Source organism: Lathamus discolor, chromosome 5, assembly GCF_037157495.1.
Source record: "Lathamus discolor isolate bLatDis1 chromosome 5, bLatDis1.hap1, whole genome shotgun sequence".
Lineage (NCBI taxonomy): Eukaryota > Metazoa > Chordata > Aves > Psittaciformes > Psittacidae > Lathamus > Lathamus discolor.
Window position 1 is genome coordinate 34,984,545 of NC_088888.1, and position 72,089 is coordinate 35,056,633.

General features: G+C 43.8%; 2 long non-coding RNA genes across 6 annotated transcripts; both read right to left on the minus strand.

Annotated features, from left to right (window-relative positions):
• Positions 1-27,602: 27,602 nt before the first annotated feature.
• LOC136015041 (uncharacterized) lies at positions 27,603-30,012 on the minus strand. The gene is made up of 3 exons (XR_010613052.1): positions 29,616-30,012; positions 28,980-29,070; positions 27,603-28,273 (listed from the first exon to the last, which is right to left on the minus strand). It is a non-coding gene; the product is annotated as an uncharacterized LOC136015041 (long non-coding RNA).
• A 6-nt stretch (positions 30,013-30,018) lies between these two features.
• LOC136015040 (uncharacterized) lies at positions 30,019-43,116 on the minus strand. Of its 5 annotated transcripts, XR_010613049.1 has the most exons (5): positions 42,718-43,116; positions 42,520-42,544; positions 41,864-42,068; positions 34,310-34,373; positions 30,019-33,684 (listed from the first exon to the last, which is right to left on the minus strand). It is a non-coding gene; the product is annotated as an uncharacterized LOC136015040 (long non-coding RNA). The 5 variants fall into 5 exon arrangements; XR_010613051.1 differs by lacking the exon at positions 34,310-34,373; XR_010613050.1 differs by lacking the exons at positions 30,019-33,684; positions 34,310-34,373 and having other exon boundaries at positions 39,716-42,068; positions 42,718-42,760; positions 42,941-43,116.
• Positions 43,117-72,089: the final 28,973 nt, after the last annotated feature.

Below are 72,089 nucleotides of genomic sequence, written 5' to 3' on the forward strand. Positions count from 1 at the left end.
AAGAGTGGCTGGAAATCTGCCCAGAGGAAGCAAACCTGGGGATACTAGTCAACCAGCAGCTGAATATGAGCCAGTAGTGTGCCCGGGTGGCCAAAAGCATCCTGCCTTGTATCATAAATAATGTGGCCAGCAAGACCAATAAGTGATTGTCCCCTTGTACTTGGCACTGGTGAGGCTGTATCTCAAATGCTGTGTTCAGTTCTGGCCACCTCACTGCAATGTAGATATTGACCAGGTCCAAAGAAGGGCAACAAAGCTGGTGAAAAGCACAAGACTTATGAGGAGCAGCTGCAGAACTGGGGTTGTTTAGCCTGGAGAAAAGGAGGCACAGGGGAGACCTTATCACTCTCAACAGTTACCTGAAACGAGGTTGTAGCGAGTTGTGTGGCAGTCTCTTCTGCCATGTAACAAGCAATAGAACAAGAGGAAATGGCCTCAAGTTGCACTAGTGGTTCTAGATTGGATATTGGGAAGCATTTTTTCACTAAAAGAGTTGTCAAGCATTGGCACAAGCTGCCTAGAGAAGTGGAGTCACCATCCCTAAAGGTATTAGAAAGAAATGTAGATGGTTAAGGGCATGATTCAGTGCTGGACTTAATGTTATGTTAATGGTTGGACTTGATGATCTCAAAGGTCTTTTCTAAACTAAATGATATGTGATTCTATGATTCAGGAGGAGCCTCAGACTTTCAAGCAGAATGATACTGCATGTCTGGAGCAGAGTTTTCGCAAAATAAGACTTTAGCTGGGAGACAGAGCAAGTGATATGGAAGTGATTTCTGTCCACACATTACAGTGAAGGTAGATGAGCTTCCTAGCCCAAAGTTACCCAAAGTTTCTTGTTAAATGAGGTACTTTCTCCTCTGAATCCATACATCAGTGACAGGCCTAATAAGGAAGCACGAACATCATCCTGAGAGCTGACAAGTGGTTAAGCAGCAATACAGCTAGATAATGAGATTTTTTTTTACTCAGGTGTTTAACCCCCCTGAGGGAGTCTCGGGGGAATTTTTGAATGAATTAATGTGAAGGGAAAAAAAAAAGCGGAGCTACATTTTGAAGTTTCAGTTTTCCAGGAATATTTTTGCATTGCAGTGTCAGTTTCCTGTTCCTCCTCAAAAACCGCCAGATCAATGGCTTTTAGCAGAAATAAGCAATAGAAAACAAAAAAATTCCCTAGGAAACTTCACCTCTCCTCCCCTCCCCACTCCTGGCACTGTATTTGCAAAATAAGGCAAGGTTCACACTGAAGCCATTGAGTCTGCACAATCACTTCCCTTTTAAAGATGTCATTTTATGGTATTGACCCCTTCCATGGCAGCTGGAAATTCCCCTGGTGCAGCTACCTGCACAGCCTCTGCACTGCAACCCTCCCAACTGGAGACAAGATCAATTTGTTATGCAAATCATATTTATCATTGCTAACAAGAACAATATAAAGACTCCGGAAGAGTAAAAGTTAAGAAAGTCCCTCTGCATTTACTTCCTTGAGTGTCCCTTACAACATACTCTATGAGAAAAGATGGTATATAGAGAGACTGTAATTTCTTGCTGCAGTTCCCTGTCTGAGTGACACAATTTACAGATGGGTCCTTCATAGACTGCTCTAGGGCATTACTTGAAACAGTGCCTGAAATCTGTCCAAATGCCTAAACAAGCATTTGGTTTTGAAAATCTGATAGACTTAAATGTACTGATTGGACACTGTTGTAAAGCTGAGGGATATTAGCTGAAGTCAGTGGTCTAGCATCAATGTGATGTAATCAATTTTAAAGCCTCAGACTATCAGAAAATTTCTAATACTGGAGAGAATTTTCTGCTCCAAGATCGACTTTGCTCTTCATTCACCTTCCTCACACCTCAATGGGTTCAGGATTCCCCACTCCCTTTATGCACCTCTAACTGAGAATAACTCAAGTTTGATGTTTGGGGATGGATTTTTTTCCCTCCATATAGACACAGCTATATGGAAGCTTCAAGTTACTTTCAGCTTTGGATGAAAGGGGTGTGTTGGCCTTTCTGCTGCTCAGTAGCAGCATCTGCTGGCTACTGGGGACCAGCTGTACTGGGAAGGAGTCCAGTTAGAGACATCTGGCTGGAGAACAGTTAGAACAGCCTTTTCTACATAGAGATCTTGAGCAACATGTTGTTGAGAGAAAATGAGGTGCTATAAGTAATTATGGACCATGTGTTGGTTGACCTGGGGTAAACCCCTTTGGAGCACAAAGGAGCCAAAGAATGCTGCAATTGGTGGGATCCCTTGTATGACTGAGACCACAAGAATAATGCAACATTCACTGTCATTTGCTTGTCTATTACATCCTTTGGTGGAGCCAGGGCTTGCAACTGTGACAAACTGCTAAAAGAAAAGAAGCAGTTTCATTTCTTTTACAGGAAACAGTTTGTGAGGCAGAGGCAAAGCACAACTCAGGACTGACTCCCTGACATTCCAGCTAGAGCACATGAAGTTATTCCAGGAGAAATGGCATGTTTTGGTGCCATCCTCTTACCTGAATGTCTTTTCTTGTACTCACAACTCAGCACTGGCCCAACAGATGCAGCACAACTCTCCAGCCTGCCACCGCCATGTCTGTGTCCTCCTGTCTTGAGGCTCCATGGTTTTGGGAATCCCCTTCATTTTCAACTGGTTACTACCTGTGAAATGGCAAAAGAGAGAAGCATACTGTGCATACTCATCTTGCAGAAAACCCAACCAAAAATCACACATTGTTATTTGAGACACTGTAAAATTAACCTGAGGATTCCTGCTGATAAATTATAGAACATCTAGATGTGTTCAAGCAAAATTGAATATTAAATGCCTCATGACAATTTTGTCCTGCCCTATGATATGTGGTCAGTGTTACGTTGTGCTAAGTCAAAAGTTGTTAGCCGTGTTACTGTTGATAGGACAGGGTACCTACTTCCATATTACATGGACCAGTGGAAGAAGCAAGGGCTGCTTTTCTTAAGAAGCTGAAATAGTTGTGAGTACCATATTTCATACATGACAATAAGAGAAATCCTCATGAAAAACAAATACAATATTTTCAGGGACTTTTAAAGAAATGCCACTCCTCTCAGCATGGCATGCATTTTTTTCTACAGCTGTTGAATCTAAAAGATTATTTATGTAAGCACAGATTTATTATTTAAAGTGGTGGCTATCATAAATTTGAATATCTTAATGATATCCTTTGGTTTTAAATCAGTTCATGCAATGCTTACTGTCCCCAGTTGAAGTTAACCTCAATATGAAACAAAACCCTGGCAATCTCAATATTTTACAATTTATCTTGATGTATTTAAGCCTTGTTTACACAAGGGATATATTCTTTCATTAGTATATTTGAGATAAGAATAAGCACAGTAAATACCACAGACTTTAATGAATATGAGGTTATGACAATTTGAAGATAAAATATTGGATCATTTTCTAGTATTTGTCCTCTGAAGTGTGCACAAACACTTTGCTAAATATCCTGGTATCTGATATTTTTCCTGATCCAGATAAACCCCACTACATTCTGCAATTCTCAGCTTACTAATATTTAAGATGGTCCAGAAAACTGGCATTCTTTCAACAAAAAAACCCTGAAGCAAGGTAAGACAATTTTGTCTTTGAAATTGAAAGGTCAAAGAAGATGGGATGCTATTGAGCAAAATTCCTTTCCTGCTTTTCTGCTTTGGTATTACATGCTTTTAGAAGGGTGTTACTTTAATGACCACAGACATTGCCAGCAATGCTTTCTTGTAGCTTATCTTTGGACGAAACTGACATGTTATAAACAGACCTTTGTTCTAAATTTAAGCATTTATTTAGAAATAACTTTTATCATAATGTAAAAGACCCCTACAGACAATTTAGTCATTCTTTTGGTCTTCATTATACATTATCCTTACAGAACTTAAAATTTCCAACTAGAGAGTCCACTGTAGAAAAAATAACTCAATAGTTTGACAATATTTCAAGATTCTTTCACTACATGGATGAACATCTGAGACTTGAAGGACTCAGAATTTACATAAAGTCAAGACTGCTGAAATTAAATATCCCATATAGTCCCATACGCTCGTGGGTTTTTTTCTGGTGAAGGAAGAAAACTAGAATGTTGGCAAATGACCATGGAGATCAAGTGATAACTTATCTGTCTTTTGCATATTTTATTGTATTCCTTCAGGCGCAAGCTGGGTGGTTAACTGTAAGGAAATACTCACACTTCTCTTTGGAAACAAATTTCCACCAATTTGTTTCTATTGACTTGGTGTATGCCTTGAAGTTGGCATCAACTTCTCAGCTGAGGCTACTGAGGCAAAAACAATGCACTTCCAAGAGTACGATCTGTTTGTCCCATGCTTCCAAATATTTCTAAGGCAGCTTATTCTGCTTAGAAAATAACCAAGGAGTCTGAATTATGTGCCTTTCAGCTGTGTAAAGCAAACATCAAATAACCTTAATATAAGACAACAGTAATAAAAAAGGAAAAAAGTACACTCTTAATCATGTCTGTAATTGTTTTCTCAGTGAAAGAGGAACTAACGCATTGTTGGTGAGACACAAAGTTTTGTTTCGTTTAAGATGTGTGATTTAGCTGTAGGCAAACAATATTTAATTTCCTGTCATGGTCAAGGATCTGTTTGAAAAACGTGCGTTGACCAGAAGTGATGATACTTCTGCTGCTTTTGCATATTTTGCCCAGGTTTTTAATTATTTCTATCTTTCTTAGGACCTAAATACTTTTTAAAGCTTTTCTTCTTATAAATAATATTTATTATTTTTCAGGCCGTATACTTACTAGTCCACCTCAAGTAAACAGAAATTCCACATAAACTTCAGCAAATTGTGTAGCAAATGTTGCCAATTGGCCTGATCCATGCAAAATAAATTTGTTGCTCATCCTAGACCCTTTCAGAGGCTAGATCTTGTTTTCCTGATTCAATGTTAAAATTATAATCCTTACAATTATATAACTCCCCACTGAACATTTAGAAATAACACTTAAACTCAGGCTTTAATCATGATCATCATCTGTCCTGCCCCCATCTCTAGTTGTCCACAGATATAATTTCAAATATTGCTAGCGTTTAGCTTATGAAGAACTTAAATAAAAGCACCTTTACACAGCAAAATGTCAAGTTTTAGAATAACCCTAGCCACAGCTGTTTAATACATACAACTCTTTTCAGACTACAGTTACAGCTGAAATAATTTCTGCATAGAATTTTGCAGAAATTTGGGATTCTTTAGTTTTAAAGAAGCACCTTCCTGTGTCTGTTTGGAGCGAGATGCATAAGACTCCATCTCAAGAAAAAATCCAGTGGATTGGGGAAAAAATTATTTAGAAAGATTAGCTCAGCTTCAGGGTGTGTAAGCGCTCACAAAACTATGCTTTATTTCCTAGTTTGTTGCCTTCCTTAGCCCAGGCTGTGCAGCTCACCAGTGAGTCTAGTGGGGTTTCCGTCTATTTCGAGGGCCCTCTTCTCATTGTCATTATCTTTGTGGGCAAGGACATGTTAGAACAGGTCAGCCCCTGCTGCCAGAGAGCCCATGTCTCTTCCAAACTCTGTCCAACAGATGTGAAGCTGTCCTTCTCTTGAAATGCTCCAGACTTCTCAGCACCTCAGCTACAGGAATACACTTTGATAAAGTTGCCTATGAACTGGACACCTCCGTGTTCCCCTAACCACTTCAAGGTAGCTTGGTTAAAGCATGTGCTTGGTAAATGAACTGTTGTACATGAGGGCTGTTTGCTTCAGGACCCTGATCTGAAGTCAGCACCCACTGAATTTTTGCAAGAAAACATAGTGTTGCTCCTGCAATGGTTGTTACATATTTGTCAATGTCTCTTTCCAGAAGTTCCTTTCTTACATTTTCTTACACGATGCAGAAGTACAAAAGCAGAGGACCGGGTTAAACCCATGCTTTAACAGGCAAAGTCTCACATGCAAACCCACATTCATGATTTCAATTTCAGAAACACAATTTAGTGCAGTCTTAGAACATTACAAAAGAAAAACCATTTTTGGTCCCTGCTTTGTGGTAAGTTTTTGTTACAAGACTGTGACTTTAGGCTAAAATCTAGAATGAAAAATGAGGTTTAATCAATAGTTATATTGTTTAATGTCACCCTGCTAAGGCTGGATTAATTGATTTGTCTTTCTTGTTACTGGTGTGACAAATCCAAGAAACAAACGATGACCTCTTCTAATTGCAGGCAGGTGGGATGCTATATGCCAGCACTCTCAGCTGCCCGCAAGGCTGGAGCTCAGCTTCTTTCACCCAGCTCCAGCGCAGAGGAATCGAGGAAGGGAAACACCTTGACTTCCCTCTGTTACTCACCTAGCTGAAATGGGCAGAACTCATCACTGAAACAGCCATATTTCAACAATCCAAAGCAAAACAAAACACCCACAAGAATCAAAACTCCATAAAATGGATGTCTAACCACATTTTTTTTTTTTTGCAGTGTTGACTGGGACCAGTTCCCAAAGTAAATTTAACAGCAAAATCCTTTGTTGTCAAATTAAGCCCTTGTGCAAATATGTTTTTACTTTAGGAAAGTTCAGACAAGGCTGAAAGGGAGGGTAGAAGGAGTTTCAAAGAATCCCAGACAGGTTCCATACAAAAGGAAGGAGGAGCTGAGTATTTTTAACATAAGTTTGAGGGTGAGGGGGAAGCCAAACACCGCGTTAGTTGAAGAATCGGCAAATTAGAGTTGGAGCAAGTTTGAGAGCTGGTTAATGACTTGAGTATGAATCCTCTGGAGCAGAGATTCTTGTACGGACCAAGTGAGAACTGTCATCTGGTAAGGCTGTACAAAATGCCAGTGTGAAATTTAGCATGCCATTCAAATCCGGAATCCTGTCTTCTGCCACCTTTCTGGTCTCTCTTGTGCATGTTTTCTCCTGTTGCAGTCATGCTCAGAGCTGGTCTAATACTAAACCCTTAAGGCTGGGTTTCTGGAGAGGGTCAATGAAGAAAGCAAGGTGTTTACATGTAACTAATAGAAGTTCATAGCAAGGTAGAGCCTGCAGAGCCTCCAGCAGTGTTTTGGAATAAAGCTTCTCCTTCCTTCTCAGGCACATTACTGCTAGGTTAACCACCCACCTCCGCAAGTCTGCAAGTTCACCTAGCTGCTCTTAAAATGCCTTCACCTGCATCCTGGGCTTTGGATTGCAGGAAGGAAGTGTAGATAAAGCCACATTTCTGCTACTGTGAAGTATGTGGAATTTACTCACCGGTCTTTCTGTTAATAAGAAACTTTTAGGATGAAAATATTTCTGGCAGTCACCTTGTGTTAATGAGCTTTGGTGTTTGGTCACTTGTCTGATGAAAGGCACCAGGCTGCAATTGTGCCTATCTCTGAATCAAATACTGTTTCTGTTGTTCTTTGTTGGGAAGGAAGGTTTGGGAAAAGGAAACCTAAGATGTCATTCTTCCAGATAAACACCAGCAACACAATTAACACTCTGAGCACTCTTCATTTCAGAAGGGCAATGAGAAGAAGAAATCTGTTTGGGAAGGTGGGTGGGGAAAATGAGATAGGCTTCAGGTTCACAACTGTTGTAATGGTGGTTTACGGCTGCTTTTTGTGTGTGCATTCAATATTAGTTTGTCGGCCATCTGTCAGGCTTGACAACCAGTTCCTTCTGCTGGTCTACATTTCAGCTCCAGTGCCTGCTATGGTCCCAGTGACCGAGGCAAGGTTTTCATGTGAAGCTGCTTCCCCCCCCCTCTTTGCCATGTCTTTCCTAGCTATCACCAGGATCTCATGATGCTGCTTGTTGCTAACTGGATGTTCTTGCAGCTCACCCAGCCACACCAGCCCTTTCTGAGTGAAGGTAACACACGAAGGATGAGCTCTGCCATCCCTGTGAGCTCAAGTGGAGGGCACTTGCAAAAAGAGCACCTACCTCTGACCCATGGAGCTGCTCCCTTGCCTTCCTCACTGGGGGGATGATGGCTTCCACAGGGGTGATCAAAATTCACAGCTGTCATGGCAGCCTGTTCCTCTTGAAAGTACATGAAAGATGCCCTTCATTTTCCATCGATAACTTGTCTTGCTGGCTACTGTCTAGATGGTTATAAAATCCTATGCTTTCTGGAGCATCCATCTTCTACTCAGTTGCGAGGAGCGAGTTTCTCTCCCAATCCAGCCTATGGGAGAGAAATGCATAATGCATCTTTAACCATATAAAGAAACCTCCCTGAGTGTCCTTCCTGTAGAAGCATGCTTTTTCTGACTGAATGTTTCCAGAAAGCCTATGACAATCTTTTTAGCAGTGCCATAGGATCCAGTGTTAGAATATTTTGCCTGATTTTCAGCACAAATACTTGATTTCACTCAGTTTCATAACATACTGCTTTAATCCTTCCTGTGCCAGTATGGATTATTCCTCTTTTGAATTTATACTTGAAGATAGATGTTAGCTGTGTTTTTATGCACACTGCACAGGAATGGATCCTCATCTTCTCCTTTGCCTAACTCTATGACTCTATGGGTCTTCTGCTTACAAAACATATAATTTAAGTTTTGTTTGTCACTCTTTTGTGCTGCCAAAATATAGTGGTTTTCCTGTCTGATATTGCTGGTTAATGACTTGAGTATGTATCCTCTGGAGCAGAGATTTTTGTATGGACCAAGCGAGATCTGTCACTTACTGCTGTGAAGTGATTACTAGGTCCTGCTGATGTTTCTGCTCTTTGTGTCTCTTCTATTCAATACCTGCTCCTCTAAATGTTCAGTGTGTATTTAATGCAATTTGGATTCCGTTTCATTATGCACTTCACACATTTCAAATTCTTCCAGTTCACCTTTGGTTTTTCTCCTCTGCTTTCACTGATGTTTGCCTCACCACAGACAGAATATAACCTGCAGATGTAACACGCTGTTTATCTCATCCAGTCCTGGTGGCATCCGGCTGGACCCATCCCCAGCTCAGGACATTGTTGTTTCTGGTTACCTGCTGTTTGCATGCAGGCAATGATCAGATTTTTGGGAGGTTCATCTAGGCTGGAATAAATTTGGATTTCACTTCTGTGGCTAGTTTTACAAGGCAAGGTGTCAAATGGCTTAAGAAAATGCATCCACTGTACCACATTCCTTCTATTGTAATTAGATTTTAAAAACTATCATCTCTGCCAGGTATAATTGGGTTTCTGGAAACCTACACAGAGAGGTGTGTGATCTGAGATGAGCCTTGAATGAGGCCCCAGTAACTCTCACATGCTAATACCTGTTCTTGCAAGTCATCCAGCTTCCCTACCTCTCTTTCCTTAAACGTGAAGAGATAGGAATTAAACTGTAAAATGAGAATTACTGTGTTTGTTTGTTTCTCAAAGGTGCTAAAGATTGATTAACATTCAGGAGATAAGCAACACTGCTATTTTGCTTCCCCAGCTTCTGTTAGAGTCAAGGGCCTTAATCTAGTGAATGCACTCATGCTTATATTCCAGTCTTTAATAGTGTTGAAGGTTTCAGATACTGGTCCTTTCAACATTCTTATCACAAAATCCATAGTGCATTAATGAGAACTAAAATAAACTTTGAAGATCGTCACCAGCCTCACTATTTTACTTTTTCCTTAAAAACAATTCTAATTCCTATTTCAGCTTCTGTTTGTATTTCAAGATCTCTTGACTCTACGTAGGTACAGTGTAAGTTCATCAGGTTCCCTTGACCTTTGGAAACATTTAATCTTAGCTCACTGATCTGTATATCTATAACTTTTCTTGATGTTCTTACAACTGCGTTTTCTCTGCAGTTGCATAGATTTGTCTGCCTCAAAGCTGGGTGACAACACAGCAGTACACAAGAATCGTGATGTTTCTGGTGCGCACTGATGACAACTTTCCGACACAGGTGATTTAGGAGATGACAAGAGGAGATGGAGCTTATACCTGCAAATAAGGAAGAAACGGGTGGAGATATGAAGGTTTGCGGCAGCCTTGACTGCAGTGACAAGGGGATGGTGGAGTTTGTGATTCTGGAGGGGAAAGAAGAAGACAAAAAGCAGGATCATCACCCTGGGCTTTAGGAGAAAGAGTTCAGCCTCTTCAGGGATCTTCTTGGGAGAATCTCATGGAAGACAGCCCTAGAGAGAAGAGGGGTCCAGGAAATCATCTCCTCCAGGCTCAGGAATGGTTGATGGTAATGTGCAGAAAACCAAGCAAATGTGGCAGGAGGCCTGCATGGATGGCCAAGAAGCTCCTGACAGTCTCCAGGAGTCCCTTCCTACTTTCAGTTGTTCTGTATGATTCTGTGAATGAATCTGTAGGGCTCATCCACATGAGCTACTGCAAAGCAGCAAGGGAAGTCTCTTCAATTAGCATTCACCTTTGTATCTTTTACAGCCAGTTGTCTCCTAGTCTGAATTTGTCTTGGTATCACATTCTTCCCTGGGCTAAACGTGGATGTCCACAGAGCTTTGATCACCCGCACAGCCTTTGCTCCAGTAAGTTGTTCATCTTTGATACCCTTAAAGGTAAAAAAAAATCCAAAGGACTTCTACTGCTGACCTAAATCTAGTTTGCTCTTGTCATTCACAGGTTTGCCAAAAACCCCAACCCAATTTATGCAAATACTTTTATCAATTTGAACTATTCTTCGTGTTATTTTGTGCCTCTACTCCCCCAAGAGACCCCCTGTGAAGTGTGCTGCTGCTGGTGCTCTCTGTCTCCTCTAGTGTTTGACATGATTTTGGAAGGTTAGCAAGGAAACACAGGATCCTTCACTATATCGTATGCTATACACAGTTGAACAAACTGATGTAGTGGAATAAATAGCCCAGTTAGTGCCAGCAATGAGGCTGATGCTTCACCTGCACTGTACCATGACAGACAAGCTGAAGAGCTGATGAAACTCCTGGCTTGGAGGCAATGCAGCTGGCATTTGTCACAGGTTTGCAGTTAAATAGGACACTGACATCTGGGTACAGCAGCTTCCCAGTGGAAGCCTCACTATGGTAAAGCAGGTTAAATGCCTCAAGTCTGCAGCTTCTGCGTAGCAAGCTGAGACCTGCCTCGTCTTCACACAGATTCTGGTTCCTTCTGGAGCCAGGAAACTCAACCAATCCTTTGTGACCTCCCCTTTGTACTCTGCTTAAGAAGTGAGGTTAGAGACCGTAACTGTGAAGCAACATGAGAGCCAGACCGTGCCATGTGCAGCTAGAAAGTTGATGGCCAACAGGGCATGTGTATGCCAGGTGGGGGGAAGGTAGGTTTTACTTTTTCAGTACTCTCAAACCCACTCGGAGTTACCTCATGATCTGAGAGACCTTGAAGGGAGCTTAAGCTCTGCCATAAATTGTTTGAGTCAGGCTGATACTGAAGCTCCACAGGAAGGTCAGAGTGAACCTGAATGCTGCGAAAATGACATGCACGTGTATACCACCCCCTTCCATTGCACACTCCCCTCTCTGTTTCCTGCTGGAGCTCAGGGTTTCACAAGCTTTGGAATCCCTGCTGGATGGCCGCACACAAAGAGTTGTGGTCAATGGCTCGATGTCCGGCTGGAGACCGGTAACGAGTGGTGTCCCTCAGGGATCAGTGTTGGGACCGGTCTTGTTTAACATCTTCGTCGCTGACATGGACAGTGGGATTGAGTGCGCCCTCAGCAAGTTTGCCCATGACACCAAGCTGTGTGGTCCGGTTGATACGCTGGAGGGAAGGGATGCCATCCAGAGGGACCTTGACACGCTTGTGAGGTGGGCTGATGCCAACCTTATGAAGTTCAACCACGACAAGTGCAAGGTCCTACACCTGGGTCGGAGCAATCTCAGGCACAGCTACAGGTTGGGCAGAGAAGAGATTCAGGGCGGCCCTGCAGAGAAGGACTTGGGGGTGCTGGTCGATGAGAAAATGAGCATGAGCTGGCTTCAGTGTGCGCTCGCAGCCCAGAAAGCCAACCGTATCCTGGGCTGCATCAAAAGGAGCGTGACCAGCAGGTCGAAGGAGGTGATCCTGCCCCTCTACTCTGCTCTTGTGAGACCTCACCTGCAGTATTGTGTGCAGTTCTGGTGTCCTCAACATAAAAAGGACATGGAACTGCTGGAACAAGTCCAGAGGAGGGCCACGAGGATGATCAGGGGACTGGAGCACCTCCCGTATGAAGACAGGCTGAGGAAGTTGGGGCTGTTCAGCCTGGAGAAGAGAAAGCTGCGTGGAGACCTCATAGCAGCCTTCCAGTATCTGAAGGGGGCCTATAGGGATGCTGGGGAGGGACTCTTTGTCAGGGATTGTAGTGACAGGACAAGGGGTAACGGGTTAAAACTTAAACAGGGGAAGTTTAGACTGTATATAAGGAGGAAATTCTTTCCTGTTAGGGTGGTGAGACACTGGAATGGGTTGCTCAGGGAGGTTGTGAGTGCTCCATCCCTGGCGGTGTTCAAGGCCAGGTTGGATGAAGCCTTGTGTGGGATGGTTTAGTGTGAGGTGTCCCTGTCCATGGCAGGGGGGTTGGAACTAGATGATCTTGAGGTCCTTTCCAACCCTAACTATTCTATGATTCTATGACAGGGGAAAACCAGCTCCTTTGTGTCACTGTCTTCTGCCCACTTCCTTCAATGGCTTTCAGCTTTGTGCTGGCTCTTGTCTGGCGTGTGGGACACTTTCCATTCACTGGTTTGACTCATGGACTTAAATTTTATACCTAACTTTTGAAATGTGCTGATATGTTTTATGAAGCGTATCAGTATTACACATCTAAAATACGCCTGCGAGGGATCTTATGCTGCTTTCCTTTGACAGGGTGGTGAGACAGAGAGCAGACGCAGACTCATTGCAGCAGTCAGATGTGCTGTAGGGAGCCAAGAGTGGGGCAAGATGCCCTCCAAGCAGTAAAGAGGAAGTTGCATACCTGCATTACTGAGGGGTGATGCATTGCTGCTGTTGTCTGAATGAGTAATTGTGACTTTGACAGTGAAAAGCAAATAAACCCCCTGAAGAAATATACATGTTTTTCAGGAGCCATCACTTCCTCTTGAGTAAGACGCAGCCCCCAGATTCTGTTGTGACTTGTTAGGATTAGGTAAACCACATAGGTGGGCTTGGCATTGGTTTCATTTCATTCACTCTTCTTCCCACAATATCTCTGAAGAGCAACATAAGGCCATCTTTCAGGAAGGCAGCCACAGGAATGAGGGATGTGCCCATCCCAGCTGCAGGCAGAGAGGGAAGCAGAGGTGCAAAGACAAATTGTCACGGCTGAAACAACAGTGTGAGGGGTAGCTGGAAGCGTGTCTCTACTGCTGCCCTTTTCTCTCAACTCTGCATGGCCAGTGGCATTACCTTTCTTATGGTCTTGACTGCTGCTTCTCGGAGGCTATTCCTACCATCAGTACCTTTTGAGGAAGAAGGATGATGCTAAAAGAAACTAGTGCTGATGAGCAGCAGCAAGATAGTCTGGCAGAGTCTGTGGGTTCTTTGCAGCAGCTAGAAGCTAGCTGAGTATTTTAACTTTTCAGGTGTTTTTCAGATGTGTGTATATCTTTGGACATGTCTCAAAGCAGAAGTTGAAATTAGCTTTGATTAAAACAGTGCCATCCATAGTGACAGAGGTGCAACTGCCTCTCAGAGGCTTTGGTAGCTTCAGCATGAGGGGAGCTGCAAAGAGGGCATCCAGATGTAACTGGGTATTCCTCTGTCTCTGGGCTGCCTGGGGACACATGGACATCAGATTGTACTGCTCCAAAGGTGAAGAGTCTGTTCGGTATCCCAGACAGCTCTGTTGCTGGCTGATGATTCTGAACATATACTTATTAGAGAAGGTAAGGAAATGCACCCGTCACCCCCCCTGCACAGAATTCATGCTGATTCCCTACCATACACCAGTGACTGCAGCCCTGAAGATGTGACAGCTAATGGAGGCTAGCCAGTATTCCTTCTTATGGCTACTGTTCATCTTAGAGCCATGGGTCTTATATGGCTGATGACATCCAAGCTCTGGTCTGGATATAGAGAAATTAATCTCCTTCTAGGCACTGCTGTTTGCGAACTGTACTACCCAAGCACTTTGCTAATACTGATGACCTTTGCACAACAGCACAGCTGGAGAAAGTTAGAACAACCTTTCTGAAGTATTCACTGTTTTTTGGTGCCTGATTCAGGACAGCTAGCAAAGTGTGCAGAGCTCTATTGTCTGTAACACAACCAGGTACCTGCTTTCTGTGCCAAGAGCCACAGTGCAACCCACCTTTTCCTAAAGGAGATGTCTAAAGTAGGTTAGATGAGTCACCTTGTAGAAATGCATGATTCCCTCCTTTGACTGTAAAAGGATTGAGTACTCTTGGAGGAAGATGGGATGTCTGGAGTGAGATGACATGAGTGCAGTTGGAGCACAGCACAGCACTTTGCAAGCACAGGCGGCAGCTCTCATTTAACCCTCCCAGAACTCCTGCCAAGGAGATGCTCAGGTCTCTGTCAGAGAGCAAGGAGGAGGCAATCAGTTATCCCTGTGGATATTTGAGTGTCAAGGCTTCCAGCAGGGTAGTAATCATCCTGTTGTGGTAGTTCATTCTTACCTTACTTGGGGGTCCTAACTTACGAACTCATCAATCCTCACCTTTACAACACAAGATGCTGTGGATCCACAGATAAAATCAAGTGTTCCTGGACTGGCTGTGGACCTAAACCTTACATATATACGGAGGAAAAATAGAGGTGTAACAAAATTCTAAGTGATATAACTTGCAGAGGACAGAATCAGATCCTGTTGCAGTCCTGGATTAGGTTAGCTCAGGCATCCACCTAGCACGTGTTCCCTGATTACTCTCCCCAGCCTGTCCCAGGTGCTTTTTGAGCCCTGCTTGTGGCTGTGTCAGTTATCTAGTTTTGAGAAACCGTGGCCTTACAGGGAGGAAGATGCCTGGGGTGAGGTGACACGAATCTCACCGTGGCTGCTTAGACCTCTCAACTGGGGCTAGTGTGAGCCCTGTCTAACACACATTATTCTGGTTACTACTGAAGACTTGGAAACCAGCATTTTGTATGCACTGGGTGTAGAAGTGATCCCACAAAACAGCCTAGCTGAGAAGTGGGCTGTAGCCTCTGACAAGAAGGGGGCATCAAGTGTCCAGGGAGGAGTTTGCAGCTGATCAGCTGGGTTGGGAAGAGGCCATGAGACTGTGGGCTCTAGAGATGCAGCAAAGTGGTGTGGGGAAGGCCATGACCACCTCTTTTCTTGTCTCTCTCTTCTCAGAAACATCTGAAATGGAGCTTCCTGTTGTCTAGTGGGGGAGACTGGCTGTGCTAACTGTGGTCCCCGGGTGGGCGTTTGGTGCCAGCAGGGATGTGGGGCCCCACAGAGGAGGTATGAGCTCCTCCATTTGCCCCCTGCCTTGTGGGGCACTTGGAACAGGATAAGGACACGCCTGCTGCTGGCTTACTGTAAAGGAAGTCCAGAGTGCTCCCTTTTTGCAGCAGCATGTTCCATCTGTGCAATACTCTAGCTAGAGCGCGTGCACCTACAGGTAATCCCTGTGCAGCCTTTCCCTTGTAGTCGATGCTTCTGCACAAGCCCCTGAGAAGTGTGTGGGATTCACCTTCATTTGTGCCCTGCACATACCTCGCTGAGGAGCTTTGGAGAATGTCTGCATCCAGCAGTGGCCTCAGGGACTCACTGGGGAGGTTGGCTTGCAGCAGAGAGAGGGAGTGGGAAGGATCTGCCATCTGCTAACACTCTGAGGATAAACAGACTGTTTTTCCATTACTGCACTGTTTGTGTTGCGGAAGTACCAGAGAACACATTTCCAGTCTAAGGCCCTGTCTGTTTACTTGCTGTGAAGGGGGTTGAAGGGGGAGCAAAGGCAGCATGACCTGGTGATCTAACATGTTAACTGCTGTCATTAACTTCTACCTTGTCAGCTTCCAGAAGGAGGTGCAAACCCTAGGAGGGCACTAAAAGGGCTCCAGAGCTGCATGGAGAAACACCCCGGCTCCTGCATTATTTTCCGACAGTCCAGCTTCTCCAGTAGACCCTTTGCTTAGCACTAAACTCACAGACGAAATGCAAATGCCAACTTTTATGGTGTGTCTTGCCTTGTTGTATGACCGTTTTCCTTGTAAAAGTAGACTACGAAGCCTCTCTGACTCATTATTCTCCTCCCATGTTTTATTCCTCCTTCTTTTGGTATTGTTGCCCTGCATCTGTTGTTTCTGCCTTCCGTTCCTTGCTGCTTCTCCACTAGAAGTGGAAGATGTGAGTGTCCCCGCTCCCTCTGCCATGCTGCATGGGGCTCCATCACATCAGGCACAGCCGCGGACCGTATGTGCTGAGCAGCACCCACATCCACGCTCCTCTCCCTGTCACTGTGGAAACAGCCATTGGAACCCAGGGAAAGGCTGGACCAGGCAGGATACGCTCTCCATAGGTCCAGATTTTCCCAAGTGACAGCTAACTTTGGTTAGAAAAAAAAAATAAAAGAATGAAAATTATGCTCTTCAAAATAAATACCAACTTCTAGACCATAACAGAGCTTTGCAGGCCAGTGAGGAAGCTTTTATTACTGCTATTTAATTTGCTATGTTAAAGTGTTATTTTATTACGTACCTCTGAAAGAAAGTGTTTGCAATGTAAGTAACTAGTGGGGATGAGTAAATAAATGTCACAAAGGCCCAATAGTAAGTGGTCTCTCCCAGATCACAACCTTCCCTTTTATCACAGATGCTTATAAATCACTGCAGGAATTGCTCAGCTTTTACTTATAATTGAGTTTGTATCCCTTAGGTGGTTGACATGGATTCCAGGGATTTAAAGGACACCAGAGAATCAAAATGTGCAGTGATAAATCATATTTACTTTCCCAGTGTGGAAAATTAATTGCCAAAGTGTGCATTAATATCAAGTAGTTAAATTGCTAAAGGTTTGAGGTTGGTTTGCTTTGGTTTCTTTTAGCTTTTAAATGAGGCATTAGTATTATTCTGTACAGCTCCTTCATCTTCCAAAAAACTCTACCCTGAGCTGGAAGTCTTGAAGAAGGAAGAGTCTCTGAAAACACTCATTATAGTGCTTCCTTCTAGTCTGGAGGACATGGTATAAGGACAGCCTTTCCCTGTGCATCCTTGGGCAGTTCTTAAGCACTGAAAAGGGGAGCCAGGAGGAGTGTAATGTGAAATTTGGGAAAATGCAGATAATCAGGGAGAAGGTGGGGTTGGGGGGGGAGAAAGCATGACCTTCTGGCTGTTGACATCCACTTGAACTGTTTCTGTCAACACCCAGTAGGTTCTTTTCTGCCTCTCCACCAAACAAAGTCTGGAAAAAGAAACTCCCACTACTTTTTCTTACCAAAAGAGTCTCCACTGAAGTCACGCACATCTGCAACTAGAGGTACAAAGCAAACTGCGCTGTGTCTGGCCCCAGCTAGAGAGGTTGCATGGGACTTTTTAGGATCAAGTGATACCACAACTACTCTTCTGCTTAGGAGTCACAAAGCTCTGGCCACTGACTGTGAGCTATGGTTGCATCTCATGCATAACTCAATCCACAGGGGAGGGAACAGCATCTCTTTTTGCACCATTTGGAAGTGTCCACACTGAGGCTTTTTGTCAAGGGAACAGATGGAGGCAGCTTGGTCTAAGGTGACCTTGTAGAAGACTGAGACCTCTGTTCCCTCCCAAACACTCAGTATTCTATGGTTTAATGCCGGCCAGCAGGCTCAGTATAAAACAGCCACAATGGAGTGATCTCTTCCTGTTCACAACACTAGAGGCAGAGTACAAATTTGTTGCTGCCAGAATATGCTTTAGGGGAGTTCACTGACTCTTAGCATGTCTACAATATAAAGGTGCTGCAGCAGAGCATGAGAAGAACCCTGATCTAGGAGGGTGGGAGGTAACATTTTTACATGGCAGAGTGCAATACTCTGTATGCGTATCTTGGGTTGGAATAGCAGGATGAGCTGGGTTGTCACCCTGCTGGTTAAGCATCCCTCTGCCTCACCCGCATGGCTTTCTTGCTTTTGGTTCTGGAGCACACTCACTCAGAACTAGCTCAGATCACAATGCTCAATTCAGTGGTGAAAATGCACCAGCTTTCCATTCAGTTATCAGAAAAAACCCATATGTTGTAATGGACCTAACAAAACCTCACACTTGTTTTTTGTCTGTCAGAATTCTGCTTTTAATCCATAATCGTTGTTTCTCTGTCACTTGATTATTAATTAAAAGCTGGATTTATTTACTTGGCAGGCTAAACCAGCCTTATTAAAGCAAGGTTTGGATGTAAACAACCATTATAGTCCATCTAAATACCAATTTATCATTAAGAACATATTCATTTTAGATTAATGCTTGTGTGGGACCCAACTATGCAACTTCTTAGTCATAGATAAATGAACTCATATATGTAGTCTCAATTAATTCAATGGGACTACTCACATGAGTAAGGATTACTCAAATGAGGAAGAGCTGAAGGATCTGGCCCTTAGGGAAATATATTTATGACTTTGTTGTTAATTCTCATGACTTATGTTTTCAATAAGCAAATGGTATTAATTCAGCTCACAATAGCTTCTTAATTAACCTCCGTACATCAGAGGCATATTCAGGAATCTTAATTTAAAGCATTACTATCTAAGCATGTCATCATCCATCCCATTCCTCAGGGTAACAATTGACACTGCACACATGGCAAATTCTAGTAGTGGGTTGACACAGTTCAAAGAGCTTCACATAATGAGAGTGGGAAAAACTTGGGGATGGTCTGCATGGAGATATTGTATCAAACTAGTTACTTACTGTAAAAATATTCTGCGTCCACACAGAACACTTATTAAAGCAAGTGACTTGGCATCACAAATTGCAGTAAGTAATTCTTCCTGTAACAGGAATGTCTCCCGTTTTAGAGAGTTTGTCAGCTTCAGTATTTGGGTAGTTCCTTTTCTGTTACTCTCCCACCCTCGCTTTCTGTGCCCAGAGACCCTTGGCTTCAGCTGTCTTTGCTCTTTGCCGTCCCACCCTTTTGACACAGGGAGGGTGTCCCCAGGGTACCCCCAGATCACGACCTCCCCAGCTTGTCTTAACCTGATTGATGCCCAAGATCACATACAGTCCAGCAAGCCCAACCAGGGAAGATTAATGAGAGCAACAAAAACCTATATGATCCATACATGTACCCCAAAAAATCTATCAGTCTCCTCTGTCAGTTTCTCCTAAAACTGGCCTTAAGAAATTGGCTAAATAATCTGAAAAATATAAATGCAGTTTAGTAAACACAAAGACAAGTAACTGTCATTTGAAAGGAATCATCTGCACAAGCTGAGAGAAAACATTTCTATAGGCAAAGACACTGTATACAGTGCATCACAAACAAAAATTATTTAGTAGTGTCATACGTGTGCAAATATCAAATTTCTTAACAGGAACAGATAAAGCTGACAATTACATACGAGATACATTAAGATACAGTTCCAATCTATCCAGGTCCTAACTGATACAGGCGAATCTTGTGGACTAGGCTTGAAGGAAGATGTGAACCACCTAAAAACAGTCTAGAAAAAAACAAGGACAATCTTGGAGAGAAATGTCATCTAGCAGGAAAGATCAGACAAAATAGGGGGAGACCCAGTAACAGCTGAGAAGCCTTAAAAGGGTGTAATTTTTTGTTTTCTAGTGCAAGGGTATAGGAAGTAATGAGGGTAAACTGTGGAGAAGAGATTTGTATTCAAAATCAGGAAAAATTGTGACGACAGAGAATCACCTTAAGCTATTGTAAAGGTGGGGAAATGTGGCCATTTGAAAATACTGATTTGTGATGCTCAGAATGGCTACATATATTTATGACCGTGCAAGCCACACACAATGCAATTTAGTAGCCATGTTTTTAGAAGATCAAGAGGCAGCATTTTGTTTCCACCAGGACATGAAATGAAGGGACTTTCTAGCATAATTCCCTGTGAGTAATGGGGTCAGTTCCAGCAAACAAAATTTATACCAGGGAGAAACGAAATGAAAGGCAGCCATACTGCTTGAAATTACCTCATCACCTAGAAATATTCAGAGATTGTCTCTTCTTTTATGAAAGCACTTGAAAAAATTCACTTCAAATATGGAGAAAAAAGAAATAGGAGCCAGAAGTAAATGCTGGATTTGACATTTTTACTGTAAAATGCAATTTTCAGACTGTATTGTGTTGATAATTGTATTTATTAATCATCCCGCAGAGAACAGAGTCACCCCCATATGGCTGGCATAAGGAACCAGAGCGCCCCGAGTTCTCAGTCATCCACACCCAGGCAAAGCATGCAGTCACTATGGCATAGTTTTCCTTTTGTCCCTTTCTGGCTGGCTGTCCCACAGCGTGCTAGGTGCCATATAGAGAAAGCATACAGAATACTTGTCCTGCTCATGTGTGAGCTGTAACTGAGACAGAACTCAGCAAAAGGTGGCCGCACACAATGCCATGAGATCAGAGCTTTCCAGGGAGTCAGGCAGGGCAGAATACTATTACGAGATCCCAGAGGTACTCTTGGGTATTATGTTTGCTTGCTCCATTAAATGTGTGATTTGAGAGGCAGATGGGGAGACAAATGCTTGCCTACCTTGGTGTTACTTACACAGGGATGTACTACAGCTCAGGAGCAGAAACTATGCTATGTGACTTACGTTATTTATCAGCTTTATGAATTGCAAATATATTCAAATTGCAATTGACAGCTTGTAAACAATCTGCAAACCAAGAATTAGCCTCTCCAGGGCATCACATCTCTTTCTGAGTAACATATAAATATGAACATTTTACAATCTGGATGAAACAATTCAGGAGCAGTTGAAACAGTAACATGCATGAAAACCATCAAACAATGATGTATTTACTTTTGCTAATTATATGTTTATCTTTCTTTGCAAGCGCTTTTCTCCCCTGTCTTTTCTGGTTGTCTTGTCTGAAAAGAAAAAGAAAACCAAAAGAGAAAACATAAAAAACCTCAGTTGGCCTTAAATGCCTCGTCAGGCCAGAGAGCTCTGGCTGCATGCAAACGACAATATCAAACCAGACCAACCTCCTACAAAGATAGATTAGAAAGTGAGCCTTAATGACAAATAGAAACAATGCTTGTGAAAAAAAGAAAGAATCCCAGGCTCCCATCATACCAAACAATAACTGAGCTTTATTGTACTTGTTTGCATACAAGCTGTGCCCACTGAGCTAATAGAAATGAGCAGAAAATGCCAGTAAAATCTGGTAGGGGGCAGGCCCAGAGCCCTGAGAGTATTCTCTCTCCCATCATCACCTAATTAATCCATCCCTTCCTTGAGCTAACCCACACACACGTACACACTCGCCACCCTTGTGTGCAGAGGAGAGGAGATTCAGGCTGCTCTCTTTTGTAGTTGTGTTTGCTCAGGGAAGAGGAGGGCTGGAGCTTCTGCCTGGGTGCCCATGGTGCCCAGGTGAGAATACTGCCTGGTTAGAGGGGGGATGTAGCTGTGACACTGCTGCTGCTGCTGAGCCTGACAGATCACAGGCTGCGCCCCTTCAGCCCTGAAGTGACTGCTGTACTTCACCTCTGCATCGCAGCTGATGCTGGCAATTCTGGACCTGCAGAGCAAGGCAAAAAGGCAGAAGTGTTGGGAAAGCACATTTCTGACTGCATAAGGCTACAGGATAAAGAGGATACTGGAAGATGGACCCTTAAAGGAGGTAGTTGGTGGAAGGGGCATTTTTCGTGCAATAGAAATGAAGAACCATGAAGCAGAGTGACTGCATCAGCTTCTGAGATGCTGTTTCTGGTGTGTCTTCATCTGACGCTCCCATCAGAAATAACCTTCTGCAGTGATCCATGGTGGTAACACAAGCCATCTGGCAACAGCTGCCTGTGACAAATGTCCTGAGTCACAACACAAAGCAAATGTGGTGTGTGGATGCACCCACTGCACATATCACTGTACCTCCTGGGTCAGACCTCAGCCCAGGCTCAGAACAGCCCCTGTCCACAGCTGAACTTGGTGCCCTTGAGGCAAGAAATGGTTCACCTGAGTCTTCTGTAAAGCATAGGCTCTGCACGGAGATGGAAACCCCCACTGAAGTTTCCACCAGTACAGGGACCGATGCCTTTTAGCGACTTTTGGACAGGTTACTGGCCATTAGCACTACCCATAGCCACTATTTTACTGTCACTCTTGCACACCTGTAATTTGCCTCCAAGACAGGACATGTCTTGGTTAACATGACTGCTTCCCAGGTGCACCCTTTGCTCTTCACCCAGATCGAACATGAACAGCAGCAGCAGTAGATGGCCTGCCTGACCCACAGAGATGGATGGTCTCTGCAGGGATAGCCCCCTTCACTCCCAGCCTGGAGCCAGCAGTGGACAGTACAGATGCTGGGCTTTGCTCCCTGCACGCTGGATGAACGCTTGCACCTCCAGGTACAGTCCCTGGTTGCAGTTAGTGTCCATGTGGCCGGAGATCAGGAAGAGGCCAGCTTTCCCTTCACGTATCCGATGAGAGCACAGAGTTTGGCAGCAGCGACCTTGGGCGGGGAGCTTAGGAAAGGCAAGGCGTGGTGTGCCCTACTGCATCCTCAGTGCTGGGTAATGCACCTGGAAATGGAAATCCAGTCCCTTGCAGGAAGCCTTTCCCCTGCTGTTTCACATGGCTCAGCAACATGTGAAGGACACTGCCTGTCACTGCAAGAACCCACGGTGGGGGTGGGAATCACAGGTCAGGCAGAGGAAGGGAGGTGATAGTTATCTGACCTGATCCCAATCTGGAAATAGAATCATCCCAGTTATTCCTCTTTGCAAGCTGCCCAAGTGGAATTGCCTAACGCGAAACACTTGCAGAGTTGTGTGGCTCCCTTAATTTCAGGCACACAATAAGAAAATAAGCTAAAATATGAAAACCCTGCAGTACCTTCAGGTACGTGCCAAAATTGATATAGCTATATATCAGTGACCTATATCAGACGCTGTTGTGCCATATGACAGAAAGTTGCTGCAGCTGTTCTACAGAAGGAAATTGAATTCAGGGATCTGAATCTCAGTCCATCAGGGTGACAGGCGGGAGCCCCTGCATCTGGAACAGCCTGGATGTCTTTTATTATTGTTTTTGTACAATACAAGCACTTTCTATTTGGAGAGCTGGTACCCAAAACACTAAGACCTGACCCCAGGCCATTCTACTGGTCCACAGCCAGAGAGTGAACACCATCAGCCAGAACAATTCCAGTCCCTGCTGCCTGCCCTAGAGTGCCTTTCACTGTGGAGACCTCCCTGTTCACAAAGCTTATTCTTATACGTTAGGTTTTGGACTTGGCAACAAAGAGCCTGCGTGCATCTTATTATGTTTTCTTATTTGTTTTCTGAGATGGGTGATTGAAGCTCAGGCCAATGTTAAAGGTCTGGGCTGACCTCTTCTCCCCATCAGGGACTGTCTTCTTGTGTGATCCCTGCCTGCCAAGGCACAAGGCAGGGCTCCCCACCAGCTGAGAAACAACTCCATGGGACCATTGTTAGGCTCCAGGACCCCTCCACAGAACTGGGGAAGGGACAATATTCACAGCGAAGGAGTATACGAGGCAATAAATTTTTTGTGTGTGAAAGATGCCAAATTAAATCTGAGGCATTTGGAGTACCACAAGAATACTCCAAGGCCACGAACATTATTCCTGCTATACAAGAAGAAAAACAGAAGATTCAGCAGACCATAAAATGAAGGGAAAATAATGTTTTCTTGCCTTAGGAGGGTTTGGAAATTCAGCACTGCTGCTGCTGCTGCTACCACCTCCATTAGGGATTTTTCATTGATGTCAGTCTGGGGGCAAAGCTTAGGTGAACGACGGCTCAAGGGCATTTAACCCTCCAAGTGCTTCACAAACATTAATTAATAGAGCTAGGCAAACAATTTGCAGCAGATTATCCAATGAATTCAGTGCCTGTCCCTGCTTGCAGAGAGCTAGTTTGTGCCCTGGTTTTGCTCTGCTGAGCAGAAAAATGTCTCTTTTCCTCAGCAGTGCTCAGCCTACCTGCTACCTGTGGTTTGGTGACAAGGGCAGACCATTCCACCCAGGTGTTTTCCCTGCACAGGTGAGCAAGGTGAGTGAAAAGATGTCATTCTGCTCCCCTCTCTTCCAGGGTCAAGCTGGGAGCTGCACTAAACAGACAGCTCTTCACGGCATGCAGTGCTGCTGGCGTCAGCAGGGACCAGGCTGGGCTCCAAGGGGTGTCCCCTGCCCCACTCTTCCTGGGGTTTTGCTTGTCAGTGGCCTACAGGCATCAAACCATCCCTATGCTGCTCTGAGTGAAATTATTTCACCTGTCGACAGGACTGTGCTGCTGCAAGTGAGGATGCCGAGATGTCTTGCCAGCAATCTTTTGCTGTGTGTGTGCATACAGATGTGTGTGTGCCTTTGGTAGACTGTGGAGCCACTGTTCCACCGGAACAAAATTTAGCAGAGAGGTAAGGTAACAAAGGTGACCGTGACAATAAGTTTCATCCACAACAGTGTATACCCTGATGGAGACCCAGCATGTGACTCCCATAAGTGATTTGATGGAAACCTGAGCTCAGCCCTCAGCAGGCTTCAGAGAAGGCAAGAGAGAGAGTAGCAGTGGGAGGAAGGCCTTATCCTGGCCCCAAGCACTTGGAAAGCTTTGTTTGCAACCGATACATTCTCAGTCACCAGTTTCAAACAATCACGACAAACAGATCTGCAGGAAAAACAGTTCATAGACGGAGCTGCAAGCATGGATGCTGTGCGCTGTCCATCCACAGAGGGTTTCAAAACTCGGCTAGATGCCCTGTGGGCTTGGTCTGGCCTTCAAGTAAGCCCTGCTTGGCCCAGGTAGTTGGAGTAGTGACCTTCAAACATGTCTTCCCACCTAAAACACTCTGATCCTATGGAGCCAGGCTTCATTCATAACTGTGTCCATGGAGCCGCATACTCAGCTCAGTGAGGAAAGTATCGAAATGGTGGCTGATGGTGGAAAGTACCAGGCACAGCCACAGCGGAAGGCTAATATTGCTGTTAGCAAGGAAAATCACGTAGATGAATTTGTTAGCAACTGCCAAAGTTAAGCACAGCTCCAGAACTAGTTGTAGTGGGGAACTTTAATTAATTAGAAGTTGCTTGGGAAAGGATGCTGGAAGTATCCTGTTGGGAGAAATCCAAGTCCCTAAATAAAGCTCTTTACAATCTCAAAAATTCTACTTGTTTGTCAGTCTCATTATTACTTCTCCAAAAAAGATCCTATGTTAATTAAAGGGTCTAATATATATAGATATATTAAAAAATATATCTTGTCCACTTTTTCTAGTATCATCTCAAACATGGGATCATATACTCTGCATGTTCAAACCAGGGAAACCATAGGGTGCAGCAAACTGAGAAACTTCGAAAGGATATTTATAGTCACTTCGATAATGACAATCTGCAGACCAAGTGAGCGCTTTGTGCTATGGGTCAGCCAGCACCTCCCATTCCCACTGAGCTCAGTCACTGATAGGACGTAAATGCCAAGAAAAGGAAAACTTAGCCATGGAAAGTCAAACCGCTGAAAGGAAAAGCTGAGCTGAATGGTGCATGGATTTAATCATCAAGGGTAACAACAGCATTTGTAACGTTTACTACACAAAACAGCCTTCACACTGAAAAAGCAATATCAATGTGGGTTAACTAGATGTGCATTACTGCTGGAAATAACGACTTGATGGTATTTAGAGAGGACTATAGCAATGTCTGCAGCCAGTGTATAGCATCTACCTTGTTTAAAAGGAAGAAAAAAATGATACTGGCTTGTAAACTTCCAATATAATGTGCAAAGGCCCCTAGGGAATTGACTGTGGCTGCCAAGGGGTCAGAGAAGATTGTAATGCAGAACTGAGAGAGAACAATAAACCCAGCTTTATTACAGACCACAGGACAAAGCCTCTGTCCTCAAGGACTGTAAATAAGGCAGAAGTAGAGTGGTTCTGGGGGACAGAGTAAGGGGCTTGGGCAGGCATGAGTGATGGTGCCCAGGAATGGGGGACAGGCTGCTGTCTGTGGTGGCCTGTGGCCCAAGATGGACACTTCCACCCTGGTTCCTGATGGTTTCCCTGCTTCTTCTTTCTGCTTTCAATTCAAGAGCTAGTAGTGGCAGAGAAGCAGGTGGGCAGTACTGTGCTTCATTCCTGCTCAGGAAATAGAAAGATCGTATGCCTTTCAAAGTCACTCTGTAAACCCATGGCCAAAAGAGCAAGTCACAGCAGGCAAATGTGTGCAGACAGCCTCCTCTCTTAGAAAGGAGTTAACAGCAAGCTCAACACATCTCAAGTTATAGTGTGTATCTGCTTCCCAACACAAAAAGACCTTCTTTGCTTGCTAGCACCTTCTCTGTCTTCCTTCCTTCCCACAGTCACACAGAGACGGGCACACGCCCCACAGCACCAACATGTGCAGCACACCCCACACTGCGAAGATGCTAAAGGCTTTGCTCCCAAATGGAACACTGAGGGAAATCAACTCTTTTGAGAGGACATGCTAGCCAAGAGGGCAGGGAGAAGGGAGGGAAGTTAATTCTAGGGCAACAGTCAGTATAGCAACAAATCTCTGGCTTGGGCTTTATGCCAGCAGAGGTGGGATTTTCTCTCAGCAGAGCCAGTGATTGGCATGCAACATTCTGACCAGCTGTGAGGCACCTCTGTGCGTGCATGGATACACAGCATTGAATCCATGCAGCTGCACGAGTGATCAGGGATGCTCCAGCATCCTTTCCCCAGCAATGGCCTGCAGAGCCTGTTGACCCAGAAAGACCCCATCTGTCTACATTCAGGTTCAGATTGTATCTACAGGTCTTAAGCAGAAATTTCCATACTCGATTTCATAAACATATGCCTGTTCATATTCCTGTATTTTACTTGGGAGTGAAATATTTAATGCGCTTCTAGAAAACGGTCCTCTTTCTTATCTTTTTCCTTCTCACAGGCAGATAATTTTCATTGGCATTTCCCTTTGCCTGAGGAAATGAGGTTGCTTTATACTTTACCATCTGTGTTGAGCTTCTCCAATGAATCCTGAGGCCATGTGAAGAGTCTCTGCTTTCACTGGTGGCACTGTGCTGATGCTACCCATTTAGCATCCAGTCCCAGAAGCCTTCTGGATCTGTTGTCACTTTAGAGGTATTCTACCATTTGTAGTGGCTCAAAGCGAGTCTGCCTCTGCAAGCGTCTCATAAACCAACAAGCAATATATGGAACTACTTTGCTTCTAACATGGAACAAGTACCTTATAAAAATAGGATAATCATACAGCTTTCCCTATTTTATCTCTGAATTCTTAAGTTGGACTTTCCTGAAATGCATTTGCCTAGCTCCATGCTATAAATCTGGGGAAAAAAGGATAAGAATTTTGGAAGGCATGGAAATAAAATAGAACAGTGGAAAGGTTAAGTACAAATCCAGAAAGAATGATCATTGTATTTTTACTGTATCAGGCAGTCTTCCCAAGTGATGCTCTATTAAACATCAGGTGGTTAGACCTAGACTGGTCATGGAAACAAAACTGCACATCATTCAAAGGAACAGACTGGAGGATAAGCTTTTATTTTTCTAACATCCAAGATATCAGGGTGGTGGCAAGAAATCTCCTAAAATCTTAACTGTTACATTAAAGTCTTTGGTTTCACATGTAACCATAAGGATCCAGGAGTATAGTTTATTGCAAGCATTTATATACCCAAAGCATCTGAAATAAAGATATAACGTAGAAAAAAGATATAATAAAGAAAATGACATTTGAGAGGGCCTGCTGGAGGGTCACTTTGAATATCAGTGAGGACAAGCTGATTCTTTCACTATTTAGAAGGGCAGAAACAAGAACATCTTTCTGCAGCAAACTGAATGAGGATGGGTAGAACTTTCTCTTTTTGTTGCCTTCAGGAACTAGTGAGGACACTTGCGTACGTAGAGTCAAGCGTGTGGATTTCCTCACTGATAACACGGGCATCCTGCTGCGTAAGTGCTGCCGGATCAGGGCTCCGGGCGGCTCCTCCTGTGGGCAGCTCTCATGATTGATGAGTTATTTCCAGAGAGGCATCTACTGTCAGCAGCTCATAGTTATTGCAATAACAACAGTATCAGTAGTAATAATAATATAACCCTATCCCATGGCTTCTGCCCGAAGTCGGTGACTACATGCTTTGTAACAGGGTTGTCACAAGTCACTGAGTGCTGATGTCAGCTCTGTCAACTGTGGTGGTGAACTGTGGGGCAGACCATACCCTCCCTGCACCTTCAGGGTGCAGACCGTACCCTTCAAATGCGCTGACAGGCTGAGGACATTCTGCTTGCCCAGGGCTGCTGCAGAGAAGGAGGAAAAGCATTGCTGAGGCAGCTTGCAGAGCTGGACGTGTAACCAGGTCACTTCCCTTCTGGCAGCTTATAAAAGTGACAGAGGAAGTGTGCAGTGTACACTGATGTGAGGTAGAGAGAGGAACAGGGGTGGGAGAGGACAACTGAAATGTGCACACACACGCACACACAAAGGAAAAGAAGGAAGAACACTAATAATGAAATGCATAAGACGTCTTTATATTAAAGAGTGATGAAGTAATTTCAGATTTAGGTGACAAAGCAAGCACCTGTCAGCAGTGCTGAATCATGTACTATTTTCTGCAGCTGCTACATCCTCTTGCCTGACCTTGCATCTTGAAGTCTCTGAATACTGAAGATCATAAATGCATGGGATATAATGGCAACAAATACACACTGATGACTGCAGGAAGCAGGATAGAGCCCCCGGGTTGGGAAGAAACTGTCTAAAGATGGGACTTTTCAAGGGCTGGGGAAGGTGATGTGTGTTGGTAAGTGTGGCATGTGTGCAAGTGAAAGGGGTAAACCTTGCTAGAGGTGGTGACATCTGGCTGCATCTACTGATTTAACTCAGAGGAAGGTGTGTAACGCCTGCCATACTGGAGCACATCCATGTCCACTGCAGCCAGCATCCTGCCGCTGACCGGAGCTGGTGCCGGATGCTTCAGAGGAAGGTGACGCCCTCCCCTCTCACCTCAGATGATGAACACGGATGACGATTGCACAATCCTCCACAGCGCTCAGGGAGGCCAGACAGTGACTTCAGCACATGATGAGCTTCCAGCCTGGAACATGGAGATTAATGGTTATTGCAGCATCTGTCCTGGTCAGCATAACTGCAAAATGCCTTCTGTCTGTATTTAACCTTTTCCTGAATCTCATTACACTTTTTAACTCAAGAGGACAAACAGAAGCCAGGCTTCCTTTGCCCCCTGCCTTCACCCATTCAGGAGCTCAGTGAGAGTGTAGGATGTCAGAGTTAGCACAGTGCACCATAACATAGCACTTTTGATGGACCAGCGCATCAAGTCCGAACACGCGTGGAATCTTCCCAGTGCAGTGTGGTGTGGGAGCCCAGTAGCACCCAGCATGCTTAGCTGCTCTGTGGGCAGGAGAGATAGGTGGTGGGTTTGGGAGCCTGGCACTTTGGGTTGGCCAGCCCCAGCTACAGACAGCTCTATGCTCTGTGCTCAAGATTTTAACGCTTCACACTGGGGGCTGGGGGGCAAGCAGGGAGGAGGATGAGAAGGGGAATGATTGGTATGATTTAAGGAATGAGAGGCAGTGCCTTACAGGCTCTGTCCTACAACAGCATATAGCTTTATCTCACCTTGTACTGTTGTCTTAAAAACATAGAAAATCTTGAACTGGCCAATATAATTTCCAGTGCAATGATTGATTGTCTTCTTGCCTTTTCAGGAGAGCAAGAAACCAGTATGCAGCATCTTTTCTGTTTACCTGTTTTCAAATGACAGTTATTTGCTTTTCCTCTGAACAGTAACATGAAATATAAGTATTTGGCAATCAAGGCTGCACCCAGAACAGTTTATCATTTACTTGCAGCAGGTTACACATTATAAAATGATGGAACCAAGCCCTGGGTTAATGTTTAACTAGATACTAACTCCACCCTGGCAACACTTGGATACCACCCCTTGAAAAGAGCTGCAGGTACCTTGCATTTCTGAGCAGCTCTGGTGTTTCCACTGTAGAGCACAGATATTCAGAAGGAGAAAGAGATACATTCCCCTATGCAATGTATGGGATCAGGTGCTTAAAAAAATATAATAATAACAACACTTCCAAAGAACACTTTCAACACTAAATATTAATGGTAATAATATAGTAGACAGGAAGAATCCTGCTAATTTTCAAAGAAGATTCATATTAATATATTACAAAATAGAAACTTATGTTCCAGAAATCAACAGCACCAACCCAGCTGATCAACACAAACTGAAACTGCCAAGGACTTCTGCTTTGGTCCAGTTTACTTTTAGTTCAGACATAAAGTGGCTGCTACCCTTTTGGATTACAGCCAGAAGTGGAAAGCAAAAAGCTTGTGTGAGGGGCTGTTTTCCAGGTATTTTTTTTAGGCCCAGCCCAAAACAGGATGTGCTTCAGATCTTGTAAAAGTTCTTGGGCTCGTGTGATTTCTGGTATAATATCACAGATTTAGGAGATGTTTGAATAATTCAGTCAAGTCCTGTTAGGCACCTACTTAGGTGCTCACCCTCTGAGAATAGGAATCTCTATTCACTCACTGCTAGCTACACTGAAATACTTTCTCTTAACATATCTATTGCAGCAAGGGCAGGATCCACTGAAGAAAACTCTGGTCTTTCATGGGGACTCTTCCAGGCTGCATCCCACCCTGATCACATTCACTCCATGAGTAAGCATTTGCCAGGTCAGTTTCTTACTGCCTTTTACTTTTTGGTATGCTGAAAATGTATTCTTTAACCTTGTTGCTTTCTTCTTTCTCTCTGTTTAGATATCCATGATTCCTCTAACCCTGAATACCCCCTATTAGTATACAAGACAGCAGACAAAAGTTATGTCTCTGTTCTTTTTTTGCTAGTATCAGGAGGATACCAGATGTGAGGGTGGCTTTTGGCTAAAATTAATGTGCTTTTCATTTGGGGAGAAGTAGGATTTTCTTTACATATAACTAAGTTAAATGGGGGATGGGAAAGTTATTATGATAACTATAGTGCTGGTTCAAGGATATAGCGGACCAGACGGCATCCATTTTTCCATTTGTGAAATGCATGTAACACACTTTGCTGCTGCTGCTTCTCAGGAATTTTGTGGGGAAAAAAATATACTAAGAATTAATGTGCATAGAGTTGAAAGAAAATACTATTTTTAGACTGCAGCAGCACAAAAAGCCACAAGATCCATATTTGATGTGGAGAACAAAATCCACAAAGGTGTCATTTTGGAAGCTTTGGCTCAGTTTGAGATGAATATTTTTAGAGTGTGAAAGTCCTCAACCCTTTTCCCTCAATCTGGATTTGAAGGAAAAGTCCACAATGCTTTGCCTCGGCTAAACTGTGCACAGAAAGCTACACTTGGATCTGCTTAGGCACAGTGTAAAGTTGCTGTGAACAGCCATACAAGCAGAGGCAGCTTGGTTTATGAACCATGAAGAGTGCAGAGGGAAGCCCTCAGGGACCAGCATAGCACAGTGGACACCTCTACTTTCCCCTTCCTCAGGCTTTCCTAGGAGCAGAGACTGCCAAGCATGTAAGAAGCAGAAGCAACCCAACCAAGTGTCACTTGTCACAAGAGGATGGGTGAGCGGGTGAGCAGCAATCCTACTTCCATGCGGCTGTGAGATGTATGTACAGGTAGATATTTCCTACCATTTGGACTACCTGGCTTGTGCTGACTGGAAGGCAGGTCCAGGGAGAGCTGGGAATGGGCTCAAAGGGCACTGCAGAAGTGAGTGAGGAGGAGGAGTAGAGGGGCAACCACGTGGGAGAGGAAGCAGCAGTGGCAGCAGTGGTGCTGTAGCTTCCTGAAGGTAGATTTTAACAGGTGCTTTAGAAACCAGTTGTGCTTTTAACAGCTGCCCTGCTTGCTGTACCAAACACAGCCCTAAAACTAGCCGACTTTTACTCCTGAGGCATGGAAAAAGCTCTGCGGCTTCACTTCAATGGGATGCGGTGAGTGGGTTTCTACTGGATACACCCAAGATGTAAGTGATCCACAGAGATGCAGTTCTCCACCCTCACCCCCAAGCTGGGGGCTGGGGGCAGACGGGAGCCCAGCAGAGCGACAGCTCTCTCTCCCAGTGTGATACCTCTTTATTGGTGCCAGCTGAGTCCTGCAATCTCTGCTTTGCAGAGATGAAACACAGACTCCTATATTGAGATGGGACAGCTCTAGGGCACAGCCACACTTGGCTCTGTTTATTTCATTATCTTTCATTTATGCTTTGGTGCTCACCCTACCAGAAATATAATAATAAGCAGACAGATAGATTAAACAAACCAGAATCTGTGCCTAAAGATTCAATAAGAATTGAGCTTAAACGCCTAGTAAGATCAAACAAACAAAACAACTCTTAATTTTATTTTCCATCTTCCCTTATATTTAATTATAAATATTCTAGATGTAAAGCTACCAAAATCCTCTGGAAAAAACATCCATTTCCAGCTCAGCTAGAAAGAAGTTTGCACAGAGTCTTGTGGGGGGCTCATAATTTTGTGGCTTGTAACTTGTTTTTCCAGTAACAAAATGATGTCAGTACATCTGTACATCTAAGTACAACATTTGCCTATATCAGCAGATTTTCTCACAAAGTTTGTCGATTACTGTGGGTTTGGTTTTGTTTAAAAATTATAGCAGAAACCTCCAAAACCCAACAAAATGAAACAATGAAAATGGAAGCGGTCAAACAACTCCTCCAAGAGCAAGCCAGCAGCACCTCCTGGCCCTGGCATGTCCTGGCATGCCAAGCTGCTCTTGGACCTTGCACCCATTGCTATCAAATGAGTTCATTTAGCAAGTATCCATCCCTGCAGCTACATATCTTAAAGCCAATTAATTTTGATCACAGTCACTGCAAAAGCAGACCAGCTTGCCAACAAATAGCAGCATTGTTCAGTAAAATTCACTCACTCCTGTGGCTTCCCCCAACACAAAGTCTGAAATGAGTAGTCAGAGGAGACCTGGAGCAATGGCATGTTTTTTTAGCATCATATACTTATGCCATCCATGTCATCTGAGCCACTTAAACATCCCAGCTTTTCCTTTCTGGCAGCACCAATGTCCTTCAGGAGGGTGGCAATAGGTGGATGATGTGACAAAACAGGACCAGGGCAACCCAAGGCCTTCTTTTCCCCATCCTCCATTGCTTAAATCTTATTATAGCTATTATAATTAATTCAAATAAAGACCTTAACTGCTCAAAGCTGTGTTCACATTTTCCATCACTGAAGCTCTACAGGCCAGTGAAAGGCATTTCTAGGAAAGTGATACCCCAGGATATCTCTAGGCAGTAAATTATCCTTTCCCCACTCACCCTCCACAGTCATTTCATTTAAGAGTGAAGGGTGCTGAGTTTTATTAGGCCCCCTCTTGTCATCACAGCCTGTGATTTGCAGTCCCAGGGCCAGCCTTCTCTTCCCTTTTTTCTCCCAAGCGCCATGAGATCGTGTTACATAGATATCGAGGTCTGACAGGTCACAGCCTGGTCGCTGGCACCCACTTCCCATTTCCTGAAAAACCCATACGTGGGAACGTTTTCCCTTCATCTTTGTGAAAGAAAAAAGTACTTAAAAAAGAATGACCTGAGGGTTTGTCTGTGCAAAGGCTGGCGAACAAGGATACTCGCTGCATTTGAGTTTGTGTGTATTGATGTACACAGCTTACCTATGAGGAAAGAAAACCTGAAAAAAAAAGAAGGGAAAGGGGTTAAATCTAGGTATCTGGAAAACACATTTCCCACTCTTGTACCACTTGTCATCGCCTTTCAAACAAGCCATCACCCTGACAGCAGCATACTGCTGTTCAGCAGCATCCCCCTTGCTGCCTGGGTGCATGGCAAATTGGTCCAGCTGCTACTCCAGGATTTGTCAGTTATTAAGCTCAAAACAAAGTAAACCAAACACTGACACAAGCATCAGTGACAGCAAGGGGGCAGAATGCATGCTTTCCTAAGACAGGTATGATGTGAGACCCTTGGGGACCCAGGAGGACGCTCAGAGTAACATTTATGCTCACGATCTTGCAGGTATAGGCATGAGTTAATATCATAGTTCTTTGTCAAACCCAGACCTTCAACCTGTACACACCAGCACAGGCAGATAGACAAAGCATCAAGAGCCACCCTGGTCCTCAAGCCCAGCCAATGCGGAGCACCGTGCTGTGCCAGTAGAGAGACAAACCATGGTCTCCACCACCTTTTGTGATAAAAATCTATAGCTGTGGGAACACCGGTCAGTGATAAAAAAGACCTTGGGGCTGGCCAGGAAAGCCTGAAATCTTTGATGCTTTTGCTCCCAAGTGACTTACCCAGCAAGTTATGAATTACAGTTTTTGCAGGGGGAACATGAAGAGTATCACTGCAGTCTCGGTACTGGAGAAAAAAAAAAAGACAGCTGCCCTCAGGGGAGTGGAAAAACCAAATCATTTTCTTTCTTCTGTGTCTCTTGCATTAAACCCTTGCTAGCTGCCTGTCTTCTGTGCTAACACAGCCCACAGCCAGAGCTGAAATAGGGAGCTGACTTTATCAGCCTCTGCAGGTTAGCTCATTCTCCTTTATGGAATCAGTAACAGGAAGGAATTTTCTTTCTTATCTAGGAAGTGAACCTAAAACTGCTTTTCCTCAGGCTTCTGGTTTAGCTGAATAGTATTTGCCATTAAGAAACAGCAACTGTTAGCTGTAACAGAGTGTGGCCCCTTTCCCTGAGAGGGTGATGGACATGGCTATGCTAGCATCTGGAGTGAAGCTATGGGAAGCACAGCAATGTTTCTCTTAAGAATAATTAGCAGCACAAAGTGGGTACAAAGTGGAGGTTTAACCATGTTCTTACCCAGTGTCTGAGGGAAAGCAAATATGGAATGGACCTCCAATATGGGAAAGTTGTGGTTTTGAATGTTTGACATTTACAATATAAGTTGTGCTATGTTCTATGTTTTCTTATAGGTACATGTTCCCTAAAGGTCCCTCTCCTGAAGCAGTATTAAGAAGCAGGGATACCAGGCTTCTCTTTGAAGGTAAGCTTCCAATCCTTAAGACCAAAAATGAAATTTGAATACATTAATTCTGAAGGCTCTTTAATTATATTAGGTATTGAAGAATGTAATGCACATCAGGACAGCCATGAGGAACCAGCCCTGAGGTATTCAAATGGGACAAGGCATGAGACAAAGCAAAAGCAAGGAAGTCAGCTGAAGGGGAGCTGTGTGGAGCTTCAAAGAGAGAGGCAAAAGAGACTTGACCTTATCCCTTGGGTGACAGTGAAAATAAGGGAGATTCACATGGGGAGTGATATGTCTGAGAAGAAGGGAGAGATGGTGCTGTTAGAGGCAGTCTGTGTGAAGTCCTTCCAGAGCAGCTAACAGAAATCAGTAAAGAGCAAAGCAAGAGTTAATAAATGCCTGGGCAAAGGACATTGCAAGTAAGCACAGGAAGAAAAACAAATAAAGTGTTGGAAAGGAAGAAAATGCTCATCAGTTTCCAGCAATAAGCAAGGGTGAGGAAAAGTCAGGAGAGAGATAAATAAAATCTGACAGTGGAGATGCAAAAGGAGGTGACAGGGAAGTTAACATCAGCGAGAGAGGCAAGTGGAGTATTGTGAAGGAGAGCATTCAATGCCTGCAGTTCTGGCTCTGCATGGCCAGATGGGAGGGTGAAGGAACAGGCAGAAATGTTGAGTACAATACAAATGAACAAACGAGGACAGAGAGGCAAATTTCTCAACACAGGATTGCTTATGCAGTCCAAGGTGTAACTGAAGTCTCCTTACAGAAGGCAGAGGAATAAAAGGAGGATTAAAAGCCAAGTCGACAACGAACTCAAAAAGCAGAAGCAAAGCTGGTACCTGCCAAAAAGCAGCAAGAGGAAGAGGAGATCCCAGAGAATGTAAAGACCTCAGGAAGTGAAACTTGTGTCCTAAAATGAAATACTGAATGCCCCCAAAGGGGTTTTCTCCCAGCCAAATCTGCTGCACGCACAGTAGCAGAGCAGTCTTCCCTCTCTACATGCACACTCCAAAATGCAGGGTATTTTTGTTTTAATAGCAGACCATTGGTATCATGCAGTTGCTTGGCAGAAGACTGTACCCTCTTTGATTAAGAGCTACGAGGTACAGCCCATTCCTAATTAGGGCAGATGCAGGAGAAGGAAACAATGCTTTGTTGCAACCAGCACTCCCCTTACCAGCTCTGCACTGCAAACGAGGGTTTCCAGCCTACTTGATCATTTGGGCTTCTTTCACTCTTCCTTCATTGGTGACTCAGCTCCTTCCTCTCTTGAACCTGACCCCAGTGGGATTGCTGATGAACAGCAGCAGAGGCTGGCCAAGGGTGCAGAGAGGCTTGGTCTAGCAGGTCGAGGCAGAGCAGCAGTCTCCAAGACCATATTGCAAGTGGGTTACTCTCCATCGGACTGCCTTCTTGTTTGTTATGGCCAAAATGGCTAATGTGGTGGGTGGGAGCAAGTGTAAATGTGCAGGGAGGTGAGCTGCCTCCTGGTGTGGCTGTGCTGCAGTGCTCAGGGTACATAAATTTTGCTAGGATGTGTCTCTGAGAGCTACAGCCACTACAGGGTAGGTGATGGGCAGACGCCTCAGGGAGAAGTGGAGGCTGCTGTAGGAGGTTTTGCAAGCTGGGGCACACAGTTGTGACACTGGCATAGGTGGTGGCTTTGCCTTGCTTTTTTCCATGACACTGAGAAGCCACCTTGCAGTGAAACTGATGGCTGTCAGTGAGTTTTACCTGGCTGAGAGGAGGATTTATTCCAGGCGTTTGCTCCCTTCCCTTTCCTGTAGGAGTTTTTCTGCTTCAAGTGTATGAAGCATTTGAAGGGAGTCTGATTTCCCTGGCAGTCCCAAGGGGAATGAGAGGAAGCCTCAAGGAAAGGCAGAAAATTGAAGATTTAATGACTTATAGATGCTTTGCTCAGCCCTCTGCTCTCTGGCAAGATTAAAAGCTTGACCTGCTTCCTATGTATTCCATGACTGGACTTTTGTTTTATTTGAACAGAGCAATGCCAGGCCCAGAAAACCTGCTGCTCCTTTGCTTCTGCTGAGAAATGCACCATAGGGAGCAAGGGTTTGTGAGTCAGACCTCTCCATGGGTCAGAGGGCAAACAAACGGGGACAAAACCCTTCTTTTAAAAGTAGACTTCAGAGTGGCACATGAAACATTAAAATCTGATTGAAAACTATGTACAGCTGTAAATGTGTCTTTTCCTCTGCATGCGTGAACCTTCTCAAGTCTCCAAAAAGTAGGGCATGGGGAAAAAGTTCAGGCCGTTAAATTAGCAGCAGACATATTTCTAAACAAATTGCCCAAGAATGCCTGGCAGGCTGGGGTGTCACGGACACTTTAGGACTCCTATTTACTTTCTTTTAATGAATTTCTTGACTATTAACTCCCCTTTCATTCTTTCCATTGCCCTGTGAATGACATGGATAATGCATGAAAGAACCAAATTAAAATTTCTGGGTGAGCATTTGGATTTAGGTTCCTTAGTCTGGAATTCAAATAAAACAGCAGCACAACTGAAGCCAATGAAATATGTGGCCTGAAAACACACAACTCTCTGACAGAGGACTCCCAAACCTACTGTGTGTCATTCAGACTGGTTGTGGACATCCTCCTGTCTTATGCCAAGGCCCCTTTATTGTGGCTTTAACTTTCAAGCTTGTTCTACTGCTTTCTCAAATTTCTGTCAAGGTTCTAGTTATAATTACCAGCTCTTCCAAACCTTTCTTTGACCAGCTCTCATACTGCTGTGGAGATACGCAATACTGGGAGGGTTTGCTCTAAATAAGGAGTGGAAGAAGCTGGCAGAGTCCACATCTTGGCTTTCTCAGCTCAAGCATGTACAGATCTAGCCATCAGCATGTCAGTGGCCCCAGGGCCTGCTTGCCTACTGGTGAGGATATGGGCATAAGGAAAGGAAGATGGAAGTGTGGGTAGGTCCAGTGCAGAGCAATGCATCCAGAAGGTAAGACGGTGCTCAGGCATCATCATCACTCTGCCATGTCAAGGGTGTAGGGAAGACTATGGGAAGCCAAAGCACTTATCTCTAACCACTCCCTTGAATGTTCAGGATCAATTCATAGCCATCTATTTCCGAGTAGCACTTCGAGTCCCACTACATGCTGCAACATTTCTGGTGGGTGAAATATTCTTCTATACAAGAGTAACACAGACAAGCTCAGCATAGATTTTGGAGTCTCTTGGAAGTCAGCAGAAATGGGGCAAGGAACCTCAGCTGAATATTTGGTCTTCGGTCCTTATTAAACTATAACCAATGAGTTCAATATGTTGTCTTTCTGCATGATTAACTTCTGTAACAAGTCAACATTCAAGTCAAGACAACAAAAAGCTGTAAACAATGGCCAGGTATGAAGAAGACATGTTTCCTTAGGAGGCATGAAATATGCCTCCTAAGAAGAGAAATGGGGACTAACAGGGAGAGAAAGAAGTTTTGCAGAAAAAGCTTTGGATAGATGGAAGTCTGTGCCATGAGTAGGTGTTTCAGATCTCAAGACGTAGTAGCCAAAGCAAATAAGAAGTCAGACCTTTGCAAAATTATACAGTTATAACTAATAAGGTCTGACATGTAATTCTTAATCCAGTTTTAACCACTTGCCATTGCTTGAAATCTTCTGTTTACATGCACCTGATTTTCGCTGCATTCTCTGAAATTTGAGTAGAAGCCACTTGAAAGACAACCTAAAAACTCTGCAATAAATTCAGGATTTTTTTACATTTTTGCCTGTGTAACTGGAGAAGCCAGGACTGATAGACTAAGACCAGTGCTCACAGAATGGAATGCAGGGCGCTCACAGTATACCTAAATCAGTAAATGAATATGGGTAATTTCAGGAGTTCCTGTTGACATAATAGATTAATCCAAAATATAAAAGCAGATTGAAGAAGCTGAAGCCAGAGCATTTCAGCAAGCAAAGGGCAAGCCCATTCTGATCTTACTCATTAAAAATTATTAAAAAGGAAGAAAGGATTAGGGAAATAGACTGACAGGAAGGAAGTTAAGAAGCCAAGAGTGAAGATGTAGGACATTGCACCCCGATATTATTTATAGAGGGGAAGACTTAAGAATCACAAAGAAGGACTGTGGTAGGTCATTTACAGGCAAAATGAAACAAAGGTCATTTCTTTCTCAGAGAACTGCTAGTCCAATGCCCATTACTGAAAATGATGAAAACCAAAATATCTAATGAGACAAGAAAGATGGACATTTCCTGTTCCTTTGGTGTACAGCCTTACAAAATCAAAGAAAGACTAAGCTGTACCCTCCAAAGCATATCCAGAGCATTCAAGTGTTTTATCTGGATAAAACAGGTACAGAAAACAAAAAGGGAAAAGCAATCTTAAATATAACCTCATCACCATACCTCTCAATCAGTAACCACCTACCAAAACATTCTGACTACTTTTCTGGTCTTCCTTTTCTAATCTTCCTTTTCTAATTTCACATGGGATAGAGTAAGATCACTAGAAGGGGCAGGGGTCTGAATCCTTGGCTGCTCATTGCCCATGCCTTCATAGAATCATAGAATAGTTAGGGTTGGAAAGGACCTCCAGATTCCTCCAACTTCCTCTGACCCTGAGGAGTTGATAACATCCTCTTTGATTTCAGTTAGTACATATAGAGAGAGAAATAACATTTATTTACTCCAGACAGGTGCCAGGACTGTAAGACCTTTAATGACACGTGAATGCTTCTGAACAGATATTGTGGATTTAATGAGATACAATACAAAATACCAGCAATTAGGGCAACATTGTCCAATGCAGGTGCTTATGCTTAGCATTTAAAGAGATTAGTTAAGAAATTTATTTAGACATTGAAGTCTATTGGCAGTAGAAGTGCTCATCACATTAGTATGAGACCATTTACCTACATGCCTTACTAGAGATAAGAACTTAAGTCTCTGTGTTTCAGAATGCTTGCCTTGGTTATGTGCCAAAGTGTGCTCTACCTCATTTTTTAGCACAGGAAAATTCTGTGGTTAGCTCTGACTGCAAGAGCAAGCAATTATCTATGACTGTTACTCTGTAACTTGGTATTCTTACAAAAAAAATTAATTTTACAGGAGAGCTGAAGAAATAAGCTTTTTTTGCTTGGCAAAACAATGGCTGTCAAGGGATGTGACTGCTGAGTGTGAATACATCAAGGAGGAGTAAACCTGAGGGAGGCGAAAAGAGCTATTTAAGCTGATATGTAACCTTGGCACATGAACAAACAAATGCTAACTGTCCATGAATAAAATTATGAAAAGTAGAAGCAGGTTGCCAATAATCCAAACAATGAGGGAAGGAAGAACCTTTCTAACAGAAGAAATGCAAGCACAATACCAAAGCACTTGTAAGAAGCGGTTTAACTAGCTCCTGAAAGGGAATAAGAGGATTCAGCCCATTGCTGTGGCTAAGCAGAGAGGCCTGGGACTACCTCCATGTCAGGTTGATATTTGGGTGAATAACCTCTTTCTCCTGCTTCCTTGTATCCTATTTTACATCAACAAGGAGCATGAGGCCAGCAGAAGAGGGCAAAGCAAGGAGGGTGATGGCACAATGTGCCTCAGTCAGATTTCTTTCCTGGAAATTCAGGGTACTAAAAATTTAGTCAACACTATAGAATGAACCTCACCTAGGTCCCCCTTATGGTACCAGAGAACTGCAGTAGCATGCTCAGAAAGTCACCCTTTGTGTTTCTATCAGTTAACACTCCCCTATTTTCTATGTTTAGAAGATATTTAAAGAAAAATACCCCACATTTCACGTACATTAAAAGTCAAGACCTCCCCACGCACACTTTGTTATCACAAAGCCAGACACACTGAGAGACAATCATTCCAACAGCTAAATAACTGATCTTTAGTTAATGAAACTACTGTTGATTATTAAACTGGACACCTGTCTGCAATCCTTACAAGGATCTGCAGGACCATAGGAGAGCTCTGATTCTTTGACTGGCACACTGATAAAAATTCCCCTCTTTGAAGAGTACTTCCTATACCAGATGCCACATCATTGCTGAAGTGCTTGTTCTATTTCCCAACTTGACTTTTAGCCTATCACTGTAAAAGCTCTTTAACCACATACACTGGTTTGTTATACATAAAGAACACTGCAATAACTTCTACTGTGTCAATTCAAAGCGCACCTAATAAACACGAAAGATCTTGTAAAAAGCAAAGTTTGACTACTGGTATTTAACGTGACATATCCCTTATCCAGCCACAGGCAATGTCACTCCATTCTTTCCAAAATGATGGACCTGTTTGCTTGCACTGATAAAACAATTAGATCTAAACTGTGCTGGTCAAATTGAATTTACAAAGCTGTTTTCTAGCTTGTTCAAGACTGCCAGACAGGCTACTAAGCCTCAAATATCTCATACACCACCACTTACTCTACCATCAAACTTCTAGCTGTAAAGTTCATTCATTTTCTCACCAAGAGAAAAGGTCCCACAGACCACATTCCACACCACTTGAAGTTTCTACCATAAGAATGTCATCCACAGTTTTGATGCAATGTTGTCACTTTGTTTGCCTTGCTTCTGTCCCTTGGCTGACTTGCAAGCCAGTTTTTTATCAAACAACACAAGGCTCAAGTCCTCATTCCTTGAAGGAGTAACTCTCCTGCCAACTTCAGACAAAGTCTTGTGGAGACAGCCACTCACCATATTGCTTCGGGTTTTGTATCAAACAATACAAGGCCCAAGCCCTCATTCCTTAGAGGAGTAACTCTCCCACCAACTTCAGACAAAGTCTTGTAGAGACAGCCACACACCATATTGCTTGGGTGTTGATGCTCAACTGCTTGCCTCAGAAAACAAACAGCAAAGAACCCCAGTCTCACCATCATCATGAGGAGGATCTTTTCACTGTCCTTATGAGCAGATGTTGATTAAGCTCATTTCCTGGGTGTAGAGTGCGCAGACAGCCCTTAAGTCCTGGGAAGTGATCCATGCACAACTCCCCCACTTCTCAGGACCATTATCATCAACTCTTCCTCTTTGCTGATCCTTTGGAAGAGGGATAATTTTTTCCCATGCTGTTCATTACTGTGAACAAGAGAAGGAGGGGCAGGAACAGCAGCCACAATTTGACAAATGACCCTTAGTAACAGATTAAACAAATGGTAAAAATTAGCCGTGCTACAAACTCCCTTAACTCCCTCGCCCTTCACTACTGCACAAGCACCTTCCTTCCCACCTGCATCCATATAATAGACTGAAAGAGATCTTCTCAGGGTCCTTAATTAGCAGGAACACATTAATGGCGAGGAAAGATGACCAAAGCACACACAATTAGTCACTGAATATAATTGTGATTCAGGACAGGTTCAGTGACTAATTGATTCTCAAGTCCAGCCTTACCCAGACACCAATAAGAATGCCGGGCATGAGAGTGCTCTGCATCCAGTAATCACTTTCACACCAAAACCTCTGTCACAATGGCTTATATCAACAAAAGCAACCAGCGTGTTTGCAGCTTAGTCAATTGTTAACTTACCCCACTCAATGGACCCTCACACTCCCTGGAAAAGAAAAGGTACAGAGTTGGTGCAGATATTCTACTCCCTTTTGGAGCTGAGCAGACAGCTAGGGTTTCAGCATGATCACTCAGCTTAGGAGCACAGGACAGGCCAAATTCCTCTTAACTCTGTCAGATATTTTTTAAAGACCCCCTCTTGTAGGAATATATTCACACCTGAGAGCTTGAACACAGGAATAGTGGCTTTGCATCTGGAAATCTTAAAGGTGTAGATTAGTAGAGGCTGAGAAAAGAGACGTCTGGCCTTCTCTGATATGGTCATTCTTATGTTGTGAAACTGGAGGCTGTGCAAACATCCTTGCCTGCCTGCTCAGCCTGCCATATCATGTCTCTTCATACAACCAGTCAGCTGGTAGTGAAACCTAGCACTGGGACATACCTTGTATCCTTTGCATAATCATGCTGATTTCTCATCTTTTTCTAAGCTTCATCTGAAAAAGGTCATTTTATCTCCTTCTGTTGCTTTATATTTGTCTTCTAGTGCACATAATGAGAGTATTTACGTGGAAGTAGTCAATCAGGTCAACCTGTCTTCTATTGCCTTTTAATTTTTCATTAAGGTGGCCAAGTTCTGCCCTGTTGCTAAGCAGGTGTATCTTTTAACCTCACTAGAGACTAATCTGTTTCAGCAAGTACCTTGTTTGAGGGGTAATCACTTGAATGAAAACTCTCCTCCCAGGTCTGCAAGGAAGGTCTTGAGTCTGATGTGTCATTTTTCCAGCATGCAGCGGTCTTTTCTTGGGGCAATCAGGTATCATTCCATTACACGATCCAAAATGCAGCCCAGTGAGGAGTGCTTGGCCTATGGGTGTCCTTAGGCTATATCCACATCTCATTTCTGAATGATCGTGACAGAGACCACCTAATCATGCTTTAACCTGCCTCTCATTAATGCTGTAAATCCCAACCACTTCTACCACATCACTAAGCATATGAAACATAGAAAAGCTAGGCTACAGAGTTGCTCCCACTATATCTCTGTGCCTGTTGTCTTTTGCCCACAAAAGGATTCTGCATCAGCACATTAAAATAGCTAACTTTCTAAATTAAATAACTCTGGTTTTATTTCCTAATTTTCCATCACAGTAAACAAAATTACTCCAAATCACTCTCAGTACTTCACAGGAACAATTTCATTTTAAATCAGCTGCATGAAGTAGAGATTTGGAGCATAAAGGTGGAAGCGTTTATCTCGCTGTCAGCCAGACACACAGAAGAGAATTCAAAGTTGAAGACGACAACAGAGACTTTCAGTAGTGTCTATTTTTATGTGTGCAGTATTTGCTGAGCTGTTAAATTTTCTGTGAAATATTTGGAAATCCTTTTGGGCCAATGCTGTGTCACTGCATCTCAGTGTAATCTCCTTTTGCCATATCATTACTACTACCAGTCTTTCAGTATGTAATAAGCACTAATACCTAGACAGTGTATGCAATGTGTCTGGAGTTTCCATTCCTAAGACTTTCATTTGCATCAGGTTACACATTTCAGTCTACATGTATAAAAGTACCTCTGAAATGCCTGGGTACCAAACAGTGAATCTTTGCCTGGAAAGTCCTTCTTTTCCAGTTTTGCTTTTATCTGGAAGTAATGTATCGAAAAAATAGCCATTCTTACTTGGGCAGAAATCTTCAGAGAGCCGTATTGCCTCATGGGATCAGATGATATTAATAGTTTCAGCATGTGAATATCTTCAACCGTAGCCTATGAAGAAGCAGAACATTTGTGCAGGTGAATATACACACAAGCACACACGTGCACAGGCACACACACTGTAAAGAACAGGGAGCACTTGTGGAATTTTAAATAAATCTGCATTTTGCCTTAAAAATCTCTAAGTGTGGACATACAGAAGAGAAGTTTTATCCTGTGTACCCATAATGGTGCTTTTCCCAGCAGGGAGTCCTGGTGGTAGCCAGAGAGGCCTGAGGAGTCTGAGGTGCAAAGGAAGGAGCAGAGCAATGTCTGACCTCGTGTCTCAGGCCACCCTTCACACCAGCATCCTTCTAGAAATGGGGCCAGCCTGAGGCACACCATCCTGGGGACCACTGACCTTCACTGCCAAGCCAAAGGAACAGGAAATTCTACAGGATATCTCAGTAAGATTTCCTTTCATCTCATGGAAATAGAGCTGCAGAGAGCGCATGCGAAGATCTTGTAAATAGCTTCTCTACCTACTGCAAGTAACACCTTATTGGGAAGTGTGTTGAAATGACTGTGTCTTGTAAGAGTGATGTAGGCTTGACTCCTGTGCTTGACAAAAGCACAAGGAGAACATTTTAGGGTAGAGAGTGAAAAACTGCAACTCACTTCAAGTGAAACCCCTGAAAGATGGACTTGCTGGACTAAGGGTCTACGTAGCCCAGCTTACCTACTTATTTTTTACCCAAAGACTAAAAGTAGGATTTCAGTACACCACCTACCCTCTTATCCTCCTGAATAAAGGGTTGTTTTCTCAGCTCATTTCAATGAGAACCTGTTCAAGGAACACTGCTGCTTACACAGGGCTCTATTTTTGTACAGACACATGATTTTGTTTGCCATTAGCAACGCATATAACAGTGTGTGGCTGAGTCACTCGTACCCCAACACTGCTTCAGGAAAACTGTAGTCAAGCCTGTTGGGAGTGCTTACCTCCATATGATGTTACTGTGTACCCTTATTGCTGCAGGACATTCATCTCTACCAGAGGCTTTAAGCTCTTCACAGCGACTGTGGTCAGAGCTTCTCATTCTTCACAGCCTGCAGCACTCCAGAGGAGACTCAGGCATGGTCTTTAGCCCACTTACATGAAGACTATAATGTTAATTTGGCACAGTGTGCCAAATGCTCAGCTGTGAAAATCACATTAGCCCCCTTTGAGTCATTGGCTGTACCAATTAACTCCAGGGATGAGACATCTACCACCTCACTGTGCAACCTGTCCCAGTGTTTCACCACCCTCATTATAAAAAATTTCTTGCTTACATCTCCCTTTTTTAGTTTAAACCCATTATCCCTTGTCCTCTTGGAACAGGCCCTGCTAAATGTTTGTGCCCATCTTCTGTACAGGGGTATTCAACAGGAGTACAGAAGTGACTAAGTCTTGCATTGAGAGGGTCCTGTTATCCCCTAAGCTGGAGAGAAATCATATCCACACTTGTTGAATGCAATGGTGCGTAAGGCAAGTACTTTTAGTGTGAAGTCTGGGGCTGTCCAGGTAGCAAAGTAAGTTTTCTTTAGTTGTGGTCTGAGATTTCTGCTGTTCTGAGGTCAGGTTCACCCTTAGTAAAGGGCTCCAGAGAAACTATTTGCCTTGAAAAGGGCCAAGTTTCTAAAGAAAGAAGCCCAGAACTGAGTCATTGCCGTTGGAAAGCCAGGTAACATCACTCCGAAGTTTTATCAGGGGAAACACATAGAATTATTTAGTTTGGAAAAGACACTTAAGATCATTAAGTCCAACACATACTACCTTCTTCTTTTTATCTCGCAAACATTAAGCTGACACAAACACATTTAATTCATTGAATTAACATAACTGCTTGAATTGTGCAAGCCAGGACTCTCACAAGAATGTTTTGTAAGATTTCCAAAACACTGCTCTGAGGTTTGAAATTTTATGAGAATAACCCTTTTTTTCCTGGCATTTGATGCTCTGTCATCAAGTCAAAAGCAGAAACATAGAGGGCTCAAAATGAGAGAGTATTCCAGTAAAATAGTGTCAAATGGGAACTTTCTAAAAGGCACAGTTTTGTATGAGTTTGGCAATGAAATGGACAGAACCAGCTTGTTCTTCACAGAACCCTGTCCTAACTGGGTCTGTGTTCATGCTGGTCCATATGCCATTAGTGAGGAAGGTGTACAGGGTTCAGTACTGCCTGTTTGCAGAGCTCCTTCTGCACAGGGAGAGCGGCTGTTAAGAGCTCTGTCAAGATCTGAGCTTCAGAGTTAACACACAGCTCACCTCTGAATTCGACCCTGTGAACTAACAGCTTCCCTCAAACCCTTCTAGTATCTCTTTGATGAAAATGTTTTAAAACAAGATATCAGAACAAATGTATGGCAAAAATTAAGCGGTTTGCAGAGAGTTTTGTCTACCCCTGCAAAGCAAGAAACTCTAAGCAAATATTTATAGTCTGCTCATTAGGAGTTTAGATACAAGCCTACTAGACCTATTTACAGTCTGCTTGTTAAGAGTTTAGATACACGCTAATATCAGCACTCGAAAATTAGTCACTCTTCCTTTTCCCATTATGGAGTGGATTCAAGAGGATAGTTTTCTTCTCTGATATTTGTTGTGGGGAAGGTATATTTAACCATAGGGGGTAACTTGGTCAGAGATGCAGAGATCCCACCTCACTAGCACCCCAGGCAGTGTTACGTGAATGGTCTGAACCCTCCCAAGTAGGTGTCTGCTGTGGTAGGACATCCACACACCCCAGCAAGATGCCTTGGCTCCCTTTTTATGGAGTTACTTCTTGAAGGTGGTTGAATTGGGAGTGGTTTGACAGCAGAAGTAAGCAGCAGAGGCCTTCCACATGGACACCATATCTGTCCAAAGCTTTTCATATCACTTGCACATGCACCAAATGCACGCAGTGGCCTACTCTCCAGGCTGCAAAATGTCTGCGGAGAAACTGAGCAAGCAAACCAGAAGCCACAGGAAGTCTCTGCCTGCCTCTGCCCCAGGAATCAGTACAAGTGAATCTTGTACTTTGCTCCTGTATATGTGCTCATCACTTCATGTTAACCACTGCAGATTTTACATGTGTTCACCACACACACATTGGGAAAAAGCCTTTGGGAAACACAGCTCTGTAATAGAAAAGGTTCTGAAATACAGCTAAGAAAAGACTTTCTTTGTTTTCCTTGCAGCATTATTTATATTCATCTTTAGCAAGGCAAAAAGCTTCTACAGGAATCACTCCATTACAGGAAAAAGACTAAGATGCGTGAGCTTGAAATGCAGCCCAGGCAGGTGCATGTTGCCCTCCCAAATGCTGTTTCCCTTCTACCCCAGCTCATTTTCCCTTCGACACAGCTGGCAGGCCTTTTTCCTAGCATAGGTGGAAAGTGGGGACATTGTGGTCTGAAGCAGGATAATTTTGGGCAGCCATGAGTTAAGGATTAGTTACTATTAGTTAAAGTAAACAACGCTATTAGTTCTACCTTTCCAAAATGTGATAATAAAACAATAATGTAAGTCACCAATTCCTGGCCTTTCTCCAGTATTCTGAAGTTTTGTTATGATTTACTGGACACAACAATGTCAGGCAAATCTATTATTTTTCAGATGGCTGTTTATCTCAAGCCTGCTCTCCAGAACTGGCTCTTTTTTCAAGGCACGCAGCTTTATCTTGAATTCACAGAGATTGACCTGTCTGACTTCTGCTAGAATATGCTATGGTTACTTTCCAAACTATACACAAATATATACATAAAAATCAAAAAAGAAGCATATAGCGATGCCAGAATTTTAGGTACGTTCTGTGTTGGGGCAAGTTTTGATTTTGTTTTATTTTCAATGTCTCTTGTGGAATGAAACTGGTGGTATACAATAGCATGCCTACATCAAAACGTTGGCAGATATATTGAGTGATAACATTTTAATCTCTGATTCTGCTGACATAAACTTCTTCTCCTCTTGTTATTCATTATAAGCTCCACTTTTGCTTTTTGTTTTGTTGTTTGGGTTTGTTTTGTTTAATTTTTTTTTTTATCTGGGATTTGAACCTATTGCATTCACTGAAATGAGACATCAGTAAGGTTAGCTTCAGGCGCCAATGTACTAAATGTGGAGTAATTGCAGTGTGCAATTACTTTACACAAGGTGGGTTATTACGCTGTGTGAATCCAGGCTCAGTTTAGATCTGTGTTCAGATGTCTAACTGAAGAGGACTCATAGCTAGGTCTGAAAGTGTTTATTGGAAGCTACCAGGCTCTCAATCTTTCTATCAGATCTGACTACTCAGCTATCAGTCTTTTTCCTTCTCACTGCAGTGGCCCAATAAACCTTTTCTGTGCATCATATATTGTTATTACATCAGTTTATCACAGGGTTGGCTGTTCAGTAAAGAAAACTTCACCCCACAAGCTATTGCATGGGAGCACACCATTTAGGAACTGTTGTGTGTAGAGAAAGTGTGTTTTGCATTCTGTGCTTATAGCTAAGCAATTATATTTCTAAGCATGTCCATAGTTAAACAGAAATATGATATTAAATAAGACAGTGCTTACAATGCTGAATTCACGCTATTCTTGATCACACAGCATATGGAGAGGATTTCTCATTACTTGTTAAATACTGATTTACTCTACCAAAGGGCTGCGACTTCTTCCTGGAGCTCAGAGGAACCTTCTCTGCTTTCAGAACCAGAACCACAACATCAAATGTGCACCAGAGGGCAATAACCCATCTGATTTCTTCCTGCTTCTTTGCAGCACCTCAGGAAACTTCTCACCTCAATCTAAAGCCGTGGCCCTACCTTTCCCTTTCTTTTGATGAATCCCAGTAGCACACATGCAAAAAAATGAGCAATTGCAAAATTGCAATTATATTTTTACTTCATGACAACACACTGGGAACTGAGGACACGTCAGCTAATTGTCTCATTCTTGACAGTGAAAATGCAAAGCAAGATGCTGAAAGAACACCTACTTGGTTTATATTTGCAACATTGCATCTGAGAGAGGAATTGTCCTGGGGAAGGCCTTCACTGCACTGAAGTGCAGAAGAACCGTGCTGAGTATGAACCTTGAACGTGTATGATGATTTCTTTCAATTAGACTCAAAGCTGACTTCTCAGAGAGCTAAGTAAACACAGTATTGATGAGTTTTTAACACGCTCCTCTGAGAGTGATGTCAAAAAATGCTCAGTAGTTTGGAGGGAGCAGAGGGTTCCCACAGCAGTGGGAGGCACAGCCCAGGAACTGACTGTAGGTATATTTGCTGCTGGTGTTGCTCTTCTCAAGCACTTTGCCCATCCCCAGCTCCTTCAGAGGGTTCTCCCCTGAGTTCTGGCCAGTGAATGAGGAAATAGTCAGCCTGCAGCCGCATTACATGGTCATTTGTCCCACCTTCTGTATTAAGCAGGAAATGTGATGGAAAATGGCAATGCCATTGCCTGTGTTGCTCATCAGGCTCCTTTGGCTTGAAAAACACAAGTCATAAAATGTCCCAGATTGAGGCTGAAGGCAGGATGTGAAATTGCTATGTCTCCTTAACTACTTTGTCTGAGAGAGAGTTAAAACCATTGTTTCTTTGATAGAGTGAGCAAGCTGTGTCTCAGCTATATGTGCTCATGTATGTATTTATTTCTGATAAGTGAAGAGTTTAACCACAGAGCTTGCAGCTAGTGTCCTGGGTACTCAGAGAGGTCAAGCACTTGATCTATTATCTCCTGGGGGTTTTATGTAACAAACATCTATGTTTTATTTTGGAAAAAGTATGTGCCATGTGGCATATTTTATTTCTTCTTTTAGCCCATCATCATTGTAATAGTAGCAGCTGCAGAGGTCTTATTTATGATCTGACTGAAATCCCCAGAACCCCAGCCTTTCAGTCTGTTTCTAAAACTCAGGGAACAGGAATCTTGACAGAGGGCAATTGTATTTTCATAATCAGTATTTTATTCTTGGTGGAAACTTGCAACAAAACCACCCCCCCTCTGTGTATAAACTGCTGCAATGAGCTGTGGCTGCTCATCTCCAGCAGCAGACACCAGAGGAAAGGCTGGTGACCAAACCCATCTCAGTATCATCTTTGCCAAGTGTAGGCATTTTCCAACTGGATGTATCAAAGCATGTATTGACCAAAAGGTTTGGGATGCTTGGAAAGCAGCTTATACCATAGCTGCCAAGAGAAAAAAGCCCTGCTTTATGGCTCTTATACAGGGCTAGTGGTTTGATCCTGGTTCTGGAGCTACTGAAAGACCTGAACAGGGCTTTGGCAGAGAACCTTTTCCTTTAAGGTGCTGGAGGAAGCTTCAATATATTCCACTAACATCAGCAGTAGATTCAGGACTAAGTATTATAATGATGGTGGGAAGAAATCATAAAGAGGCTGTGTTAACATTTCCACTGAGGTGGTCATCCTTCAGCTCCTGAGCCCTGTTGCTAGGGCTAATGGTCAGCGCTGGGTGGTTTCTGGAGAACAACACTAAGTATTGCCTCTAGAAATGGAAAGGAGCCAGAAATGGTGCTTTTACACAGCTTCCTCTGAAATACTACTAGTGGATTCTAAATGTAAAGCAGGAATATGCAAATGCTTGCCAGGCAATTAGGCTGGAGTTAAAAGTTCCCCTCTGTTGTCATTACAAAGATAATTTTCCTTAGCTTTCAATGCAATCTCTGCTACCAGTGTAGCAGTTTCCTGGCTTGCCTGTTAGATGCAAATGGCTGCCCTTAAACTCCTGTCTGACTACGCAGGGTTTGGTATCATGCTGCCATGTGCCTTTGCAAGACATTTGCCCCAGGTTTATAATCATGTCTAGCTTTGAATGGTGTGCTTCTGATCACAAGGTTCACTTCTGCTCCTTGAAGGACATTAAAATCTGACCAGTTTACCCACAAAAAAATACCTCTGTCTGATCTGCATTTGTTGTTTCTTATCCTATCTTTCTTTTTTTAAACTATGATTCTCTAAACCAGTCAACATCATCTGGGAGCGGCTGCAAACACCAACATTTTTTAATTATACGCACACATAATAGTGAACAAAGATTTGTCAGTGATCCTCCCGTTGGCACATCTCTGCTCAAAAGAAACGTCTGTCTTTTAACCATACCCCTCTAAGCCTTTCTTTTATGAGGCATCCTGTTATGCAAGACCTTGGCTGCAGTCCAAACCATATTGGGCCCCTTTTAAGCATCCCTTTTACAACCTATCCTTTACAGTAACACACCAGCCCCTTGTTTCCCAACAACAACTTTCTGTACAGAAAGCTTTCAGTCCCAAAGAAGCCTTTAGACCCAGCAGTTGTGTGATTTTCACCATAAATAACAGCTCTTATTAACCAGCAGCATTAATCTATAAAGGCATTATTCCAAAAACTAGCAGCTTTTCAGAATTTGCTGAGAATGTTACAAGAACAGTAGCACCTAGAAAATCCCTTGGATTTAATTAATGTTGCATTTCTTTTGGGTTGTAATGTTCAGTGCTGTTAATATAACTCTTCCTCAGTCATCACTTTGGTTGACTTAGAGGACACAGCGTATATATTAGCCATCTACTGATCTCCAGAGAAATTTTCCTGAACTAATCACTGAGCCCGTTATGGGCTTATTTCTCAAAGACTCAAGAAATGAGAATGCGGAGATCAGGTTACACAGCCTCCTTGCACTGCAAACTGGTTAACAGGCCACTACCCGCGAAAGTAATTCGTTTACCTGTAAATCTCCACGAAGAAGGCAAAGAGAAGGAATTTCTGAATGAAATTCAAAATCAGATCATTACATAGGATATGGAAGAAATCAGAAAGAAGAACACACCATTCAAGACTCAAATCTTTTGCTGCAAATGGAAATGCAGGATTTTGCAACCGAGTTAAGAATTATTTCTGTCTTGTAGACAGAATACCACCTGTTCATTACAAAGGGTGCCACCTCTAAACAGTGTGAATGAGGTTTAAGCTGTTAATATTTTGATTTTTCAAGTCTTTAATTGAATTTTGCAAGCATAATGCAGTAACAGGTACATATGGATACTTTCTGAGGGAAATTACAGTTGTTGTCTTGCAAATTATGACTCAGAGGCCTGGAGGAGAGGGTATTTTGGAAGGAGAGTAAAATATCACTGGACATTTTCACTATTGTTAAGTATAAAGGTCAAATGGGTGGATTTTATGCCTGGGCTGGTAAATTTTCAGGCCAATTTGAAAACTGAATTACAGTACCTAGTACAGAAATTGCTTATCAAACTGTACAAACCACAGTCCTAGTGGGAATTCAGATGAGTCTGTGTTTGAAAGACTGAGAAATAAACCGTAATGGATTATTAGCAGCAAATGTGCTACTGTGACAAGTAGAATGACAATCTGCTACTGCGCTCTTGATCCTAAGACACAAGAATAAATCCTTTGGTCCAACTTTCATTAGTTATGATGATGTAGTATAGAGATGACAGGCTGGATGGGAAAGGAGAATCAGAATCCAAACCTGACATTCTTGACACATATATGGACACCTACAGAGGTAAGTTATGAATCACATTCATGCAGGTCCACCTCTGTTGTATCTCCAGAGTTGTCCGAGCTAGAATGTCTAAGGTTTGCTTTTCCTCACTGACCTTAGAGCCTATCTCTCCACACCGTGGGACAAGGGCAGCTTGAAAAGAGGAACCTCTGCTATCTTCAAAACGCACATCTCACTGCTAAGTCCAGTCGGGGTCATTGATTTTGTTTTTGATATAGTCTCAGGAGGGTGAGACCCACAGCAAGAAAAATGAGGCACTGCTTGTACGCGAATTGAGCAACTTGTGGATCTCCTCTTTCTAGCCATGTCAACAAGGTGAAGTTTCATTAATTTGTGAGGCTAGCCTGGTCTGGCTAATATGTTTGGGAACCCTTTTTAAGTTAGATTATTACATATATTTTTGGAAGGGAGTGGGAATAGAAACAGGGGAAGGGCATTTTTCCTATTAGTTCTTCACCTGAAGCTATCACTGTACAAACAGGATTGGAAAAAAAACCATAAGAATAAATGAATATATGACTTCAGCAGGGCTGTAATTCCTTTGCTGTCAGGTATTAATTTAAGCTGCAACTAAAACAATGGGCTGTTGGGCGCCATTGGTGCAGCCGAAAGCCTGGTGCACATGACTTTTCCACTGGAATGCTTTCAAGGTCTTTTTCCTCTTCCTATCCTAACTGTGAAACCTTTATGCAAACGGTCTTAGTCACAATTAGATTACATCAAAGAATGTTTGTCTTGGTTTCAAGCCTGCTTGGGCTAAAACCAAGATAAATTGCAAATTGGCTAAAACCACCAACAAACACCCACTTTTTCTGGTCATTACAGATGAGGAATGTACAGTGCCTTTAGGTCTTATATTTCCACCGCCCTATCCTGTCCTTAGTCAGCAATTTGTTAGGTAATTGGAAAACAAAGTTCAATAGACTGTCTCAGAGTGGGTGGGGATTTTTTCTTTCCCCTTTAGGCTTTTGTGCGTCACACGGTACTTACAAAGGAATCAGCTCACAACCGAACCTGTGTAAAAGCAGCCACATGTGAAGCACAAAGAGAGGAGGCAACCCTCAGTTCGTAATCCTCGAAGACAAGGAAAACTTATCATGACAAATGGCAAGGGAAGGCAAAACTTTTCTGCCTCCTTCTCACCCTCCACAGTCACAATTGAGGAAACTAAACAGGTACCAAGTGAGCTTTGTGCTCCTCCCTTGCCAATGTAAAGCTGACACCCTCAAAATTGTCTATAGGCTAGAAAATGTAGAGAGGGATCATTTCAGCAGCCACTAAAACAGAGATTCCCCTGGAGGGACACACCACAACAGGGCACATCAGACCTCCGGGGGGAGCCCCTGAAGGCTGGGGAGAGTGGAGTTAAACACCCTGCAACCCATCAGAAGAATAGCTTTATGTTAACACAACTGTTTCTCACAGGCCTTGCCATGAGATAGGTGGTGAAGTCAGGAGCCAGGGCTGACTTTGTACCTTACATACTGGAAACGAAAAGAAAATGAAGTTTCTGTTTCTGGAGGCTACAGGGGGGCATGCAATTTTAGTATCTTAGGGCTGCGCTGCCTGTCTCCCTCAGCACCATGCCAATTTTGCTACTTTAGCTCTAAGTCTGTGTATATCTCAGTACACACTTACAGAGTTAATCTGGACTTACACCACTACTTTTTAATAGAGGTGGCCAGAAAAAATAAATGCTATTCACAAAAAAATAGTTGAAAGTACAAAAATGCTCGTGGCTAGATATTCACCATGAGGAATATTTATTCCCTGACATTTGCATCGGCCAGTCAGCCCAAAATAGACAGTTTTCCCAGAAAACAATTCCGTGAAAGTACATTTTTGGGGACTTTTTTTTCAGACTCTTTCCCTCAAGCATCCCTGCCAGAGCTCAAGGTAGATGCCATGGCTGATAAGGCCTTGCTGAAATCTCTGTTATTTAATCACAGGATGGCATAAAGTCTGCACAGAAAATTCTAACAGCTGGAAGTTTGGGATGTCAGAGAGTAGTTTCTGCTGTGCACTGCCACATGCAGCTCCTTGATACGCTCGTCTGGAATGCAGAACTATCATCATCGCTTAGTCCAAACTGAATGATAAAAGTGTGGTTGATGGTCATTGTCCCAGGTGTCTGCAACTGTCTGCATCCTCACCTTCTCTTTCCAAGGATTCTTCACCTCAGTTCCACGTTCTTCATGTCAGAAGTTTCCCTGGGATGTGATTTTTCACCCACCACCATTTTTTTAATAGCAGCTAGATTATGCTAAAGAGTAATGCATTTCACTGAAAACTGGTCCCTCACTTAGGATGGGAATTACAGTTTTAAATGTGAAATAAAGAGATTCGTCCTTTAGCAAATAAATGTGTTACTACATTTTCATCTTGCTTGAATGGTAACTAGAGGTCACTTTGGACACTACATAGTGGTTTTTTTCAAAGAGGTTCTAATTTACAGGATGAAGTGGAGTTCAGCAGCACAGAAAATAACTCACGCTGCTCCCAGGAGTGACCCTTCCAGTAACTATTGGTATACAGCATGGCCTGGTCTGGAACAATAACAAGAACTGCAGACTGATGTTTTCATCTTCATAGTGACTGAAGCTGTCACCAGAGACCAACCAAAAATGTAGTATTTAAAAAAATACCCCCAAACACTTTCTGAACAAATCCATGCAACATCGTTCCATTAGACTGACTAGACATACGAGTAGTTTACAGCAAGTGTTGAATTAATCTGTATTTTCCCATTAGACCCACTGCTCAACACACAGCAAACACAGTGTGCCCTGGTGTCTTGCCCACCTCCAGCTCTGCAAGGGGCACGATGGCAAAAGTAACCTGACAGAGGAGGATAGCTAGTGCCCAAATCTCAACCACAAAAGAGTCATTAGCTAGGTTAGATGCCGCAAAAGGTGGGTTTGGTGCACCCGGATCGGGAGACTGTCTCCAAGGTGTGAAAACACAGATGTGGTCTAAGGCATACTGGATATCTCTACTCCATGTGATATAAAAGTTAGGTACAAGCTAATAAGTAACCAACCCTTCTGCATTATTTGACGATGGGAGAAAAGCTTTTCAATCTAATTCAGTGCCTTTCCATAGACTTTGAAGGCCCTTGCGGTTTACTAACCACACAGTCATTTTCTCCAAAAGCTTGCAGCCCTAGAAAAAACCAAAACATCACTCTAAAAGGTACAGCTGACACCAAAGAAAACAATTGTTTCTATTATGAAGTGTTCTCTTCATAAGGGAGTTGGCAAATGCTTCTTCCCTGATGTTTTGATAATGAAGCCGAAATTAAGATTTTCAGAAAACACGGGTGGTGGGGGGTGAGTGGTGTCTGTTTATCAAATTGGTGTTTGATTTCAGGCCTGATTTTTGGAAATGCCTCTCTGAAAAACAAGCCATCTAATGCTGTTGAAAAACTCAGTCAGAGTTCAGAGCCAAACAGTTACAAATTTCAGTGGTGATTATGTCAGTAGTCTGTTTTTTATCCTTTACAATTACCATGATGACTTACGAGGCTGGGACCTGGTTCCAGATTTCCCGAAAGCGTGTGACAGTTTTGATCTGGCATGCCCTAAGACCATGTGCCCATTTAAATTACTTACTTGACTGAAAAGCATGGATTAAAATAACATACTAGTTTTAAAAGAGAAAGGCATCGACAAGTTACTGCAGCCTATGTACTTATACAATTGCCAACCAGCAAAATGTTTTCAGATTCACAGACAAGGAAAACTGAAGGGTTCATTGCAATTATTTAGTAAGAAATTCAACAGAACTCTCCAGAGCTACAAGTTTTCATATCAATTTCTGCATCAGACCCACAACTTCTTTTGCACAAGTGTTTTGCGATGGCAACGTTGGACAAGAGTTTCATGGCTCTCCGTTTTGCTCTGCCTATACTTACCTTCGACACACCATATAAGACAGATCATATCAGAGACAAAAGCATAAGCCAGAAAATAGTTCTGTTCAAAAAGCTGAACCAAAAGATTTTCAACACATCGTACTTCCAGCGCACCTGATTTCTTGCTCCCAGTGACCCAACCAAATCTCCCAAGGAAGAAACGTTGTCGTGGATGAAGTTTTGAGGAAAATTTTTTTGCTGGAGTGAGAAGTTCAAATATGCTCAAATTTAAACGTGGAGCAGTCAGTGAGCTGCCAGCATGGTCCAAAACAATGAGCAGTGATTCAGCGCTGTGTTGGAGGACCCTGTGGAAGAACTGCTGCATTTGTTTTCATACAGAAACAGGAGTGTTTCTTACATACAAACGCTAGCATTTCTTGTTGGAAGTAAAGTGAACTCTACCTGGAGGTGTCTGCAGCACTCCCAGGCCCTTTATATCCTGCATGTTTTTAAACCCAAGTGCAACCCAGGAAGGGGAAAAAAATGACCCAAGCACTTTCTCTCCTCCCACCTCTGCATTACATCCGGTAGGGCTGTAGCAGCAGCAAAAGAGGCAGCTACTGTTAATACTACACTGAACAGTCCGATCATAAAGGGAGAGGTGATGGGGAAATGCCGTTCAGTGATGGCTGTAGGAAGGCATCCAAGGTTGAATTCCTGGCAGACTGGGGGTGTTTTTATAATTTTCTTTCAAGATGCCAGGGGTTTTGTTTTTTCTTCTTTTTTTCTTTTTTTTTCTTCCTTTAGGCAGCACGCACATTCCTCAGAGGGATTTTTTGTTCCTGTTCCTCACCTCCCTGCACACGCGTGCGTCGCTGAAGTTTTTCTGCCTTGCCTGGTGGTGTGATGGTGAGGGAAGGTGCCATGCTGCTTGTGACCCAACAGAGTGGCAGCTGTTGAGGCTAGTGGGGAGCAGAGGGAAGGTTCTCAACGGAGCCATTGCTGAAGTTGGTTTTAATCAATTTAATTGTTAAAGTTCGGGGGAGAGAAGGAGGAAGCAGACCACAGACTAACACGGTGGGGTTAATGGAAAGAGAAGTGATAAAATATAACCCTATAGCCTGCTGTGAAGCAAGTCTCTGAGAGATTAGAAAGTTATCAAGCGAGAGAACAATTAAACTGATTTGTAATTAACTCTGCAGAGAGTAAACCCAGCAAGATCTAATGGAAGGCAAAATACTGCTTGTCAGTTTTGTCCCTAAAATCCCTTTCAGTCCTTAACTCTTTTCCTCTGTGCCCCTTAGCAATCCCAAAGAGCTGGCAAGGGGGTCTGGTGCAAGCTCGCCCCAGATGGGTGCACTGGTGCTGCTGGGCTTGCTGCCAGCCTGCGGCATTGCTAGCCCCATCCAGCACTGAACAGGAACAGTGGGGAGAGGGAGGCAATTTTCCCTGATGCTTTAGGCAGCTGCACAAATACTCATCATACGCCATGGCTGCAGCCTGTGGGCAAGGTCAGGCAGGAGGCTGTGGGCAGAGCCGACAGGGTATCCTTGCTCTGAGCAGCTGCTGTGCAGAGCAAAGGTGGGCTGACAAACAGCAGAGCATGGTTAATGACTGGGCAGGGGCTGCTTGGACAGGGATGGTGCAACGCGGATGGATGGCCAGCAGCTGCCGAGGATGGCTGTCCTTGCTCCAGCCCCAGAAAGGCTCCATGCTACTCCTATGTCTTCATGGTCACATTCCCCAGGCCTCACACTTGTGGATGAGTCTGTTGGAGCAGCAATGTCCAACAAACAAATGTGCAAACGTTAGTTTCTCTGACTTGATGTGGATTTGAGAATAACCCATACCTCCTCTTGGAGGAGAAATGTGTTTCAGGACGAACCCTGGCTTACTTTAACCCAGCTTCCACCTGCATCAAAAATCCCCTAACTCAAGGCTACCAGAGCGTTTAACTAAGCCAGTCATCCTGTCTTTGGTTTTAAACGAAAACATCACTTACAGCCTGTTTACTTTGTAGTGTGGATATAACCTAAACCCCCTAAATGCTACCAGTGTGTTCCTGCCTTGCCGTAATTAGCGGGGTGAAGTAACTGCAACCACACGGCGGCTCTGCGGCATGGCTGCTCCCCGGGGCATGCACCACGTGTGTGGTGCTAACCACCACGACCGTCTGTGGGGAAGATGTGCCATTAATTTCAAGCTTCCCACTTCCCTCTGTGCTCATGGCTCACACAGCTATTTGTGCCACAGAGCGGGAGGAAAGTCCCCAGGAGAGGGGACAGGCAGGAGAGAGGGGCTCACCTCCAACGATTCAGATGGATGAGAGAGAAACCCACCTAATTGAGAGGTTTGATCAGCAGCCCTCTATGTCTGCAGGGTATATGCCTATGCTTTGCTGTCTTTTGGGTCACAGTGTATTGTTTAGCTGCAGTTTGCTACTCTAAAGCTGATAAGAGGCTAAGAAAATACAGGGTGAAGACTTTTTTCCTTTTGAAATAATATCGCAACATGGGAAGAAGCAAGGGAAGAAACAAAGGAGAAGAAAGAGAAGTAAGGAGACAGTTAAAATAAATACAGAGAGGAAGGAGAAAGTTAATGAACTCTCTCCATCCAATAAACAGTTTCCTTCTCTCGCCGCTGTGAACACTGCTGTTTCAACAGTCCATGCCAGTGACCTTTTCCTGGTGCTTCCTGCCCAGGCTGCTTGGGAGCGAGGTCCATCCACCACGTATCAGTGGGAGTGATGGGGTCAGGGCTTTCTCCCTGCGTTGGCAAAGCTGGAGGCAGAGGGGCTACCTTGAGGAGGGAGCAGGGAAGCTGGTCTCTGTGGCCCAGACAAACCACGGTCTCTTTCCTCAGTGTGCCAACAGGGACAGCAATTAATGCCAAGGGGGGTGTTGGCTTTAATGATGTGGACACCTGTTCCCCAAGAAATGGCCTCAGCTCTATTTGGCACGAGTCACTGCCGAGGCTCCTCAGCCACAAATTGCTTTTCCATAAAGGCAAAGCAGCTTTGTTTATAAACTGCTGTAGATAGGCTGGAGTTTTCATGATGAGAGCACAGAAGCAACAGTCATTACAGCCATATAAATGAGTTTATTTATTCAGCGAGAGCACATCTGCCAGGCTGTCGTGAGGTAATCTGCTGCTGCTACAGCCCACAATTAGTGGCTGCTAGGGGACAAACGAGATGAGAGCAGCTCGCCTGCAGGGAAGGGAGAGCCCCACTGGTTCATAGGGACCCCACGCTGCCTGCCCCAGCAATGGTCCCCTCGAGGTGGTGAAGGTCTCCCCACGGACTGCCCAAGGAGCCAGAGTGGCAGACCTGGCCTCAGCCGTAATTCGGGTGTGTAGGGCAGGAGCTCCCTTGAAAGAGGAAGGGGCTGGGAATGGAGGCATAGCAGCTCCACCCCAAAATGAGCAGCCTGGAGTGTAGGGCTGCCCCTGCTTATTCTTATGGATGCTAAAGCAAGAAGTAGGACTAAATCTGGGCTGGAAGCAGAGGGTGGATTCAAGAACTCAGATTTCAGATCCAGGCTATAAAAATGGTATCCTTCAGAGGCTGTTTGGATCCAGAGTTTTGACTTGATTCACCAAAACCACCGGAACCATTTCTTGACTCTGTATCAGTCTCTTGGCTCTGATTTTGAGTTGGGGGTGAGTGCAAAAGAGGTGTTAATCCAAAGGTTTGGTTTGGACTCTTACTTAGCTGGAAATTAATACCCTGCCTGTGGCACAGCTCCTGCGGGCACGTTGCAGGAGATTAGACGGCTGTCATAGATTTGACCCAATGAGGCCTGAAGAATTTGCTTGCAATGCCACTAAACTGGTCTAATGCTGAAACATGAAGGACAGATGGAAATAACAGTAAAATGCTGTAACCTGGCATGTCATCAACACTTCACAGCTTTCATACCGACTGCCAGCACTAGTAGAAAATGGCATTAATGGGAAAAGTGAAAACCTAGAAGACCTCAGCTACGGGAGGCAACGCTGAGAGAAGTTGTAATTGTTCCACACAGACAGGTCTGTAATCTTTTGAAGGGCTGGAGAAGCACTGCAAAATAAGGCAGAGATCAGGCTAAATCCCCCCATCCTCTCCCTTCCACCTCCAGGGTGAGGTAGATGTGACTGGCAGGCCCAGCTGATAGTGTTGCTGCTTGTCTGGTCCCATCCAATGGTCCTGACAGATGTTTTAATCTACTGTTTGAAGAATGACTTCTGCACAGCTCTGCTGTTCAAACATCTGTTTCTGTTTAGATAGACAGAGGCATTTCAAACTGCACTGGCCATGCCACACACTGGGAATTGTTTAAACGGCAACCCAAGTTGCTTACATTACTCAGTTACAGCATGAGGAGGATTTACTGCAGCAAACCTTGACATATTTTTAAGCCCTGTAAAATAGATCATTCACAAAAACGGAACAGTTTTGCTTTCTAAATGCATCTTTTAAAAAAGGGGATTTTTGCAGTTATAAACCCTTAGAGGCATCTCTGCAAAGACGTAACTTTTCTATTTCATCCCTGTTCCCCAGTCAAGGGAAGAAATGCTCGTTTAATCATGATTTCATTGTCTTTTGCTTTCTTAGCTTTTGTAGTCGAGTGTGTGTGTGTGTGTTTTTGTTGTGCCATTTCTTGCCCTGCTGTTGTCAACACCCTCTGATTACTCCTACTCCAAACAGACCATGACACATTGGATGTCAGAAGATTTCTGTGTTGAGCTTCCCAGTTTCTCAGTGGAGAGAAACAAGAAGCAGCTACGTTTCAGAAGATGATGATGAGAGCTCAGTATCACTAAGCCAGTAAAATCTAAAGGACTTTCTGCATTCTTAAGTTTTGTGTACTTACTGTCCTACCCTTGAAATTAAAAACATGCTATTACCTCCCTTCTATTCCTCTGACTTGCCTAGTTGCTCAAGCCTTGAACTACAAAGCACGTGGGAAGATCAGCTTTTCAGCTGGTCAGTAATCTCTGCATATCACATGTAAGGAATACCCTGATTGCTGGCCATCAAGTGGGAGCTGCCATCATCCAGCCCTTTGCCTGCATTCTTGTAACAGGTGGAGCACTTTGTTAATGCATTTGGCTGATTTTCAACGGGGAAATATTCCCCTGGGGTTCTGGTTTTAAAAATAGAAGAAATTGGAGCTTTGTCTACAAAGTGATGGAAGGAGCACACTGTGAGCTTTTGCCACTTTTGTCCTGCTGGGAATTACTGGGATAACCACGCGCTGCAGGATCATGCTGCTTGTTTTCTTTAGCATCCTTCTCCCTTCTCTGTGACTTTTTAGCTTTGCGAGATGAGGAACTGAGGCAGAAGTCTCCCTGGTTAGCTTTTCTTTACCAGTTGCAGGCTCCTTTAACAAGCACCTCTCAAAATCAAACATGCAACAATACTTTTGTCCTTGTACACTGTTTCTATTCTCTGTGAACAAAAGAATAGGTTAAAAGGAAGTCCTTATATAAACATGAACACGCTGGTTCATGGCTGGCTGTGTTACGTGCACAAATGGTATTTCTGTGCTATGCAATACTCAAGGGATTAATATTCCTTTATGAGTTTGGATATATGGCTCAGCTTCGCTGAAGTCCTTAACTACTTGTGTAACTCTAAGCCTGTAAATAATACCAAGTTGGATGAACAGCTCATCTTCTTTAAATTAGATGTGTTCTAGTATGCTCCTCACTTGGGTCCTGCAGTAATTAGCCTGGAGACAGCGAATAGCCAGTTGCATTGAGCTGAACCTTTCTTTCAAAGAATGCCAAAAACAATTGAAAGAGACTAATGATATTTCCTGAGATCCACCTGTTGCTCAGTTTCCCTTCAATTAAGCGACAAAGGGGAGGTGCGGGAACTGCTTCTTGTTATAAACACAAATTAGTATTTGGCCAAATGAAGCTGGGAAGAGAAAGGCGAAGGCAAGATGAAATGATGAGAGAAAAGACGGCTCTGCTTTATCACGGGCTGGCCATGCACAGGGGTGCACAGGAAGAGGCACATTCCATTGCGGCACGAAGACTGGAAGAACAATGCAGTCCTTCCTCAATAAGGCATTTGAGCAGGCTAAATGATCCCTCTGGAGATTATATGGAAGTGAAATACATCAAAATAAGAAAGGAGGAAGAAACACATTTCTCCCTTGATGAGGCACAGCCCACATTTTACTGGGACATGACAGTAAAGCAGCAAATGAAGGCTTTTGTGGGGGGGGTAATTTCCAGCCTGTGTTCTGCTGCTGTGTGAATGTGCCTTGGGGGTACCAAACTTTTGAGCAGCTGCCTCTGCTAGTGCTGCACCCTCAGCTGCCTTCACATCCTCTTCCTCCATCCGGCAGCTCCTTGACAGCACTCCTGTCTCCATATTTTATTCTAGGTGTCTTTGACTTCTATGATCAAAGCACTGATTTAAGGAGCTACAGCTCCACTGCGGCACTATCACTTTAATGCCTGTGGGCACAAAGCAGAGAGAGGATGGCTTATTCATTTGCCTTCAAGAGTTACCCAGCACCTGGGAGCACCTGCACAGCATCCTGGCTTTAAAGTCTCCCCTTCTGTGGAATCACTGCTCCGTGAAGCAGTGGCCATGCCTCTTCTCACCACACGTTCACCCCCATGGCATGAGTGTCTATCAGGCAATTATGCCCACCTGCTAGGGCAACTGAGGAATCGGGTATTTATTTATGGCTAGCATTGGGGATTAGAGCCCTGTATCAGCAAGGACATGTCCCAGGACTGCCCTATCAACTCCTATTGTCCTGCCTGAGACCAAGGATGATGGTTATGGAGGTGTTTCTCAGACGTTCAACTGGTGAGCCAGAAGATAAGTCTCCTCTGGTTCAGTGGCCCTTGATTTGCCTTGGTTAAGGTGTCCACCTTTGGTCTTAAGCCCTGCAGAGAAAGGGACCTCTTGATGTCCACCCTGTTGCCCCACGGGATGTCCCAAAGCCTGTCTGAGCATGTGGCAGGAATCATGTGGGATTTTGCAGGCATCCAGGATGTTGGTGGTGAAACAGAAATCCTTAAGCAGGGAGTCCTGTACCTCCTCCACTGCTGAACAGCACCTGGGCTTTACACAAGGTTTGGTGCTGTAGTATTGATGCTTCCACATTGCTGCCAGCAGCCTCCTTGAGGAGCATCACGAATGCAACCTGAACCTCAGGAGACCCATGTCTGCAGCCTGGTGCAGGCTCCTCTGCAGTCCCCCCACCGCACCACATGCAGTATGCTCTCATCCCTGCCCCTGCAGAATCTACTCTGGAAGAAAACCCAGGTGTATGCTCCCTCCTGCCTAATGATGAAGGGACCACTCCAGTGCTGTGCTCCAAAAAGCACAATTAGCCCCACGCTGTCAGCACGTCTGCATAAGCCATCCTGACACTTGTCTAAAGGTGTTACTTAGGACATATTTCATACTCCATAGTCATAAAACATCCAGATCCAGGTGACATATAGGTGCTGTTACAGAAAAATCAGAGAAGCCTGATAGAAAGACCATTTATGACCTTTGGGAACCTAAGACAGTACTTGTCAGGTGTCTTCTTGAGAAGCTCACCTATTCCTGAGTGTTTTGTAACTTTAGATAATCCATGTACTGTTCAAACTATTCCTTCAGAGATCTCATTGTCCCACCACTGGAAGACACCACAGCCAGGTACTTTCCCAACTGAGCACGTAAGAGCAAGTAAATGACTCTTCAGGAGAAGGCTATTCTGCTTTCAATTAAGTTAATTTGTGATGAGATTACTCTGGCGCCTATACTTGTGGAACATTCAGCATTATTTAGCCTTTCCTGGTGATGTCCATTTAGGCAACTTTATCCAAGCTTTGACATGAAACAGGTTGCTGTCTAGGCTAACATTCAATGGGAAAGGACAAGAAACAAACCAACCCTGACTTAAAAGCACTGCAGAGTGTGCAGGCCAGTGTAACTTGGGTATATCAATATGGGGCTTAGCTGGGCTGGGTATGGAGGTGTCAGGGACCTGGTGGAGAGGGGCCACTGCATTTACTGTGAGCTAGGCTAAAGTCATGTGAGACAAAATCTGCTAACGTCCACATCTCTGTCTTCACACTGCCCAGGGAGTAAGTTTTCCTTATGTGTAATGTTTGTGTATTTACATCCATTTGCATCTTCTGTTTGTACCATTCTCAGAGTCTGCTGGCATCATGTTTTCACAAGTCTGCACAGAATGGGCCAACTTCTACTCTGACCTTGAGCAATGTATGAAGCTCTTTCTTCAGAAGCAAAGCTTTGTTTAAAAACTGTGGTTTCTGACAAAATGCTCTTCAGGGCAACTCCCTACTTTACATGAATGTAGGAGACCACAGAACTACTGCTACAGAAAAAAAAAAGCTTCAGACTGGATCATATTCACCATCATATGAAAAAATGCCTACTTTATTATAGAGAATACTAACACCTTTGACAAATTCTATCATTTCAACTCTCCTGTTTGGGGCGGGGGGGGGAGGGGAGGAGTGTAGACATCATAGAATCATAGACTAATTAGAGCTGGAAAGGACCTTAAGAACATGAAGTTCCAACCCCCCTGCCATAGGCAGAGACACCTCACACTAAACCATGTTACCCAAGGCTCTGTCCAGCCTGGTCTTGAACACCACCAGAGATGGAGCATTCACAGCTTCCCTGGCAACCCATTCCAGTGCCTCACCACCCTTACAGTAAAGAATTTCCTCCTTATATTCAATCTAAACTTCCCCTGTTTAAGTTTTAACCCATTACCCCTTGTCCTCTCACTGCAGTCCCTAATGAAGAGTCCCTCCCCAACATCCCTATAGGCCCCCTTCAGGTACTGGAAGGCTGCTCTGAGGTCCCCACGCAGCCTTCTCTTCTCCAGGCTGAACAGCCCCAGCTTTCTCAGCCTGTCTTCATACGGGACGTGCTCCAGTCCCCTGATCATCCTCGTGGCCCTCCTCTGGACTTGTTCCAGCAGTTCCATGTCCTTCTTATGTTGAGGACACCAGAACTGCACACAATATTGCAGGTGAGGTCTCACAAGAGCAGAGTAGAGGGGCAGGATCACCTCCTTTGACCTGCTGGTCACGCTCCTTTTGATGCAGCCCAGGATACGGTTGGCTTTCTGGGCTGAGAGCACACACTGAAGCCGGCTCGTGTTCATTTTCTCATTAACCAACACCCCCAAGTCCTCTGCAGGGCTGCTCTGAATCTCTTCTCTGCCCAACCTGTAGCTGTGCCTGGGATTGCTCCGACCCAGGTGTAGGACCTTGCACTTGTCATGGTTAAACTTCATGAGGTTGGCATCAGCCCACCTCACAAGCACGTCAGGGTCACTCTGGATGGCATCCCTTCCCTCCAGTGCATCAACCGAACTACACAGCTTGGTGTCATCAGCAAACTTGCTGAGGGCGCACTCAATCCCACTGTCCATGTCAGTGATGAAGATGTTGAACAAGACCGGTCCCAACACCGAATCCTGAGGGACACCACTTTTTACTGGTCACCAGCTGGACATTGAGGCATTGACCGCAACTCTTTGTGTGCGGCCGTCCAGCCAGTTCTTTATCCACCGAGTGGTCCCTATCAAACTGATGTCCCGCCAATTTAGGGACGAGGATGTCATGCAGGATAGTGTTGAACACAAACATACTAATAACATTTTGTTCAGGGAGAAAAATAATCTGAAATAGATAGTTCATTCTGCTAATCATTCCTTAAATGATATATGTATTTTTAGCATGTGATTGGGAACTAACTGTCCTTAAAGTCATAAAAGTCACAGTGTAACACCTTCACTTTTTTTTCTAATGTTGTACAGTATGTGGTAGTGAATTGTGGGCACTGGGTTGGGTTTCTCTGAGGCCTGGTACCTGTTGTCTAGAAGAAAGATCTTAATGTAGAGGTAACCTGTGTTTTCAGCAAGATACCCTGCTGACCTTTGCTTGGGAAGCAATGTACATCATTTGCCTAGCTACATACATACTTGTTTATTCCGTGGCGTTATGGAACATGTTTATTCCAGCAACTGATTGATGGAGGCAGAGGAGAGAAGCTATCTGATAGGGAAAACCATACTAGGTCTGTGAGACGCACAGTCCTTTGTGGGGCTGGAGCAGGAATTGCTTAGCTGTGCCTCACACAGTCTTAAACTCCATATGTACTTGCAAAAGCCAAAAAGGTGTGTATGTCTGGGACTGGGGAAATGGGAACCTTCCAACCTTCCTGTCTTACCTTGGCTCAGTTTGACATTATTTCTACCCAAGTAAAAGCAACAGCTGATTATATATAATAAAGATAAATGCTACATTGCAGTACTGTGTTTATTAAATCACTGCATTTGTAGGGGAGTTCCTTGGCATTGTTTGTCTGTGATATAAATATTTTAAGTCTCTGTCGGTAAGTGAGGCTGGTGTGTGTATATTACATAGTGTACTCTCTTATCCGGTTAAGAAAAGCAACAGATGCAAATTGTCCAAACAAACATTTTGTTTCTCCCTACAGCTGGCCTGATTGTCATCATTTCTTCCAGCCTCAGGCTCCTTCTCTGCTTCGGGTCGAACACGTTACTTTTACAGGTGTGGACTGCCCTGGTGAGGGACAATCCAAGCCGTGCATACCCCCCTTTCTCCACTGCTCAGACCGTCTCCTGCAAATTCATCCCACCACTCCACCAGAAAGCCAAGGCTGAATCCGCCTGCAGTCCTCCACTACATCCCATTTTTCTTGTCCTGACCACAGTCAACATAGAGAAGAATTTAATTCCTTCCTCTTTGCAGCAGCCACTTACATAACTGCATTCACGTTATGGCATCTCCTCTTAATCCTCTCTTTACTTTAAACAACCTCAGTGTTTTCAGCCTTCCCTCATAGGTTATGATTTTGAGCTCTCTCATCATTATTCTCTGGACTATTTCTATTCGGTTCACATACCTCTTGAAGCGTGGTGCCCCAGCCTGGACACAGCACACCAGCTGAGACCTTCAAGCACAGAGGAGGTACTTTGCTTGCTCTATTATGTTCAACACTATCATGGTACTTTTTATTTCACATTGCAAGAACACAGCAAAATTATCCACTAGGAAAGGGAAAGCAGGCTTTCTCTGTGTCAGAAATAACTGTTTCCTTAGAGAAAGCCTAAAGAAGATCCCATAAGTTGCATCTGAAATAAATTGTAGTGCTCTACTGTGGCTTACTCCAGGGTTCTGAGCAATTCACAACTCTTAACAAGCCACTTTCTGATGAAACCAAGGTGTGATATTGGCAGTTGGGTCTTATCCTGCCGTACAGCAACCTGATAGTGTTTCTGAGTCCCTCTTCAGTTTAGACAGAAGCAGTGATGGTAAATCTAAGGAAAATCAAGGCTGTCAAAATGACAGGAAAGACCATCAGGAAATGGGGACATGGATGTGGGCAGGGAATGATGGGGTTATAGCAGCTACTGACAAAGGATGCTCAGTTCCTGAAATGGACCAGAAAGAAATGAACTTGAGGAAACGTAAATTTCACTCAGCATCAAAGTAATTGCCTAAAAACGGGCTATTTCTGGTCTGTGCCACCATTGTACAGAAATGATTTCAGGAAATAAACATGGTAGAGTTAGAGACCTCCCAACCAGAGACTGATGTAGAGTCCAGCAGCGCTGACAGATCCCTGTGTTTCCGCATCCCAGTTGTGTCCAGTTCTATAGAACATATTTCACGATATCAACAGATGAAAAAATTACTGGGTCTGGATGAATTTAAGAGTTTGAAAGAAATGCATCCAGGAACAGACAAAAAAAAACCTGTGACGGAATCACATTTTTAATGGATCAGTAAAGATGAGCCTATCATCTAAACATAGCCCATCATCTAATGGTAGGTGATTGACATGTGATATTGAAAAGAGCATTAGAGTGAGCACACTCTGTGTGAAAGACAAGGCTGACACAGGGGCTGTAAGACCAGGAGCGTTCTCAGTGGATTGCAGCTGGGGGCTCAGGGTCTGGGGTGCAGGTGCCCACAACCAGGTCAGTTCTTCATTTCAGAATCAGCTCCTGCAGTGCCTGCAGCACTGCTACATCCCCAGTGCACGTGGTGTTGTTTCATTTGGTTTGTTTAACAAACAAAAAGGCTCACAAAGTACTTTGGTGCAAAGATGAGGAAGTGAGCAAAAGGTAACTGCTTCTCTAGCTGTTGAAAACATATTTTCTCCTTCCTGATCCTAGCAATTAACAATGCCCCTTATCAAAATTCAGAACTTTAATTGCATCATCTTTCATCAACTTATGTTTTTAGAAAACAAATTATTTTGGTACAAAGCCAGATGTCTTGCTTATGTGAAGTTATAAACCAGAAATATTTTCTGTTGCAAGAATGATTAAGAAAGATACTCAGTAGCACATACTACAGTTAGAAGCCCAGACAGATTCAAGAGTTGTCAAAGGAGTGGCCCAGGATCACTTCACTTCATTTGTTCTGATTTTTGTAAATAAATCTTGATGCACAGGGCACAATCCAATGCATTAGGAAAGATCTTCATGCTGCTTTCATACTAAAAATCTAAATTGGATAACCCGATGTAAGATAATGGAATGGTTCATCTAAAACAGATAGAAGCAAGAGCTGAAACTTTATTACTGTCATTAACACAATCAACATGGGCTGATAAGAGACAGGTTTTACCTAAGTAGTCAACTTTTAGACAATAAAGTTTAGGTAGAATAGAATAGAATAGAATAGTTAGGGTTGGAAAGGACCTCAAGATCATCTAGTTCCAACCCCCCTGCCATAGGCAGGGACACCTCACACTAAACCATCCCACACAAGGCTTCATCCAACCTGGCCTTGAACACTGCCAGGGACAGAGCACTCACAACTGCCCTGGGCAATCGATTACAGTGCCTCACCACCCTAACAGGAAAGAATTTCAACCTTATATCCAATTTAAACTTCCCCTGTTTAAGTTTGAACCCGTTACCCCTTGTCCTGTCACTACAATCCCTGACAAAGAGTCCCTCCCCAGCATCCCTATAGGCCCCCTTCAGGTACTGGAAGGCTGCTATGAAGTCTCCACGCAGCCTTCTCTTCTCCAGGCTGAACAGCCCCAACTTCCTCAGCCTGTCTTCATACGGGAGGTGCTCCAGTCCCCTGATCATCCTCGTGGCCCTCCTCTGGACTTGTTCCAGCAGTTCCATGTCCTTTTTATGTTGAGGACACCAGAACTGCACACAATACCCCAGGTGAGGTCTCACAAGAGCAGAGGAGAGGGGCCGGATCACCTCCTTTGACCTGCTGGTCACGCTCCTTTTGATGCAGCCCAGGATACGGTTGGCTTTCTGGGCTGAGAGCACACACTGAAGCCGGCTCATGTTCATTTTCTCATCGACCAACACCCCCAAGTCCTTCTCCACAGGGCTGCTCTGAATCTCTTCTTTGCCCAACCTGTAGCTGTGCCTGAGATTGCTCCGACCCAGGTGTAGGACCTTGCACTTGTGGTTGAACTTCGTAAGGTTGGCATCAGCCCACCTCACAAGCGTGTCAAGGTCCCTCTGGATGGCATCCCTTCCCTCCAGCGTATCAACCAGACTACACAGCTTGGTGTCATCGGCAAACTTGCTGAGGGCGTACTCAATCCCACTGTCCATGTCAGCGATGAAGATGTTGAACAAGACCGGTCCCAACACCGAATCCTGAGGGACACCACTCGTTACCGGTCTCCAGCCGGACATCGAGCCATTGACCACAGCTTTTTGTGTGCGGCCATCCAGCCAGTTCTTTATCCACCGAGTGGTCCATCCATCAAATTGATATCTCTCCAATTTAGAGAGAAGGATGTTGTGTGGGACAGTGTCAAAGTAGCCAACTAGATATCTTTAAAGCAAACATTCAGATTTAACCAACAAGGATAAAAGTGCTGATGATATTAGTAATTAATTTCCCTCATTTTATGATGTCATTTTGACTGAAGAAATCACTATGGCACATGCTGAGGGGTTTAAGTCTGTTTCCTTTTTCATGTTACGAACTCATCACATTCTAAGGGGAAGGTTTACATCCAGCAGGAGACCCTGCTTTGTTTCTTTGGCCAGTTGTAGTCTGCAGAACTTTTCTTCCTACCTCATGAGGACATTATAGCTGTATTTGGAATGTGCTTCTAAAGCTTTCTATTAGTTTCCAAAGCACACGTACTAACTGGCATCTCCAGCCAGTCTCAAAGCCTTGAAGGCAGCAGCGTGGTGGTGGGTACCCTGTGTGTACAACAGTGCCTGCTGAACTCCTGGGGGCCAGTATCCTAGAAACAAGGAATTAAATAAAACCCAACAAACCCAACCATTAAAGTCCAGCAAAATCAGAATGCTGCCCTGGTCACCAGCTCCCAGAGTGCTTTCCAGCAGGTGCACTGTTCAGTAGATTAAAGAAAGTAAGACTAAAAATCAACTTGAAAAGAAAGATTTCCTTGGGAGGCATAAATAAGCTAATCCATCACTTTATGCTTCCTTTTCAGAGTGACAAAACCACCAGTGATTAATATCCCAGCACAAGATCACATGACAGCATCTCTACAGTGGGACTTACCATATGTATAATAACATGTTGTCATTTGTCAGCCCCTGAGGTAACCTGATGGCTTTTGTTACTCAGGCTTTTGGCAGTGACTGTGCTTCCTCTGAATTTTTGCCATTAAAAAAGAGATACAAAAGTCAGACCGTGACATTATAAATATAGAGTGTGCTAGAAATTGATATTATGATGTTTTAATCGTGCTCATCATCTCAACTATTAAAGGCACTTTGGATACAGCGGCTGCATTCAGCATTTGCCCAGCGGTGTCTTGCTGTGCAAAGCTTTTTAAAACCTTCCTGCAGGAGGCAACGTGACTGCATTGGTGAGAATTGAGTGACTGCATTGGTGAGAAATGAATGACTGCTTTGGGGAAAACCTCTAAGAAAAGTGTACCTGCATGCTGTCCTTTCTCTTTTTGCAGATTGTGCCAGACCTGAACAATGCACGTTGCTAATGCACAAGCCTGATATGCCATGAGCTACAAATTGCTGCACTACATTAGCCATCAACAGTGGTAGGGCCCATTCCCTGAACCTGAAGCTAGCTAATGCAGTCTAGCTAAGTCCATGCAGCTAAACTCTCTAATTGCCAAACGTGCTTGTTGCATATGAACTGCCTGTTTGGAATGGCTTGTGTCTCCCAACCAAGACCTGGGCTGTGCCTGGGATTTGTCTGTCGCCCCTGGCTGGACACTGGCAAGGTGCTGGCCATGAGACACACTAAATATTTATCAGTGTAGGTGGCTGTGTTCCAGTGGACCTGCACCCTGAGTTATTTAATTTAGTGTTATAGAGGCAACCAAGAATCCCAAACACTAATTTCATTACTTTTGTGACTCATCAGCATTGCGCATACATGGGGATGCACAGCCTGGGAGAGAACAGAGAGCTGGTCCTCAGGAACAGGCTGGCACAAAGCATTGTCCGATCAGCCCTTCCCTGTGGGAACAGCGGTGGGAGCAGATGCTGTTAGATGGA